This window comes from Ovis aries, chromosome 23 (assembly GCF_016772045.2).
Source record: "Ovis aries strain OAR_USU_Benz2616 breed Rambouillet chromosome 23, ARS-UI_Ramb_v3.0, whole genome shotgun sequence".
NCBI lineage: Eukaryota > Metazoa > Chordata > Mammalia > Artiodactyla > Bovidae > Ovis > Ovis aries.
The window spans coordinates 55,945,962-56,018,050 of record NC_056076.1 but is presented as its reverse complement, the minus strand read 5'-3'; the positions used below and the strand labels follow the sequence as shown (position 1 = coordinate 56,018,050).

The 72,089-nt window shown below is 44.2% G+C and overlaps 1 long non-coding RNA gene across 1 annotated transcript; it reads left to right on the top strand.

Moving 5' to 3' along the window:
- Positions 1-23,876: 23,876 nt before the first annotated feature.
- Positions 23,877-45,724, top strand: LOC132658483 (uncharacterized). Its single transcript, XR_009598170.1, has 2 exons — positions 23,877-24,410; positions 30,861-45,724. It is a non-coding gene; the product is annotated as an uncharacterized LOC132658483 (long non-coding RNA).
- Positions 45,725-72,089: the final 26,365 nt, after the last annotated feature.

Sequence of the window (72,089 nt, the reverse complement as noted above, 5' to 3'; positions counted from 1 at the left end):
AGAGCCCCAGAGACACACACTGCTGTCTTGTATTCAAGAGGTAGGTGAACGACCGGATGGTTTTCTCTACTAACTAGTCCCTAAAACTACAAAGAAAAGGTGTCTGTGTGTCTATGTGTGTGGATACATTCACCACAACCTAGAACTATAAAACTTTGGGCATGTTTTACTTTCAAATGTAAAAATCCATTTAAATGTCAATGTGGTTATAGCAATGACATTATGAGTAGAGATGATGGTCATCATTTTTGTCAAGGACTCCCAGAAGAGAGCTGTTGACTTGGAGGGGCAGACCATCTTTTCATTGAACCTTTTGACCATCATAGAGGGGATATGGAGAGTTTCGATGTTCAGTCCTTGGGATGCAGATGTCTTCCTTGGAATTACAACAGACGATGAAACAGAAATGGGGTTGACTAACCCATTGCCCTTGTATCACAAGAGCAGAAAGGAATAAAAACTGAACAGGCTCCTGTGTTTGTCATTCCCCCAAGGGCTTGGTCTCCTCTCAAGCCTGCGCCTCTTTCTGTTTTCTTCTCTGGAGGGTTCCAGTAGCAAGCGTCTCTGTGTTAATTAACTCGGCTTGTGGCTCAGAAAGTCCTGACAGCAAATAGCTAATGTTTTGGATGTGCACACAGTTTAAGGATTAGCTCCATTCCAAAGGACAGCTTCACGCTGCCACCCTCAGTGACCCAAGGCCAACCTCGGGTTCGGGGCCATCTTCCTTCTGCTACCATCATGCACATGGGCCTCCTCTCCTCATTCGCAGCTCTTAGCTTTTATGACAAAGTAAACCAATTTAAGCCTTTTGATTCAACCTAAGTAAAATCAGGAAGACAGGAAGACACACCTTGCAATTGCCAATAAAAACCAACACCCCCTGCCACCTGCCCCTCAATGCATTGGGTTATCTGTGCCAATGCTAGTTTCTTCCACCATGAGAATTTCATACAATATATTAAAACCATATATAATATATAAAATATACTTACAGTGCAGTTTTACATATGAAGTAGCCCCACAGCTAAATCCCTTAAGATATGTGTGTGGTAAGAAACCAGTATGGTATGGGACTCCTTTGGCTTGATTTCTGGTGTTTTTAATTACTGCGTCATGCAAAGTTTGCAAAATGGCAGCCCACAGGCCTCATCTGGCCTCTTGACATGCTTTATTTGGCTTTGTCTACTGTTCTTAAAAAATTATAACTCAAAATGTTTTTTGAAAAAATTTGAATTTCTGGGTTTTCTTGCTCTAAATTTGTGTTCCCTCAAGGCAATTTTCTTTTCTTTTTTTTTTTGGCTGAATATGCAGCATGCAGAATCTTAGTTCCCAGACTAGGGATCGAACCTGTGCCTCCAGCAGCGGAAGCACCCTCATGGCCATAATTGGTAGGAGCTTAGTACCACTGTCCCTGCAGGAAATGAAGAATATGTAACATGGCACCAAACTCAACTCAAGTGCACAAAGTTTGAAATTTCAATTCCTGAACCCCAAATTTTGCTTTCTTGTTCCGCCAACCCTGCTCGCTAAATCTCCCATTTATTGCCTTATAGTTTCTCGTCAGTTCTGCTCAAGGAAGGGGGCGAAAATAGGGCACACTAGGTGGAGTTGGGCATGGTTCTTCTTAGACTCACTTTTTGTTTAGCTTTTACAAAGTGGACTTTTCATGAACATTGACCAAATGCCCAGAAATCACCTGGTGAGCTCCTTCGAGAAAAAAAAATAATCAAAACAAACAAACAAATATAAAATATGGGGAAAGGCTGACAAATTTAGCCATTTGGCATGGAATTTAAAAATGGATATAGCAAGATTTTTAATGTACTCTTTCAAATGTCATGACAGCTGTCCAAATTTGTAATTTTAAAATATATTTTATGTTATCACATACATTTGCTATACACTCTATCAAATATATGACTAATATGTGAAAACAAATATGTTTGCCACCCGGCTGACTCATGCTCCTTGTTGGAGACTCTTTGATGGATCAACAAAAAGCCCCTTGTGGCTCAAAAAGGAGCCTCTATGCTAGCATTTTTTTTTTTTTTTAAATTCCTCCAGGGATCATGTTCAGGGATTGGCTTTCATTTCCCCTTGGGCTGGAAAGCATGTATCACATATCCCTGCACCATAGCACTACCAGGCCCAAGTAAAGAGGATGTTTCTTATCTTAGAAACCTAGGGATAGGCTTCCCTGGTGGCTCAGCGAAAAGAATTCACCCGCTGATGCAGGAGACAAGGGGTCTATCCATGGTCTGGGAGGATCCCACAGGCCTAGGAGCAACTAAGCCCATTGGCTACAGCTACTGAGGCTGTGCTGGAGCCTGGGAGCCACAGCTACTGATGCCCACGGGCCCTAGAGCCTGTGCTCCACGAGAGGAGCCGCCGCAGTGAGAAGCCCGTGTATCGCAGCTAGAGAGCAGCCTGGCTCCCGGCAACTAGAGAAAAGCTAGTAACAAAGACCAGCAACAAAGACGCAGCGGCAAAGACCAAGTACAGCCAAGATAAACAAAATCGTTTTAAGTTTAAAAAGATTATTAAAAAAAAAAAAAAACAGAGGATGCTCCTTTATTTCACTGTAAAATCCACTCCCCCCAGTTTTATTGAGATATAATTATATCTTATATCTTATAACATTGTGAAAGTTAAAGGTGTACAGATGATGATGGGATATACATATGCTTTGCAAAGTGATTACTGCATGAAGGCTAGTTAACACATCCATCACCTTACATGGTTACTATTTTGTGTGTGTAGAATAAGTTTTCAAATCTACTCTCTTTGCAACTTTCAAGTACACAATACAGTATTTAAAAAATATATCTATTTATTTGGCTGCATCGGGTCTTAGCTGCAGTGCATGGTCTCTTCACTGTGGCGAGCAGGCTTCTCTCTAGTTGTGGCATGGGCTTAGATGCCCAGTGGCATGTGGGATTTGAGTTCCCAGACTGGAGATTGAACTCGAGTCCCCTGTATCACAGGGCGGATTCTCACCCGCTGGACCACCAAGGAAGTCCCTACAATCCAGTATTGTTAACTATAGTCATCATGGTGTAATTAGATATCCCCAAACTTATTCATTGTATGGTTCCTTCTAAGAACTGTGCAGCGGTGAGGATCAGTTCCAGACCTTTCTCCTGGGCTCACTGACAGCTGTCTCCTCTCTGTGTCTTCATATGGTCTTCCCTCTGTGTGTGTGTGTCCAAATTTCCTCTTAATCACTGAAGATGGTGATTGCAGCCATGAAATTAAAAGATGCTTACTCCTTGGAAGGAAAGTTATGACCAACCTAGACAGCATATTGAAAAGCAGAGACATTACTTTGCCAGCAAAGGTCTGTCTAGTCAAGGCTATGGTTTTCCAGTGGTCATGTATGGATGTGAGAGTTGGACTGCGAAGAAAGCTGAGCACCAAAGAATTGATGCTTCTGAACTGTGGTGTTGGAGAAGACTCTTGAGAGACCCTTGGACTGCAAAGAGATCCAACCAGTCCATTCTAAAGGAGATCAGCCCTGGGTGTTCTTTGGAAGGAATGATGCTAAAGCTGAAACTCCAGTACTTTGGCCACCTTATGTGAAGAGTTGACTCATTGGAAAAGACTCTGATGCTGGGAAGGATTGGGGGCAGGAGGAAAAGGGGACAACAGAGGATGAGATGGTTGGATGGCATCACCGACTTGATGGACGTGAGTTTGACTGAACTCCGGGTGTTGGTGATGGACAAGGAGGCCTGGCGTGCTGTGATTCCTGGGGTCGCAAAGAGTCGGACATGACTGAGTAACTGAATTGAACTGAACTGATAAGGACACTAGTCATATTGGATTGTATGTGTGTGTTAGTTGCTCAGTTATGTCCAAATCTTTGCCGTAGCCCACCAGCCTCCTCCATCCTTGGGATTTTAACAGCAAAAATACTGGAGTGGGTAGCCCTTCCCTTCTCCAGGGGATCTTCCCAATCCAGGGATCAAACCCTAGTCTCCTGAGTTTAGGCAGATTCTTTACTGTCTGAGCCACCTGTTCAGTTCAGTTGCTCAGTTGTGTCTGACTCTTTGCGACCCCATGAATCGCAGCACGCCAGGCCTCCCTGTCCATCACCATCTCCCGAAGTTCACACAAAGTCACGTCCATTGAGTCAGTGATGCCATCCAGCCATCTCATCCTCAGTCGTCCCCTTCTCTTCCTGCCCCCAATCCCTCCCAGCATCAGAGTCTTTTCCAATGAGTCAACTCTTCACATATGGTGGCCAAAGTACTGGAGTTTCAGCTTTAGCATCATTCCTTCCAAAGAACACCCAGGGCTGATCTCCTTTAGAATGGACTGGTTGAATCTCCTTGCAGTCCAAGGCGTACTGGACTAGGGCCCATCTAATGACCTTATTGGACTTCCCAGGTGGCACAAGTGGTAAAGAACCAGCCTGCCAATGTGGGAGATGTGAGACACACGTTCAGTCACTGGGTTGGGATGATTCCCAGGAGGAGGGCACAACAATCCACTTCAGCACTCTGGCCTGGAGAATTCCATGGACAGAGGGGCCTGGCAGGCTACAGTCCATAGGGTGGCAAAGAGTCAGACACAGCTGAAGTGACTTGGCAGTATAATGACCTTATCTGACCTTAGTCACCTGTCTGAAGGCCTTATCTTCAAATATGCTGACACTCTGAGGTGCTGGGAGTTAGGACATTCATATGGATGTCTTGAGGGGAGGGGGCTTGGAACACAATTGAGCCCATGACAAGAGCTTAAAACTGTTTCTACATTATAAGTTAGAATACTTCTATTCTGATCCCTGGTCCTGCTGCTTCTACAAGCAAAAGCATCTCTCTGTCACTGTCACTAATCCCCGTCCTCCCACCCTCTGTTCATTTATTCCTAAATTGTGCTGGCTTAGATTATTTCAGAAATGAGTGAAGTGATGACAAACAGAGCTTGACTCTGAGACACAGAATTCTAGGAACGGGACATGGAGAGGCAGATGAAAGGGTACAGATTTCAGATGCACCGTGTGAAACGTGGAGGCTCAGCTGGTGGCCAGGAGTGGGAAACAAAAGCTCTCCATGGCATTTCTGGTAGGATGACATGCCCTGAAATGTGGGTGGATAGAGAAGGAAGAGCCGGTCAGGATAAACCAGAGGAAGAAGTTCTGGAAAGTTCAGCATAAACGTAACACAAAGGCTGGAATTTGGACCATGCAGCTCTTCCTGTGTAAGGACAAAGGGAGAAAGAATGAGTGAGCAGGGAGAGAGCTGGGAGTACGTGTGGATTTGTGAGAACTGAGCCATGAGGGGTGGGTGGAGGGTACCTTGCTGAAAGGCTTAGACCAGGGGATCTGGAGCCAGGGCGAGGCCTGAAGGGGCCCGGCTTTGGGGAGAGGCCTCCGCCGCCTTCTCCCTCCATGCTCTGAGGTGGAGGCGTCTTCTGCATTCCGCCCTTTCCGAAAATCTCCTCTTCCCTTGGCCTTTCCTCTCCCCATCTTCCCTGCTTCACTTTTCCGGTGTCTCAGCTGACACAGGGAGAAACGGGAGCAGAGAGACATTTTCCTCTCTCTCTCGGGAGTACATGAATTTTATTATGAAACTCCCAGAGGCCGAAATGCTTCCAGATGTAGAGGAATAAGTGATGGGCACTGAAGGTTATGTTCATCCACGGATTCCTTCCCAGCATCCTCTTACACCACATCACTGATCGAACCAATCCAAGAGCATTGAGGTGGGAGGCTGACTCTGGACTCTCCTCTCCAGCAACATTTCTCAAACTCTACACGTGCTGATCACTGTGCCTGTGGGCTGTCTCGCTTCAGCTGTGTCTGGCTCTTTGAGATCCTATGGATTGTAACCCGCCAGGCTCCTCTGTCCACGGGCATCTCCAGGCAAGCATACTGGGAGGTGGCCAATCCCTTCTCCAGAGGATCTCCTCCACCCAAGGACTGAACACGCGTTCCTCATGTCGCCTGCATTGACACGTGGGTTCTTTACCACAAGCTCCACCTGGAAAGCCCACTAATCACTGGGATCTAGTTTAAGTGTATATTCCCAGTCAGGAAGCCTGGTGTGAGTCCAGGCTGGTCCACAGACCACATTTCAAGTAGCAAGAGCCTGTAACATTATGGTGCCCAAGAAAGCTCCATCTGTCTTTCCGAGCTCAAGTGGGATTCCCAGGTTAAGAAGTAAAGATACTCTTCTTGGCTCCTGCCATCACCTTAACTTTCTCTAGCTCCTGGATTCATTAGTAAGGGTTAGAGAGAAAAGAAAAATAACAATAGCATTCTTAATTGGATCCCTGAAAGAGATACTGCATTTCCACTGATTAAGGCAATTAAAGGTGCAGACGCTGCTGCTCAAAAGCTGACATATTCAGGTGTCTCATAACAAAAATTAATACCACTGCTAGCTCTGCCACCTAGTCATGCTGTAAAGTAAATTAATTACTGCAAGCAAACTAATAATAACAGTGCAGGCAGAGTTGTAGCAATCTTGTGGCTCACCATTGGAGACTGGGCAGGGGCTTTTGCCTCTCTGCTACCCATGAGCGCAACCCAGCAATTGCTGACTGTAACATTTCTATTGTATGGTTTATGCTAAATATGCATATCTTAATTGCATTAGTCAAAATAATTAGCTAATATATTTTTGCATAATGACGAGGTAAGCAAATATCACCATAGCTCAGTGGTTTTTGCATGAGTAAATTTGGAAAATTAATAGACTCCCAATTTCCTAATTATCTGTCTTTTATTCCACGCTCAAACAAAGAAATGCTACTGCACACTCTTGGGCATCATGTAATTTAGTTTGCACCTTGAAAAATTTAAAGCACCTGTGTTTGTTTTCTCCTCCTTTGGCAGGGAAGTGATTTAAGGAAAAATCCAGATCCCACCTTCTATCAGCCTTAAATCGAAACGTAAAGGAAGCCATGGATCAATACATTGTAATTTCTGTGTGCGAATGGGACCTTGGATGACAAGACATTTTTAGAGCATCAGAAAGTTACTATAAAGCTGAAATGGTGAAAATTCTTCCCTGCAGTGGCGGCGTGTAGCTGGTGCCTGAGTTCTGAATGGATTAGTGTTTCCTCCCGCTGTCCTGTTTGCAGATGACTTCCCAGTTTGGCTTAGCTGTTTCCCACTTCTTTGCAGCTACGTGGCAACGGTGATATTCTTGCTGCTGAACGTAATCGTTTTTACTGAGGATGGTGTGGCTACTGGGAAGCAAGGCTCGCTGTTTGATTAAAAGGCCGGGTGGAACACAGCTGGGTTCCTTTGGGTTCCATCAAACCTCTCTGGGCTTATGACGATGAACCCGACCTGTACTCTGCGCTACCCTACAGCGCATCCTGATTGGACAGAGCCTGGCCTTCCTTTTCTTCACTCTTTATGAGAACACTTATCCTTGACCCGCTAATCTAATGCATAAAGAGGACAGAAATCTACCCAAGAAGACGCTTGAGCAATAGGCTAGCAGCCTCTAAAGAACTTAAAACACTCTTGCCTATTTCTTCTGATGGCAGATCTCAGGCCAGCACTTAAAAGGAAGAGTGTTCCGGAGCCTAAAGCCCCCCACATCTGGATGAAACACTCACGCCAAGCCCTAAACCACCAATCTAACAATAGCCGAGTCACTGAAGGAAGAAAGCAGCTGGGGGAGGACTTCCCTGAAGTTTCTGATGACTCTTTAGCATTTTGGAGGCTTATGGGAAAAACAATCTGTAGCCTGAGAAGCCGGGAGACCTTCACTGTTGACACTTTGCCTCTAGACAAGCTCTGACTGGATCAATTCCCATGGCAGGTGCAGTATTTGTCAGGATTCCAGTCTTGAGACCACTTGGGCTGCCTGTCAGTGAACCTCATGTAGGTATCTGGAGTAGGAAGCAGCTGTGGGCTGCAACATCCTCAGGGATTGGATTCACCTCCACGCTCACATGCAAATCTCTAGGAACTATTCAGGGACTGTATGTAGAATTTGTTTTAATTTGTATAGGGGAGTGTAACAGGCTTTAATTACGATGAGGAAAGAGATGAGGACATGCTCATTGATGTGAAGGAGGCCACAAAGATGGAACATCCAATTTCCTAGGCGGATAGCTGGTAAAGAGGAATATGCTTGAAAGCTCAACTTGAAGTATAGACCTCCGCCAATGAGAAAGGAAAAGCTGTTCATTGCTGATCAGGCACCAATTTACCATAAGCACAGCTGAACACAGGAGGCAAAAAGGAAAGAGAGCGCAAAGGATGAAGGCTTAGAATAAAAACCAACGTAGGAAGAGAAACAAAGGTCATATGTCTCAGATGGACATTCTGAGAAATGCCACCCCTCCCACCACAATTATCAAGATAGAAATATAAAGAGAAAAATAATGAGAAGTTAGACTAGAGGATGGAAGGACATCACCAAAGTTGAAATTAAATTTGGTTTAAAGTTTAAATTAAATTAAATTTTAAAGCCAGGGCAGCAGAGGATGAGAAGGTTGGACGGCATCGCCAAATCACTAGAAGTGAACTTGGCCAAACTCCAGGAGATAGTGAAGGGCAGAGAGGCTGGCATACTGCAGTCCATCAGTCCATGGAGTTGCAAACAGCTGGACATGACTTAGCAACTGAACAAGAGATGAAAATAATGGGGAAGAGAGGACAGAGGACGGATGAAGGAAGAGGCTGTCCTGTCCCCACGCCCAGTGGATCAGCTTCTTGCTGCCTCTGATATGAGGAGAGGCCATGCCTGTGTCTGAGTTATGCAGAACCTTTTAACCAGATTAAAAGTCAAGAGCAAAAGAAATAGGACATACTTCCCATCCTTTCCTTAACTCCCCAGAATCGTTAGGGGAGGCAACTAACCGCATAACAGTTAGACAACCCCAAGTAGCTCAGTGGTAAAGAATCCGTCTGCCAGTGCAGAGGAGGTAGGAAACACAGGTTCGATCCCTGGGTCGGGAAGATCCCTTGGAGGAGGAAATGGCAACCCACTCCAGTATTCTTGCCAGGAAATCCCATGGACAGAGGAGCCTGGCGGGCTACAGACCATGGGGTTGCAAAGAGTCAGACATACCTGAGCATGCATGCAAGCACAGACTCCCCACAAACCCTCATAGGAATAAGAAAGGATCCCATAAGTGCTGGGCGTGGCTCAGAGAAGGAGGGGTGTGGCAGACACGGCTGGAGAAGGAACAGGAGCCAGGTCACATGTGACATTTTCTATACAATCGGAGGAGTTTGAATTGAATCCTGAAGATAGCTGACATCCAGTAAAGCATACGGTCAGCAAATCAATTGGAAGAAGCCATCAGAATTAGAAGGTTTCCCAGGAGAGTAGCTAACCTTTACGTGGAAAATGTGGAAGGCATATTTTTTTTGCCTTCAAAGAGATAATATTCTTGAGTTAGGTAGCTGAATTTTTTTTTTTTAATCTCAACAGAACAAAAATAGAGAAGCCACGTCTCTGGAGAAGCAGAACATGATTAACATACAGATTCCCTGTTACTCAAAGTGTGGTCCATGGGCCCGCAGCATCAACATCACCTGGGATCTTGGTCAGAATGCAGAAGCTCAGGCCACAGGACTTGAATCAGAATTCGAAAAATAACAAATTCTCCAAGTGATCCTCCCAAAATACAAACCATGAAGAGAACTTGGGAAAAAAAAAAAACAACACTCAGCACAAAGCTGTCAGTAGAGAGCAAAGATTTTAGGAAAGAAGAGTAACATTTTGTTCAGTAGGGACTGGCTTTGTTATCTACTCTGAGTCTGGTGCTTCGGTGCATTTTGAAAGACGCAGGACAGGTCTCCTGCAGAAACACGGAGCAGATAAAGGGAACAGCTGTCAGATCGTCCAGATAATCACGCAGTAGGAACTTAGAACCTTAGGAAAAGGGGAGAAGAACCTTGGGGTCCTTGAGAAAACAGGACTTTTATTAAAATTTAGATAGGTTTGTTTCTTGCGCATCTGGGTTGGAGAAACAGTTCCTGCTCACCGCATTAGTTGAACTGAGAGAGCTTCAGGAAAGGCATGATGGCAGGAAAGAAGGGAGATGGGATTCCTGAGTACAGCTTCCTTGACCCACACTCTGCTCAAGTGACTATGCAAAAGTCCAAATCCTCTAGAATCTTCCTCGATTAGCTACATCTAGAATCTCCATTAGAATTTTCAGTGTCATCTAAACCATTCAAGAGTTCAAAATGTGTGTGGCCCGACTGTTGCCAAACTTCCTGTTCTAGCCCATCTCAAGCCCCGCCCCCTGCTTTAACCCATCACGGTGGTGCCATATTGAACTGTTCAGTTCTCTCTCCCTGTTCACCTCTTTCTTCTGCACTTAGTGATGCTGTTTACCCTGCTCCCTCTTCTTGCAACAGCCCATATCCCCTCATCTTGAACAGCCTTTGGTGAATTCCTGCTCAGGCTCTGAACTTCAGCTCACACCTCTCTTCTCCTCCATGCAGCAATTAGGCACACAGCGTTGGCTCCTCCCAGGGTGCCTCATCCATTGCTCTATCCTAACCCTTATTCAATTCAGTTCAGTTCAGTAGCTCAGTCATGTCTGACTCTGCGACACCATGAATCGCAGCACACCAGGCCTCCCTGTCCGTCACCAACTCCCGGAGCACACTCAAACTCATGTCCATCGCGTTGGTGATGCCATCCAGCCATCTCATCCTCTGTCATCCCCTTATCCTCCTGCCCTCAATCCCTCCCAGCATCAGAGGCTTTTCCAATGATTCAACTTTTCACATGAGATTGCCAAAGTATTGGAGTTTCAGCTTCAACATCAGTCCTTTCAATGAACATCCAGGACTGATCTCCTTTAGAATGGACTGGTTGGCTCTCCTTGTGGTCCAAGGGACTCTCAAGAGTCTTTTCCAACACCACAGTTCAGAAGCGTCAATTCTTCAGTGCTCAGCTTTCTTCACAGTCCAAGTCTCACATCCGTACATGACCGCAGGAAAAACCATAGCCTTGACTAGATGGACATTTGTTGGCAAAGTAATGTCTCTGCTTTTGAATATGCTATCTAGGTTGGTCATAACTTTTCTTCCAAGGAGTAAGCGTCTTTTAATTTCATGGCTGCAGTCACCATCTGCAGTGATTTTGGAGCCCCCAAAAATAAAGTCCAACACTGTTTCCACTGTTTCCCCATCTATTTCCCATGAAGTGATGGGACCAGATGCCATGATCTTTGTTTTCTGAATGTTGAGCTTTAAGCCAACTTTTTCATTCTCCTCTTTCACTTTCATCAAGAGACTTTTTAGTTCCTCTTCACTTTCTGTCATAAGGGTGGTGTCATCTGCATATCTGAAGTTATTGATATTTTTCCCGGCAATCTTGATTCCAGCTTGTGCTTCTTCCAGCCCAGCATTTCTCATGATGTACTCTGCATAGAAGTTAAATAAGCAGGGTGACAAGATACAGCCTTGATGTACTCCTTTTCCTATTTGGAATCAGTCTGTTGTTCCATGTCCAGTTCTAACCGTTGCTTCTTGACCTGCACACAGGTTGCCTTGTTGTAATTAATAGTCATCGTGTGTGCTTCCTGCTAGACTCTAGCTTCCTTGATGCAGTGAGCATATCTTATTCATGTATTTCCAATCCCTGTCATTATATCTCGGACATAAGCGATGCTTAATAAATATGAATTTAAGGGAAACGCATGAATACATGAGCATACGAATAGATGAATAACGGATGGATGAAATCAGATTGTTGAGGGCCTCGAGTGCCAGGCAAGGGTAACTGGAGTTTACTGTGCAGCTGTTGCAGGACAATGCAGTAGTAGGGTGTGGGTGAGATGCTGTGATTCAACTCACATGTTAAAAAGCAAAATCAGGGAAAAAAGAAAAACATGTGCATAGAGGGAAAAAAAATCAGGGAGAAAAAAAAAACAGCAACAAAAATCCGCACACTCATTTTGTAAGAAAAATGTCTCATCTCTGCATCTGGAGATCTGGGCAGTTCTAGGTGACAGGACTGTGACGTGCTGTTTCATAGGTACATTCCTTGCTCCTTGTCGGGTTCTCAGTAACCTCAGTCAAAGGCAAGCAGCTCTACGGCATGGTGGCCTCACAAGGTTATCTGCTCTGGTGTGTTCTGACGGTGGGTGGGTGGGATCTCGGATGGCTTTGCCCTTTCTCTGTTGTTTCCAAGATTATTCTGATGTGGGTTATCGGACACACGGACGCGGCCAGAGAGGGTGCCGTGTTCGGAGTGCTAACTCCAGACATGCATGGGCTCCTGTGCCAGCACCCATGTGGCACTTGGTCCCAGAACAGGCCTTTCCTTTCGCAGACAAGTGGACAGAGCCTTTGAGTGACTTCGGCTTCGAATGTCGGTAGAGTCGCAGGGATCTTGGGACCGTGAATGCGTTTAGCAGACTTGCGATCTCCTTGGTTCTATGTTGCACTAGCCTTGAATGTATTTATTACAGGGTGACTATTAGAGCAAGGAATAAAGTTGAGGGTCTTTCAAGATCGATTCCAAACTTGGGGAAGCATGCTGTGAATTTGGCAAATGGGTTCTGTCTGGGGGAAACTTGGAAAGCTCTCAACACAGCATTCTTAATGTAGGGCCTCAGTTCCCGCGGCAGCTTTTGACTGGCTGTGGGATTCTTAATTCAGGTCTTGGGTTTTTTTTCAGAATGTTCTACTGGGCTGTTAAACAGCTGCTGTGTTTAACCACAGATGTGGGTGCATTTTATGGATGTGATTCCTGTGTGTATGTGTGTGTGTGTGCCAATAAACAAACATGTATATATTTAAAACCAATATTGACACAGTGTTAAGACTGAAATCTTTGCAGTCAAATCAGGAAATTCCAAAGTTACATTTCCTATAACAGTATCCTTTTGGTCCCTTGCAGATCCTGTCTGTTGCACCACATTTATTTAACTCCAAAACCGCATGAGGATTGACCGCTCCAGGCCCTAAACTCACTGAAGCCATTGTACAAATTCTTTGATTTTTTGAGGGGTTTTGATTTGACATCTTAGCTTCATGTTAGCAAATCAAACTTTGATTTGGAAAGGTGGGAGAGAAACAAAGGAATCAGGAAAGATGTTTTCATCAATGAGTCGGAGAAGAAAAACGTCTAGTTTTATTCTCTGGTTAAGAATCTTTATCCAAATGGAAGTTAAAACCGCAGAGGAAATGTTCCTTGTCTCAGGCTCAACACTCATTGTTTCAACCTTCTATACTCAAAAATAGGAAACCATTTCTCTTCAAAATTGGCTTTCATTCCCTTCCTTAATGAGGACTACAATCTTGCCAAATTTGAAGTTCACAGCTTCAGTCATTTTTGAATTGCAGAAGCACAGATAAAACATTTTGATATTTTTTTATGATGGAAAATATGCCATTTTCCCCATCTAGGTGTATGGTAATAATCTCTGATGTATCACATCAAAGTTTAGACTTGAGTGAGTTCTCTGGGTCTAAAGTGCCATAAGCAGCAGCGGTGGCTTTTGCTGTGTGCTCGCGTGTTGTCTAGCGGCTGCCCATCCATTTGGTTCCCTTTCATGGCTGTTATCTGGTTGGGGTCATTTGGCAACAGGTGCTGATGGGTGGCAGACCAGACCTGGGAGTTACTCATCTGACTCTTAACTGGGTGCCCTCCACATTCTCACTTTTGAATCTCACTGTTTATTATGTTCCTGCCTTCTTTTTCCCTGCTTCCAAAATCTTCTGAGAGTTGCCAGAGAATAAGAGACAAATTGTGCAAATTAAATGTCAGGAAGTGGTACATTAGTAAGGGAGCTTTTTGCCATCCATGGTACAGCCGATTCCCCTCTCTTGAAGCCAAATACTTCTCCAAATTGAAGTAGGCTTGATGAATTTCTTTTTTTTTTTTTTTAAGTTAAAGTATGACAGCTGCTTATTTTCATTTTTGTTCATCTGGTGAAACCAGAAGGGGCCCAGAGAAGTCATTACTGTCCACTGTGTGAGGGGCTCTAGGAAATGCGTTGAGGGTAAAATGCATGAACAGTATTGTTCACCATATGTAGACTAGAAACATCCTTATGTTCAGGGTCCGTGGGTAAGAGGGGGAGTGTGTTATAATTAACTGTATAGGACATATGGGGGACTAGAAAGTTTACTCCTTGGAGACTAGTTTAGTTATAAAATCAAACAAACAATGAAAACAGAGTCAATTAACAATGGCTCTATCACATGTTGTCATGGAATGCCTGCGGTTCCTGTGGAAGCCCCCTATAGTTGGGGGCCCGGGCGTGTCCTGACCCTGCAACCCCTCTTTTCTGGAAAAGGCAGGACAGGGTGTATCAGAGGAAGTGAGCCAGGTCATCAGAGGGTGGAATCTGTAGAGAAGGGCGAGGGAGAGAGAGTGAGGGAGATGGATTTATCTGCCACTGCACGCCCTCTCTCTGTCTTCACCAAAGGCCGCTGGAAAGTCTACAAGTGACTTTTTCCCCCAGCGCCCATGTTGCAGTGGCCAACTGAGGATCATCTGTCAACATGGCATTCTGTCCAACTGTAGGCTCACCGAGAACTGGGTTAGCATGCCACGATCCGCTTCGTCACTCCATCTCTGGGGACCAGGCAGTCTGACTGACTGAATCTTTTGACAGAAAAAGCCTGGTCTGACTGGGAGCTTGTGTTCTCAGGACAGCAAATGTTTTAAACCTGATGAATCCGACCTTCCTCAAATCCAGACAAGCCTCTATGCTTCTGAGACATGCCCCGTGCCAAGACAGAAGGCAGACAGGGCCAGACCCTGAGACTGCAGACGAGAAGGGGGTTTGTGGAGTGTTTTAGCAAGACTGCCTTTCATCCACTTGGCTGCATCTGATGCCTTCCAGACATTTCTTGAAAAAATGCTCACAACCTTGAGGGCCTCATTTAATGTTAATAGGCACATTTGCAAAATGTAGACTTACCTTTCTAATGACTGTATTACAATTCATAGAAACTTTGGATCCCATCCGTTTGTTGTTGTTGCTACATCGGGTCTGACTCTGTGTGATCTCAGGCACGCCAGGCATCCTTGTCTTTCACTGTCTCCCAGAGGTTGCTCAGACTCACGTCCGTTGAGCTGGTGATGCCATCCAACCGTCTCATCCTCTGTCAACACCTTTTTCTCCTGCCCTCAATCTTTCCCAGCATCAGCGTCTTTTCTAATGAGTCAGCTCTTCGCATCAAGAAACCAAAGTATCAGAGCTTCAGCTTCGGGGTCAGTCCTTCCAATAAATATTCAGGGTTGATTTTTTTTAGGATTGACTATTTTGATCTCCTTGCTGTCCAAGGGACTCTCAAGGGTCTTCTTTAGCACCACATTTTGAAAGCATCAGTTTTTCAGCACTCAGCCTTCTTTATGGTCTAACTTTCAAATCCATACATGATTACTGGAAAAACCATAGCTTTGACTATACAGACCTTTGTCAGTAAAGTGATGTCCCTGCTATTTAATACTCTGTCTACATTTGTCATGACGTTCCTTCTAAGGAGCAAGCATCTTTTAATTTCATGGCTGCAGTCACCTGCAGGCTCAGTGATTTTGGAGCCCAAGGGAAAAAAAATCTGTCACTGCTTCCATTATTTCCCCTTCTATTTTCCATGAAGTGATGGCATTGGATGCCATGATCTTAGTTTTTGGAATGCTGAGTTTTAAGCCAGCTTTTTCACTCCCACCAGTAGCTTGCTCAAAAACCTTCCATGGCTCCCTGTGGTCCTTAGGATACAGTTAAAACTGTTAGCAGAGCTTAGAGCTTCTTTCTCTGATCCTTTTGTGCTTCCATCCTCATCTTTCTTTATCCACCACCCTCTAGACCCTACTGCTGTTTTTAGTTCCCAGAGACTCTCGAAAGCCTTCCTTGACCCTCCTCATCCTCCTCCTCCCTTTCCGCATCTTTTGAATTTGGTTCAGTGTCTCTGCCATGTTGTCATACAGTCTTGAGTAGTTTTTAACACTTGAGTTGTTCATATTTACCTTATTTCCTGTATTTGTTTGGTTGTTTGCCTTTCTAACTATACAATAACAGTATCTATGAGATTCAGGACCACCCTGTCTGTCTGGCTTCCCCGTGGAGCCCTGAGCATAGCACAGCGCTTGGCACATAGTGAGTGTTCAATGAATATTTGTTAAGTGCATGAATGAATTATTTTTATTAGAGATAAGATTCAACGACCGCTTATTAGTCCAAATCACTGCGACTCCAGAATCGCTGCAGACAGTGATCGTGGCCATGGTTTCTTTTATAAAATTAATTCTAAAAATGTATGTCCTTGCTAATTTACCTTGACTTTGTTCTCTTTTGAACTCTCTTTCTTCTGGAAGTTTCAAAATGGTCTTTGGGCCCACAGTGTTAAAGCTGTGACCTGAAAGATCTGAAATAAAAGTCCCTTGGACTCTATAGGACGCTGTCTAAATTCCATAGTCCTAGGGCTGCTTTATAGGTCAAAATCTCTTATATATAAAAACAAAAAACCACCATTGGAGCATTTGAATTCTTTATTTTATTTTTTAAAATTGATTAATTAATTACTCTGCCCTGGCTTTTTGTTGCTTTCTGAGGGATTTATCTAGTTGAGGAGAGTAGGGGCTATTCTCAAGTGGTGGTGTGGAAGCATTTTTTTTTTTTTTACTTAAATTTATTTATTTTTAACTGGAAGATAGTTGCTTTACAATATTATGCTGGTTTTTGCTGTACATTTACATGAATCAGCCTTAGGTATAGGTACGTCCGCTCCCTCTTGAATATTTTAAATTGGTACTAAAATGTACCGACTTCGTGTGAAATTTTGTTGTCTCATGAATGTCTGTATGGCTCTGTTTTGATGCCCAGAGATTTGTGTATCTAACGGAGATGGGCAGCCAGGGGCACGTGCTCTGAGATTCTGCATCTCAATCGAGGTGTGAGGAAGTCGAGATACTCAACAGGCAGGGCCTAGCATCCTGAGGCCTATCTGAAGCTGTCCCTTGGAGAAGGAACAGGCAGGGACTCTGCCTACAAAAGGTTTTCTCTCGGCCAACACTGAAGCCTAAAACACCTCCCACTGGAGTGTCTTGCGTGAGTGTGAAGTAGCTTCAGTAGTGTCTGATTCTTCGCGACCCCATTGACTGTAGCCTGCTAGGCTCCTTTGTCCATAGGATTCTCCAGACAGGAACACTGGAATGAGTTGCCATGCCTTCATCCAAGGAACATTCCCTACCCAGGACTGAACCCATGTCTTCTGTGGCTCCTGCATTGCAGGTGAATTCTTTAACTGCTGAACCACCAGGGCAGCCCAGGAGTCCTCTTAGAATTCATTATTTCATTATTGCCTTGAACAAATGCTGTATTTTAGAGGGGAAACACATTAACTCATTAAACCCATTCTTGTGGACTAGGTTCAGGCTAGATCTGCTGGTTCAGCGGTCCCCAAACCTTTTGGCACCAGGGACCAGCTTTGTGGAAGACAATTTTTCCATGGGACAAGGGTTGGGGGCCTGGAGGTTGGGGACTCCCTGAGGTAGGCCACCTCTTTGAAGAAAGAGAACAGAATCCCGGAGTGCTGAAATTCCAACCGTAGACAGCCATTGGCAGGAATCAAGGGAAATGTGAAGCCTGTAGGGGATTGTGTGGAGACCAGCCGCTGGAAGGAGGGGTGCCGAGAGGTGCGGAGTCTGGGCAGCCGTGGCTACTGCATGTGTGTGTGTGTGTGTGTCCACACGTGTGTGTATAAGACCTGGGATCCCAAAGCCTTCGTGTGCGGCAGCACTGGTAGCTTTCAGCTCTTGGATTTGCCCAGGAACATGTGCGCGTGAAGTCACTTTAGTCGCTTGAAGTCACTTTAGTTGCTTTTAGTCACTTTAGTGGCTTTGCGACCCCATGGACCATAGCCTATTAGGCTCCTTTGTCCTTGGGATTCTTCAGGCAAGAATACTGGAGTGAGCTGCCATTTTCTTCTCCAGGGGATTTCCCCACCCAGGCATCAAATGTGCGTCTTTTGCATCTCCTGCATTGGCAGGCGGGTTCTTTATCATTAGTCCAGGCACATGCCCGTGGTCAACTCCATGCATCTCTGAGACAGGAGGTGGGAGGGACAAGTCACACAGCTGTGCCTCAGTTTCTCTAGCTGCCAAGATTGCTATTGAGTAGAAATCAGGCTGATAAAAACTCTCGAGATAGATTGTTAAGTGTTAATCTGGTTCACTTCGCATTCTTTGATATCTTTGCCAAAAAATACCGCATACATATTTGTCTGTATTTGTGGAGCACACATTCACTCAGTTTCAATGGGACTGAGCCTAGTAATGTCCTTCTGATCCCTTTGTGCGTGCATGCCCTGTTGCTTAAGTGGTGTCCAACTCTTTGTGACCCTGTGGACTGTAGCCACCTGGTTCCTCTGTCCATGGGATTCTCCAGGCAAGAAAGCTGAAGTGGGTTGCCATGCCCTCCTCCAGGGCATCTTCCTGACCCAGGGATCGAACCCATGTCTCCTGTGTCTCCTGCACTGCAGGCGGATTCTTTATTGCTGAGCCACTGGGGAAACCCTCTGATTCCTTTGGTAGCTTAAAAAAAAAAAACACCCGTGTTTCTTGGCCCACGTTTGTCCAGTTCCTCCTTTCCTCATCCCAGTTTCGGTGGCATTTTCTCTCCTCTGATGGATGTATACAGTACAAAGGTTTTCCCAGGTGAAGAAAATCCAGGGGAAGAATTGGACAGAAAGCCTGGCGTGGGACCAGAGTGGATTTAACCCATATTTAAAGTCTCACTTTCAGTAACTGGTGAGGGTGATACTTCTGGAGTGTAGGAACCAGCTGGTATTAGTGAAAGTGTGAAGCTCTGCTGATGGAGAACGGGGCAGGGAAGGTTTGTGGGTGTGTTTCGAAGTCTGTTGGATGCAACTGGCTTAATTTCCTTTGTTCATCTGCTTGAGTGTTTGCAGTGATTTGAGAGGACGGTTTGCTCCCCGCTCCAACACTTTCAGTGAAGTGTGCTGATACTGCCACTCATTAGGTTGTCAGCAGGATACAATGCTGTGCATTCCGTTTACATCAGGAAATCCTCTGTTAGAGGACCATGCAAGACACCGCGTCTGGTCCTATCTAGAGCTCGTGTGTGAGAGAGACAGAGGTAGAGACAAAGAGAGCCAGAATCAGAGAGCAAGGGGCAGGGGACAGAACCAGTGGGGAAAAAATGGGCAGAGATAAACAGAGTTACTAAGACAGGACAAAGATGCACCAAGAGAGCTGCAGAGCCAGAGACGGATGAAAACAGAGAGAGCGAAGGAAGCACAGAGCAACTGAACAAGACTCACAGAGAACTGCAGAGAATGAGAACAGGGAAAGGAAAGGAGAGAGAGAAGAGGGCGGAGAGGAGGAGGGTAGCAAGGGGAGAGATGGACAGGTGAGGGGCTGCAGGAGAGGGAGGGAAGAAGGGGAAAGAGGACGGCGAGGGCAGGGAGGCAGAGGATCTTCCACCAGGCCTCTGTCTTATATTTTTAAGCCACCACAATATCAGGGGGCCACTCATTTGTATGTCAGATTTTATCAGCAATCAGAACCCAGGGATCATGGAGAGGGAAGAGGCTGCTGCCCTGACTCACTGACTCCTCAGAGCAGTTACAGGCATTGAGGCAAGAAAACGAGGGGGAGAGTGGTTAAAAAAAATAAGAAATTCCAGAAAGTTTATGCACAAGTCTATTTTGTTTTTGGCAGTAATTTCTTAAAAGTGATCTGTGGAGTGAATTTCATGTCTTGAATCCAGATTTCCCAAAGCCGTGTGGTGGAGATGGTTCCTCTGGAAGATACGTGGGTTCTCCTTGGAAGATTCTGTCTGTGTTCATCTTGTTGCCCATTTCCCTGCACATCGAGGTGCCCAAGTTAAGGGTGTATGTTCTAGTCGGGGCAGTTTTGGTCTCAGAGTAGAGAAATCCACTCAAGTTAAAAGGGAACCAAGTATTGGGAGGTTGGGATTGATGTATATGCCCTGCCATGTATAGAACAGATAGCTAGTTGGAACCTGCTGTATAGCACAGAGAGCTCAGCTCGGTGTGCAATGATGACTTAGCGGGTGGGATGGAGAACGGGAGAAGGGAGGTCCAAGAGAGAGGGGATATATGTATACAGAGAGCTGATTCACTTTATTTTATGGCAGAAACCAAGCCAGCATTGTAAAGCTATTCTGGCTCAATTTAACAAAAAGAGGGACCAAGTAATGAGAATGGCTTCCTAGGTGGCACAATGGTAAAGAATCCTCCTAATGAAAGAGACATGGGTTTGACTCCTGGGTTGGGAAAGTGCCCTGGAGTCAGAAATGGCAACCCACTCCAGTATTCTTGCCTGACAAACTTCACGGATAGAGCAAACTTTCACTTTCACCCTTGATGTTCTACAGAAAAACTCAAATATCTTGGAAGCTCAGTCTACCTGCCTGGTCCTTAAAATGGCTTAAAGTAAGGATTACTTCACCTCTGCATTGGCCAGTGGGACTGGAGGTGGACCAACCCTGGGTTAAACTGTTGAAGGCATTGGATTTTAACCTTGGAAGCTGGAACTTGACTTCCAAGACAGCAAATGCCAAAATGTGCTCTTTTGAACATCAGTTTCATGAGATGTTACCTAAAGGAAAGTCTTCAGGATCAGGAATGGTTAGGAAATACTGGGTTCATCATGTTTTGGAAGGTTTCTCTTCTGCAGAATTTCTTCTTAGAAACAATGTGTATTAGCATTTGGGTCATTCCAACAGGATTGTCTTTCTCCTCCCTTCTCATCTTCCCAAATGCCTGCATTTCCTACTTTCCCCTGGATAGCTCATTTTGTACTCATCACATACTGGCTTGGTTTCATTATTTAATATCTGATGAATCCCTGTTTACTTGCCCACCTGGATTGTGAATCTCCTGCATTTAGGGACCTAAACTTTCTTATAGTTTAAGCCTAACTCTGAGTTATTTAGACCGTAAGTTCGAGTTTAAAAAAAGTTCATTTAGATCATGCAGGCATGCATACTCTCACTTTAGTCCTGTTCAACTTTTTGCAAGCCCGTGAACTGTAGACCACCAAGCTCTTCTTGCCATGGGATTCTCCAGGCAAAATTCCTGGAGTGAGTTGCCATTTCCTCCTCCAGGGGAATCTTCCTGACGCAGGGATCGAAACTGTCTCCTGTGTCTCCTGCACTGATAGGTGGGATCTTTATCGCTAGCGCCACCTGGGAAGCCCTGAATCTGGGTTACTTTCTACTAAACTCTGCCCCTGATAGAGAATTAGTCCTGAGATATTAATACCTTGGTACTTCCAGCCTATGGGACAGTATGACTGGAAAACCCCTCAGGCAGAGGGACAATGGGGAGCCATCCGAGGGCTTTGGAACACCATGGGACCCCTGGAAAGAGGGGCAGGGCACTAGTGATGCCCTGTCACGTTATCCAAGAACAGCATTATTTAACTGACCTCCCTTATTCCTAGCAGTTAAAAAATACACACTTCTTCAGTCTTGTACCAACACTTAAATGAGCAGTTTTCTGGTCTGGGCTAGCACATTTGCTTAGATTTCTCCCTGCTTCTGGAATCAACTGCTGCAAATCTCCCACTGCCTCAGTGGGAAACTGTTGAGTCTCAAGATTGCGATGTGACTTCTTCATCAAAGGTCATTATCTCATAAAGAGCTGATGCTTCAGTCATGCCCTGATTTTTATCTGTTTTTTTTTTTTTTTTAAGGTAAATCTTTTTTGTTTCATTACTGTCATGTTCTGGCCTATCTGAAGAGGCAGATATCAAAACCAGCGACTTTGCCTCAGCCTCTTGTTATGCCCCAAATTTCATTTGTCATTTTATTTCCTGTTCTAGAGAACATCGTGGCTTCCCACGTGGCGCTAGTGGTAAAGAACCCACCTGCCAATGGAGGAGACTTAAGAGACACGGGTTCCATCCCTGGGTCGGGAAGATCCCCCTGAGAAGGGAACGGCAACCCACTCGGTATTCTTGCCTGGAGAATCCCATGGACAGAGGAGCCTAGAGGGCTACAGCCCATGGGGTTGCCAAGAGTCAGACATTACTGAGGCGATTTAGCAGGCAGCACAGAGATGAGAGCTGGCCAGTTAAAGCGCTGCATAAATGCACACAGGGATACACAGGCAAACATCTGCCAGGGATCGTCCCCAGCTCTTTGGCTGGCCTGGATTCCTCATCCTACCAGCAGGAGTCAATGGCCTCCATCGGAGGCGTCCTCACCGCTCGCAGCATCACTAGCTCCTAGAAGGAGGGAGGCCCGCTTGGTTCTTCACGCTGATTGTTTCCTGCCTGACGCCCTGGCCTCGGAGTTCCGCCTCCTGAGGTTCCTATGACCACCGGGGCTGCTGCTTCTGCTCCGAGTCACCTTGACTGGATCCTCCGCGTAGGAGTTCACCCCCTTCTACCCCAGCTCTGGACACATTTTGCGGCGGTTCTCTTATACCTCTTGGCACTTAGGAGTTTGCCTTCGTATCCAAATTAAGGATTTCTGGACGCCCCGTGTTTCCTTTTCTCACGCACTCAGTATGGCGTCTGCCATTTTTAGATATTCGGTGAATATAATGAGTTTAACTGAATTGGAATTTGGAGGAAGAAAATCCTCCTTGGTCCTTTTCCCTTTGTTGCAAGATGGCAATGTGTCACTGATGGATGTCCAGTGGCCTTTCTGGGAGTGTCACAGCACCACTGCCCCAGACACGGGCCAGCCAGCCTGGAATTTACACTAGGAGAGACTTTCATGTCCAAGAAGTTTTTTGTTAAAAAAACAAAGAAAGCAGAAATCGCATAGTGTCTTAATTGCTACCCATTAGTATTAAGTTGAACTATAGGAAATCACCATTGTTAAGGTCACCAGTGGTGGTTCCCACCTAAGGGCTTAGCCTGGTTAGTAGACGTGTGGGCAGGTGAAGATGTGGGAAATGGCATTTCCACAATTGTTGGAGATAGGCTGCCATGGGTTTGTAGGAAGGGGCCCCAGAAAATAAACTTAACCGGGGGAAAGAGGATAATAAAGACAAGATGGGTATAGTGCAAAGTGAGTTTCTCCATACCCTATGAACTTGGCTCACACCACTTCTGTCACAATGGGCCAGGACAACCTGAGGGCTGCTGCGCTAAGTTATGTGAGGTCCATCTTGCTTTCTTCCTTCTTCTGTTTCTTAGCGTGGGCAGCTCAAGGGTGTGTAGCCAAGACAGAGAGTGGCTCTTCTCGAACAGACACCTGTAGCTGCAAATCCCTACTCAATGCAGGTAACTTTTGGCCCCAGTTAAATGCTGGCCATCCACAAATATTCGCTGGTTGGCATCATAAGTCAAAACCAGAATCAGGTTAATACCACCAGCACCTACACCCTCTATTCACTCATGGGGGTACCTAAGTCCTCTTTAAGAGAAAAGATGCCAAACTCTGTTGTCAGTTTGCGAAAATGTAAGTGCAACCAAAACCACAGATCCAATTGCCCCAGTGAGTCAAAACCCAACTGGCCAAGGCTTTAACCTAATCTGAATCAGCAGGATGCTTGGGGACCTTGATATGACCATTGGTTTATGTGACTCTCAGATATTCAGATGTTATAATGAGATCCACTGAGTGAGAAAGGAGACGTCAGCATTTATGTTCGGTACCAACAAAGGGTGCATCCATTTAATGAGGAGAGGTGGGAAAGGAAGACGTGGGAAACACCCTGATATAGGGCAGGGGAGAAATAGCACTTCTGTGTATTTTGGGAAGGTGCCTCATCCCCAGATGGAATCTATAAAGCCAGTATAATTTAATGTTTTCTCTGAGAACTTGCTCTTTCAGGAGTCCATCACACGATTTTCATAGATTTATCTGTTCTCCCTGGAACCAACATTGACATGTGGAACTCTTCTATTTCACAGTAACCAAGAAACAGAAAAATGAGGTGTTAAGGGCCTTTAGGTAATTCAGTAACAAGTAGATGTGTGTTACATTTAATGACATAGTATGGCAGAGAAGCAAAAAACAAACAAACAAAAATGGTTTCTAGATTCAGCTCTAATGCTAACTAGTGGTGAGAACTCAGAATTCCTTAACTGCTGGGCCTTGAATTTCCTATCTGTAAAATCATGACAAGGGGTTGGACGATTTCCCGTCCAGTTGTACTATTCTGTCATTCGAGATTGTGTTGCTATCATTGTTTAACATGCTGTTGTGAAGGGAAGCAGGCATTTGTAAAGAAACTGTGGACAAGCAGTAATCAAATCGTTGCTCTTCTTGGTCTCCAGGTGTCCTTTTGTCCCACCGTTGCTCTTCAAAATGCGTGGAAGTCAATCAGCAGGAACATAGGAACCCTCATCCTTAAAAGCCACTCTTGTTTTTACTTTATGAAAACAGGGGCAGGAAAGAGCAAGGGGCAATATTTAGGCACCGGATAACAGAACAAAAGGACAAAGTCATTCAGCTGGAGGAAAGGAGCCAGAGTTGCCCAAGCTTTAATAAAGACGTGGAGAAGAAAATATCCCGTAAGTAAGTTTTTCTCTCCCTTAGAACACCTAGGAGAGTGATAACTTTTCCTTTCTCTGTATTCCTCCCCTGCACTCTACGGGAATTGATTCAGAGAAAGGACTGCACCTCGAGTACATAATAAACATCTCCAGGAGAGGTGGGGAGCACGGGCAGAAGCAGGAAGAGGATGAAGGAAAATCAATTGCTCTGTGCTGACAACTTCTTCTTGTAATAACAGTATTCTGTCACATTGCATTAGCAGCCCTTTGCAATTGTATGTGTTTTTGCTAACAGGCTGTAAAAGTGTAATCATATGAGCACTGAATGCATTGTATTAGTGGGAATGATTCGAGGGGATGTGCGCTTTATTATACCAGTATGGTGTATAATGTGTTGCTTACTGAAGTGAGACTTATCATTTTAGTGAAAGAATATTTATTATTTGTTTATTGTGGTGCTGGTGCCTTCCAGGGAAAGCTGCTTGTTTCTCTTGAGGTCGGGGGAGGGAAGATTGTCTCCGCTCATCCTTCTTGCCCCACTCTGTAGAGCCAAGCAGAGTGATCCTGAAATTGGGATTAAAAAAAGAAAAAAAGGAATCACTTGGAGTACCAAGTTCCCAAGCATCTGAGAAAGCAGTGGCTCTGCTTGGATTTCCAAACAGCATTTGTAAAACCAATCGGATGTTTGCTGCAAAGCATCTTCTGCACAGAAAGTTGAAGGAACAAAAGGGAGGGAATTTCACACGTATGTGGGAGTGACGGTGGACTGTACAAATCCTTTGGGGAAGGGACGTTCAGAGAAAGATGGGCTAGAACTAGAGACAGCACGGAAGGAGGGCAGGCAGGATCCTTGAGCCTGGATTTCTTGGCTTGAAAGAATTATGCAGGAGTTTAACGCTTCCCAGCCAGTGCTGGAGTGAATTCTTGGCCTAAAGGAGGGATCTCCTGACTGCATTATGCAAATCGTCCAGCCACTCAAGGGACATTGATCACACATTGAATGAGTGTGCACGTAGGTGTCTGCTCTTGCTTGACTGACCTCAACTGAAATTGACACGCGGACCTGGCCTTGTAATTTGTCTGTATTTGTCACAGGACTGCTGTAACAGAGTACCGTAAACTGATGACTTCAACAACAGACGTGTATTATCTCCCAGGTCTGGAGGCTGGAAGTCCAAAATCGAGGCGTTGGCGGGGTTGGTCCCTACCGAGGACTCTTCCGCGCGTTTCTCCTAGCTACGGAGGTCGTTTGAAATCCCTGGACATGCCAGTTTTTAAGTGCATCACTGCCCTCTACTTTGATGTTTGCCCGACGTATGTGTTTCCCTGTTGTATTAGTGGAGATGCTTCCAGGGAGTGTGTGCTCTGTGATGCCCGTAGGGTGCGTAATGTGCTGCTTCCCAAAGCAAGACCTTCTCATTTTAGTGACGGGACCATATGTGTGTGGCTGTATCCAAATTTCCCCTTTCCATAATGATATTGCTTCATCATAAAAAGTCGTATTGGATTAGGGGCCCAGTGTGACCTTACCTTAACTACTTACATCTGTGATGACCCTATCTCCAAGCACATTCGCATTCTGAGGTGCTGGGGGTTAGGACTCCAACATACAAATGGTGAGGGTTGTGTAACAACCTCAGTTGTAATTGGACAATTGAACTCATGACAGTACTCCACCGCTGAGAACGGTTTATAATGCACATTTTGAAACTGGAATGAATTTCCCATCTATATCCCGCAAAGTCCATCAGCTGACAGTAGTCTCCACCATCAGGATCACCCGGACCCTGCCATTCACCACGTGGCAGGCACGTCGTTTAGGTGCCCTGGATGCATTAGTTTAGGAAACAGATTAATAGGCCTAGAGAACGAACCCATGGCTGCCAGAAGGGAAGGATCAGGGAAGAGATAGGTAGGGAGTGTGGGTCAGCATGAACACACTGCTATATTTAAAATGGGTTACTAGCAAGGGCCTATTGTATGCCACAGGGAACTCTGCTGTTTGTTACCTGCCTGCCTGGGTAGGAGGGGAGTTTGGGGGGAGAATGAACACATATATCTATGGCTGAGTCCCTTCACTATTCATCTGAAACTATCACAACATTGTTAATCAGCTATACTCCAATCTAAAAGAAAAAGTTAAGAAAAATAAAGTCTCTTGTAGACGCCATAAAAAAATCATTCATTGATTTAATACTCAAAATTGCTATGAGCTAGTTTCTATTCATACCCTCATTTTACAGATAAAGAGACTGAGGAATAGGGGGATTAAATAAATTATCCCAGGTGACACAATGAATTCAGGTTTCAAACCTGGACTACTGGGCTCATGAATTTCTGCATTTAACCACTGCTTTTTTAACCTCTCCTAATCAGACAGGATCTGGATATAATCCTTATATAAATGTTTCCTCTCTTTACATAATATTTGTATCTAATTTTTTTCTGATAGTGCTTTACAATATAACAAAAGAACATTATAAAGCAGTTTTAGACTTTAGGTCGGATGATGCAAGTGGGAATCATATTGATTTTTGTGGGCCTCAGTTTGCACTTCCCAGGGGCCAGCAGACAGTGTCTTCCTTTAAAGTAGATATTTCACTCTGGGACTTGAGCACAGGCTGGAGACAGAGGAAGTGAAGATGGCCACGGGCAGGGATAGGGTGGTGTTGGCTGGGACTCCAAGTTACACTTCCTCAAAGTCATGTGGTGACTTTGACCTGTATCTGGGCTCCGATCCAAGACTGAAGTGGATCCAATCTGGCAGGCAGAGAATGCCAGCAGGTGTCTGCAGGCAGGGTGGCATTTGCAGGCAGAATAATGGAGGATCTTGTTTCCTACAGTTACTGACTTAGAGTAAGAGTCCAGCTAGTGGTGGAGGCGATGGACATAGAGTCCAGCTCCCAGCAGAGAGTCTGGCCAGGGTGACTGAGGGGAAATAACCTATATTGAGAACCTGTTGGACCTGCCAAAAATCACTGCGGATGTTGTTGTTCAGTCATTAAGTCATGTCCGACTCTTTGTGACCCCATGGACTGCAGCATGCCAGGCTTCCCTGTCCTTCACTATCTCCTGGAGTCTGCTCAAACTCATGTCCACTAAGTTGGTGATGCCATCCAACCATCTCATCCTCTGTCTGCCCCCCTTCTCCTCTTGCCCTCAGTCTTTCCCAGCATCAGGGTCTTTTCTAATAAGTCAGCTCTTTGCATCAGGTGGCCAAAGTATTGGAGCTTCAGCTTCAGCATCACTGTGAGGATATATTATTATCCACGCTTCAAAAATAGGCCATAGACACTTCTTAATCTACCCTTGTCTTCGTTGATAGCAAAGGAGTAGAATTTGGCCCTATGCTGCCTAGAACAAAAGCCTGTCTCTTTTGCTGGACTACACGATCCAGCAGGTTTACACAGGAGGAATTACGAGGAGCTGAGGGTTCAGGCTGCAGATCAGGCTGCTGTGTAATGATGAGTGCGGCTGAGGGAAGAAAGAATCCATACAGCAAATGTAGACAAGGGACAGAATCCCCAAACATATGTGTAGTCACTGATGCTCTGACCACTTGGGTGTGTTTGCCAGGTAACCAAAGTAACGGATAAGTGATGCCTAAGTGGGAACCAAGTCAGTATTGCTGCAAAGGGAGGTTTCTTTTCTGAACTTGAAGGCATTTACAAGCGTCCACTTTTGTTTCTATTACAACTTATTACAGACATGTATTAAGTTGAATACCTTAGGTATTCATATGAGTTTTGCATCCACAGTTTAAACTAACTGAATCTGAGTTCTTCAGGTCCTGAGGACAAAATAATTTCCTTAAAGTAATTAAAAGTAGGCTAAACTTGTTTTTCTAATGTGAAACATTTTTAGTCTTTATTGAATCTGTTACAATATTGCTTCCGTTTTATGTTACCTTTTTTTGGTCATGAGGCATGTGGGATCTTAGCACCCTGACCAGAGATTGAACTTCTGGACCACCAAGGAGGTCCCTATAATTTTCTTTGATTCATGCTTTCAGTATTGCCTCATATTGAATTGTATTGAAATTCATGTATGTGTTCACACAGAATCACTATGTATTTGCTACATAAAGTTTCCCTTGATTTTGTGATTTTTTCCAATACCATCTTTTTCTAACCAAACAGTAGGTTTTTTTTTTTTTGTATACCTACTTTATTGTATGACAGGTATTGATGAAAATTCAATTAAGCAATCTAGTTAAGAAGAAAAGAAAAGACAATTTATTCAAGCCGAAGCGAGAATTATAACCCAAGAAACAGACTCTCAGAAGCTCTGAAGACTCTTCCACCTGTTAGAAGTTGAAGGCACAGTCATATGCATTTTTGAGACAGAGGATCGTGCATGAAAATGACATGCTGATACTTAACATAGAGTTCCCAAGGACCGCGGATAAGCATGTACAAAGTGAACAGTGAGTCACCATGACCTTGTACAGAGCTGGGGAAGAACACTATTCTCTCACGAAGTTACATTGTTGGGGTAGGAAGAAAGAAAAACAAATTGATCTTTATGGGGGATCAGGCATCCCCATCTTTGAGGAGCGCTGGTTAGTGTGTGATGAAAATGTGCGCTGCATAACCGGGAAGGAGGCGGCCCAAACAAACAGAGAGAGAATTTTATTTTAAAGTTTTGATTAAAAACTTTATTTTTAAAATATTTTTCACTGTGGTAAAAGTCACATAATATAAAAGACTATTTTAACCATAGCTATCCGCACGGATCAGCGGCACATTGCTGTGTGACTCTCACTATCATCCGTCTCCCGAATTTTTCACCTTCCTAAACAGAAACTCTGTCCCTATATGTTTAGTGGTTCTGGTCCTGCCTTAAAATACAAATTTCACTTCTTTATAGGTTCTATGGGTAAACCAGAAGGGCAAAAAACAAGGTCCTGATCTCCCATGATTTATGCCTTCCCCCCCCCCAGAATTTATTTTTAAAATTTTTATTGCAGTGTAGTTGATTTACAACATTGTGTTAGTTCCAGGTGTTGAGCAAAGTGAATCAGTTATACCTATACATACCTGCTCTTTTTAAGATCCTTTCTCTGTATTGGTCATTAGAGAGTATCGAATTCAGTTTCCTGTGCTATTCAGTAGGTCCTTACGAGTTATGTATTTTACATATCTATGTCAGCCCTATCTTCCAGTTTATACCTTCCCTCCTCTTACTTGGTAACCATAAGTTTGTTTCCTACATCTGTGACTATATTGTGAATGAGTTCATTTGTATTCTGTTTCTTGAGTCCACATATAAGTAATATCCTGTGATATCTGTCTTTCTCTGGCATGACGTATGCTTTTACACAGAGTAGAAATGGTTGACATGTGAAAGGTAAATATTAGTGGAAGAGACAGACAAAAGGACTGGACTGCCTGGTGGTTCTAGAGAGGTCTACAAAGGGGTAAGGAGCGGTGTGAACACCATATGCTCCAGGATCTCAGGGGAGGGGGTCCTGCGGTGAGCTGGGCTCTTCTGGGAAGAGATCACCCTGGAAAAGGGAATAGAGAGAAGGCTAAACTTGAGTATGATGAAGACTTCACTCCCCATGCTCAGATTTTCCCTGGGAGATTTTGAACTGACCCTGAAATGGAGAAACACTTTAGGATGGTGATTTTTACCATCCCTTGAGCTTTTTGTGAGTTTCTTTCCCCCTGCAGTAAAGTCCCTTGGAGGAGATAGAGGTTTCATGGCTGAGGAGTCCGTTCTTATGTGGGTTCTCTTCAGGCTCCGTGGTGCCCCAGGGATTAACAGGAGATCTCTGCTCTGAGATCTCTACCCCACGAGCCTGTGAAGCCTGCGAGGCTCTCTCCAGTGCCTGGGCTGGGGCTGTTAGCAGAGCACGGGTGGAGGATGAGCTGTGAGGTCAGGCAGGTCTGGCAAGGGCTCCACTTCATGACAAACTGACAGCGTCTAGAAATAACCTAATTTTGTAATCAGCCTGTTTTGAAGCCATTATTTATGTTACCCTATCACAGAACAACGGTGTTTTAATGATCTACATAACATTTAATTATAATTCAGTTATCTGATGTAAGTAATTTCAGTACCTCTTAATATAACAAATCTCCAGCGTGGAGTATCTGGCTAATAAGAGATGACAGGTGGTCGTTATTCTGTGAACCTCACCATCTTTCACTAGCGCTTGCTGTGATAAGTTAAATAAACCATCCTTCAATGTGGGAAACTCCCTAGGTGGCCCTCCAGGGAAATGCAGGCACTGAGCTCCCTAGGACCAGACAAATGGTGACATCTTGGGCATAACGATGAGGCTGCCGGAGACAGCTGAGTGCTGTGTGTTATTTGAGGCTCTTGAGTCTTAGTACCTCATTATTAAGGCCAGAAAGTTCAGGTTAGGACAGAGCCATAATGAGGTCAAGGTCACAGATTTTGTCCTACTTAATTTGCTGACAAAGGTCCGTATAGTCAAAGGTTTTTTTTTTTTTCTTTTAGTAGTCATGTACAGATGTAAGAGTGGGACCATAAAGAAGATTGAGCACTGAAGAATTGATGCTTTTGAACTGTGGTGTTGGAGAAGACTCCTGAGAGTTCCTTGGACTGCAAAGAGATCAAACCAGTCAATCTTAAAGGAAATCAACCCTGAATATTCACTGGAAGGACTGATGCTAAAGCTGAACTGATGTTCAATACTTTGGCCACCTGATGTGAAGAGTCAACTCATTGGAAAAGACCCCGATGCTGCGAAAGATTGAGAGCAGGAGGAGAAGGGGATGACAGAAGAGGAGATGGTTGGATGGCATCATCCACTCGGTTTCCATGAGTTTGAGCAAACTCCGGGAGATGGTGATGGACAGAGAAGCCTGGTGTGCTGCAGTGCGTGAGGTCACGGTCAGATACGACTGAGCAACTGAACAACAGCAAGTTCTTGATCCTGAAGAGTCGTTTTTGAAAGTAGTAAATTGCTCAGAAGAAATAGACACTAACAGTTGCTGCTGCTGCTGCTGCGTCACTTCAGTCGTGTCCGACTCTGTGCGACCCCATAGACGGCAGCCCACCAGGCTCCCCCGTCCCTGGGATTTTCCAGGCAAGAACACTGGAGTGGGTTGCCATTTCCTTCTCCAATGCATGAAAATGAAAAGGAAAGTGAAGTTGCTCAGTCGTGTCTGACTCATAGCGACCCTATGAACTGCAGCCTACTGGGCTCCTCCGTCCATGGGATTTTCCAGGCAAGAGTACTGGAGTGGGTTGCCATTGCCTTCTCCGAGACACTAACAGTTGGCCAAAAAACATCATGGTTTTTAAAGAAAAGAAGTTGTATTATGGGAGAATGTCTTTCAAAAAAAATTATCTGGGGATTTCTGGACAAAAGGATATGGATCAGTTCTTTTGGCAGGAGGAACAATGTCTTCTGCTGATTTTCTCTGTATGTAACCATTGATCCCACATTTCCTTGTCTCCATTTGGACATAAAATCCCTGGAGCCAGCTCTACTCAGCCACACCTTAGAAGTATGCAGCCTAGATTGGGACTGATAGGAAAAAAGATGAGGAAACTCAGGAGCGCCTCAAGTGACTGTGCCCCAAGTAAATGCCCATGGACGGGCTCACTTGGCATCTTGGAGCCCTATCAAGGGAGCCATTTCAAGGACAATCGGTGGAGTATCTGGATGGCCTCAAAGCTTAATTACAAAGAGACAATACCACTCCAAGTTGGAAAAGAAATTAAAGTGGAAATAGGGTCTAATGATCAGAAACCTGGATGTTAAGATCACTGGAGTCCTAGGTCCTAGCTCAGATGTCCACGCCATAGCAAGGCTATGATGAAAACCAATGGAATTGAAGAGTTGGCACATTAAGATGCCATCCCTTTATATGACTGGATGGATCTATGATGCATCAGATATGTTTGGGGAGAAACTTATTACTATTTTACTTGTCATGTTTTCATCAACTCAATGTTTTGCTGACGTTTTCTGGTTATTACTGCACACATTAATGTTCCTACTGGGCCAGCCTGTGCTCCTGATGCTCTTGCCACTTTGAGCTCACACTGTGGATGGTTCTAGAATGCCTGCTTATCTTTTCTGAATGCCCCACCCTTGCCATATTTCAAAGCACAGCACAAACAAGACTTTCACTCTTTGCCTGGATCATGTGGTTTGTACTTATCATAGAGGCCCTAAGTTAGGACACATTCTGTGTTCCTGTTACTTTTGTTCCAGCTTTTTTCCTGATTCATCTTTGCAACCCACACAGCTCCTTGCATATTTTAAATGTTAAAGAAAGATTTTTGAATGAATAAGTGATTGTGGGGTAAAGACTCATTTGGATCTGTGAGAAGCTTGAACTTCAGACATTTATTTCAAATTATAGAGATCCTGTGAGTCTACTTAAGTGATGGCATTTGCCTAAGGCCTTAAAAATATTTATTCTCTGAAGTAGGTTAAATGTTCCCTTCCGGATTCCTTCCCTTCAGATTTGTTCCATTGACTCAGTGAGAATTTTCTTTACAGATACTAACTGTAAAACATTTTGCATCAGGTTTTCTCCAGATAATGACAAAATATCAGAGTGTGAATTGGTGAAGCTGTGACTTACTTGTCCAATATATCCTAAAGCCATTTAGATTTCTGCTCCAAAGGATATCTTAAATAGAAGGGTTTTTCTCTATTTGCATTGCCACCACCCTGGTTTAACCCATTACTGATATCTTTTCCTTCATCTGCTCCAACGCTTAATTGGCATCCCAATTATTCAACTATTCGGCCAATTGCTCACTAGGCTTCAGCAACATTGTTTTTCAGTTCCTTTGAACTCTTAAACCAAACAAAATTATACAAAACAAAAATTAAATCAAAATAAATCTTTCCCTAAAACCTCCCAGAATTCTGATCGGTCTTCTTGTCCTTCACAACTCTTTATATACATATATATCGCGATTGTTTACTTCATGTCAGTTTCCCCTCTAGATTATAAGTTTAATGAAGGCAGAAACTGTCTGATTTGCTCAGCACAGTACAGGAAGATACTGCCTGCCTGGAGGTACGATGCTCAATGAATTTTTTGTTGATAGAACATAGATTCCGTCTATGAGTCTTAGTTTTTCCCCTCCTGGGAGAGACCTCAGAGTCTAATTCTCCTTTGTCATGACGACAGAGGACTGGAGTCTGCCTTTATTCACCGCCATACCTGGCCCCAGTTTGCAGCGCCCCGGGTTATTTACCTGATCTTTCTGGAGCATTTTTGGTCACTTTGCCGTCTTCTAAAATTACTCTAGTTGGTGCTTTGCTCTCTAAAGCTGGTACCCAGAGATGAATGCGATTTTCCACCTATGATCTGACCGGTATACTCCTGAGCGGGACTAGCATCTTCTTCAGATGTCATATCTCCGTTAACACAGTCTAAGTCTGCATCGATTCCCATGCAAATTCATCAGCTTGCTGCTGATTCTTGAGTCCACGGTTAAGTGAAACTCTTCAGTTTCTTCATTCAATATGCTCTTAGGATGCCTTGTTGGTGCTTTGGACCCAGCTCCGTAACTTTGCATTTATTCTTATAAAGAATAATCATTTTATACTGCTAATTCCTAATTTTCTCATCCATCAAAATCATTATCTTTCTTGGATTCATGTTATCTGCAAAACCTATATATTCATTCACTTAATTTTTTATTGAACACCTACTATCCTCTAAACTATGTATTAAATATGGCTCTTTATAAGGTGTACATGGTGGCTACCTTCACAGGCATGCCGTCTGGTCACTGACAAGAAATCTGAATGTTTCAGTGAAAACATAATCTTATGGCAGTCGTTTGAAATCCCTTCTAGGTACCGATCAATTAATTAGGCAGAATTTTCCAGATATTTTGTCAACCAATTAATAACCCAGCTAATGTATTTTTGTTTGGCTCATTACCAGCAATCTGGATGTAAACTCTTTCCAGGCACCATTCCACGTATAGTTAAGTGCCCTACACACCAGTGAGTTCCATCCTGAAAGTGCGTTTGTACATCCAATCGGTTTGTAAGTCCAAAAAGGTAGCTTACATACCCGGCTAACATAACTGGCTACATAGTACTGTACGGTAATAGATTTATAATGCTTTTCAGACAAAAAGTACATAAAATCAAACACATAAAAAAAGAAAACTTTTTTAAACTTACAGCTCAGTACCCTAAAAAGTACAGTAGTACAGTGCAACAGCTGGCGTACAGGGGCTGGCACCTCTGAAAGCTTGCCACCTGCAGTTTCTAATGTAGGGGACTCCCTGTACCACACTTCTTTGTGTCCTCATCACATCACACCCAAGTCTATTTTCCTGGAGACCGTCTTTGTTTACTCGTAAAGCGGCACTGCGTGCCTCCCAACCACCGCCAGGCCTGCTCCACTTGCCTGGTATTTCTTTTCTTCATTGTACTTGCCACTTGCTGCCATGTCACGCAGTTTCCATATTTATTTTTTAAATCGTTAGTTTTCCCTCATTAGAACATAATCTCTATGCAGGCAGGGACTTTTTCTGTTCTGTTCATTGCCATAACCCCATTGAGAAGATTGGAGAAGGAAATGGCAACCCACTCCAGTGTTCTTGCCTGGAGAATCCCAGGGACGGGGCAGCCTGGTGGGCTGCCGTCTATGGGGTTGCACAGAGTTGGACACGATTGAAGCGACTTAGCAGCAGTAGCAGCATTGAGAAGAACGGGACCTGACACACAGTAGGCGCTCAGTCAGTAGCTGTTCAGTGAAGTTGAAATAAATTAACAAAAATCTTTCGTCATGGAGTAGTGAGAGTCTCCTACATCAGTCAGGGTTCTGGCAGGAAATAGAGGGTGGAGTTAAACTTGGTATTTGTGGGGAGTTTCATCAAGGAAATCTTTACAAAGGTTTGGGGAAGCCAAGGAGGGGCATTGCAGTATTCCGAGGCTGGTAATAGCGTGGAGTCACTGCCTCCTCAGGCCTGAAGGGAAGGGAGGGGCTGCTATGGAGACCCCAGAGAGGGCAGCTACAAGGAGAGGGCCCCCAACAGGAATGATGACCCAGAGGAGAGGGAGGCGGCCACCACGCCTGCCTGGCAGGGACGGGACTGGGCCATATGAACTCCATCCTCACTTTCTTCCCAGCCTCTGTCTCCTGCTGGGAGCTGCCACTGGCCAAACTCCCATTACGGTCAGGCCAGGGAGCCCCATAACTCAGTCCTCAAGATTCAGCCTCCTAAGGCAAAGGGCAGGATGGGAAAAGGTGGAGAGACTAGCAGGAAATATCCAGAAGGTATCTTAGAGCAAATAAGCTGTTTCCATTTGGTTACAAAGTTGCCCAGAGGCCATGGGGAAATCTGGTTACATGGGGTACAAGGGGAAGCTACTGGGTGTGACTGGGAAAGAGAAAGGTTATGAGGGTGTTACCTAGATGTTGAGCAGTCTTGGGGGCAGAGGGGAGGGATCTTCCCATCTCAGGAAAGGAAAAGGTGAATTTCTGAGAGTGGCATCTAGAGCTGGAGAGAGGTTTACTCATGAGTAAAGCTTAGCATCAAGTGACTCCGATGCTAATGTGTTCTACCATGAAAATTCATCAGACCTCTGTGATGTTGGAGAGAGCATGCTAGCCCTGCAAGAGGAGTCTTTAGAAAAGCTGCACAAGCAGTAAGACCCTACACCCCAATATATTAGAAATAACGATGGAGAAGCAGGGAGGTATCCAGATGCAGAGTATTGTTTCTGGTACACGTCTAGCAATTGCTCGCTCCTCCATCTTTGGGGAGATTAAGATTGGTTTGGGGGGGTGAATCTGTACATTGCATGGATTTAGAAAAGTATGAGACACTTTTAGCCCTCCGATTCCTAGAATGAGTGTGGCTTCTGAGAACCTTTCTTTGCATTAGTATTCAAACCGCTCTGAGAAGATTCCAAGATTGCGGGGGAATGACAGGAGAGCTCGGCATCCAGGAGTCTGGCTGTTGTTGACAGTTTTAAGCTGCGACTGTGGGTGCCAATCTGGTACCCCGATCCTCTGCCTGCTGGGAGTGCCCTGCAGGATCATCACCCTCCCTTCACCCCAGCCACCTGTCAGTTGGCATTCGCCAGTAAATTGGGGTCAGAGTGGTCTGCTTTCCTTCTGGGTGAAAGAAGAGGGCTGCAAAATGCCCCGGGAGCCACCCCTAGTGCCAGACACGCAAGCAAAACTGGCAGAGTGGAAACAAGCCGAGGACTCATGCACATGTGGGTGTGTGAGACAGAACAACCCCGGGCTGGGGCAAAGGCAGCTCTTCATTTCTGCTTGTTCGAGGAGTTGCTGTGCTTTCTGAACCCGGGGCAGAGTGGCAGGGCTTGGTGCTCAGAAATGTCACCGTCAGCCCCAGCATGGGGCGGGGAGGACTTGGCTGGAGTCAGGGAGTACTTCTGTAGTGGAGAAATGCACAGCAGCCATCAACAGGCTGCAGAGGCCATAGAGAGCTTATGCTTCAAACAATAAAAATGAGAAGCGGAGGAACAGGACTCTGAGGGAGAACAGAGCTTGTTTAAGGCACGGAGGCCTTCACCAAGACGGTGGCTGAGCAAGGAGAGAGCCGGGGAAGACAGGACGCCAGGATGGCAGGGGAAGCAGCAGTGAGGTCTCCTAGGTGAGAGGGAGCTGAAAATCCAACGAGAAGGGCTCCTTACCTATGAGATGAAGTTCAAATAGGGTAGCCTTGGTGGTCATGTGAATCTTCCAAGGTTCCCTCAAGACTTCCAGGTCAGCTGATGACTTCCAAGTCAGAGTGATAGAAGCTGATGATTTCCATCCCAGATTTCAATCCTGAAATTTCAGACCTAAATATATTTTTTTCTGCATCTGGATGCCCAGTGAGTGCCTGCTCAGTCTCCGTCGTGTCCAGCTCTACGTGCAACCTCTGTGGACTGTAGACCGCCAGGCCCCTCTGTCCATGGAATTTTCCAGGCAAGAATACTGGAATGGGTTGCCCTTTTTTCCTCCTTGGGATCTTACTGACCCAGGGATCAAACCTGCACCTCCTTCATGAAGTATTTTGCTTCAAATTTAGCATCATCCAAAATAGAAATAAACATCCTCTTCCCCACAAGCACCATCTTCCTTTATTTCTTTTTAATTGCATTACATTCCCTTGAGTTGGACAAACCAGACCCTGGACCACTGTTGCTGGCTTCTCTTCCCTATCTCTGTCCAATTTATCGCTCGGTCCAGTGGACTCAAGTACTTTCTCTCATCTTCTTCGACACAGTTACTACATCTTTAGTTTAGATCTTCATCATTTCTTATCCAAGTCATGGCACCTCTTCCAAGAGCCCTGTTCTCTGTGAGTCCAATGTCTATGATGGAGTCAGAGTGATGTTTCTGAAATTCATAGCAGATCGCATTGCTCAACGCAATTTGCCTTCACTGCTTTAAGATAAAATTCAGCCTGCTCAGCACGGCTGATCAGCATGAGGTAAGACATCACTTCCTCAAAGAAGCTTCCCCCGTCTCCAGTGTTGGTTAGACTCCCCCCACCTATACAGTCTCACACATTCCTGTGACAGAAGTGCATCTGACTCACAAGTGACGTTTTTCCTTCTACTGAACAGAGCTTAGGCTGATAAGTGTCAATTCAGGAATTTCATTTCCCACCCCCTTGCATCCAGGTGGAGCATTACGGCTCGTTCCCATAGCTGAAATGAAAGCTTGAATGCTGTGTGTGACATTCAGGACTGGTTAAGGGTCAGGCGCATTATCTTCCAGGCTGTTTCTTTCCTCTCCCCGACTAGCTGGATGGCGAGAATTTAGGAAAAAATACTTTGGGGAGGTCCTGGAGGGTAAATGAAGCCAGAAGACAGGATCTGAATCCTTGAGTCACCCTTGGGAGGAGAGCTGCCCGTCTGCAGCTATAATTGTAAGAAATAAACACTTGCTGTGACAAGCCATTGAAATTTGAGGTTTGGTTATTACATCAGCTAACTTAAGTTACACTGACTAATACATCTACTTCCTTATCAGTTATGACAAAATCTTAGAGTTCCTGTTTTTTCGAATATCCATCTTATCCCCTAGATTAAATTTTGATAAAACAGGGGCAATGTCTTTCTTGCTGACAACCGTATTCATAATAAGCCACACAATCGTCTCATCTTTAGGCAACAATAGCTCACATATGTAACTCTTACTATATTCCCTTCTTTTCTTAGCATCCAGATACTTTCAGAAGGAGTCAAATGAAGGTCATGATGCTATGGGTTGTGAAGGAAAAGCCATATCACCAAGCGCTGCTTAACTGCCTTGAGTCAGGCCATTCATTTGATGGCTATTTATTGAGTGCCCTTTAGAGCTGTTATGAGCATGAAACATAATGTATGTGATATGCTTAGAAAATTACATAAAACTGCTCAATATGATCAGTTAGTAGCAGAGTAGCAACTAATTATTTACTCTTAAAATGCAACTGTAGATGCAGTGGAGGCTGTGGAAGTGTACCCATACAGCACTCATACGCCCATAAGGATTTTGAAATTCTGAGACTTTCCAGCCTTGACTCTTACCCTGGCCCATATGACGACTGGTTTGGTTTATTTGAAGATATTCACAGGTCAGGCGTGAAGCTGGTTCTATGCTCTAGAGAAGTAAATTCTGCCTGTTCCTCTCAAAAGGAAACTATGACAATCAGATGAGACGGTGTCTATTAAAGTGGCTTGGCAACTAAGTGAAGTGAAGTCACTTCAGTCATGTCCAACTCTTTGTGATCCCATGGACTGTAGCCTGCCAGGCTCCTCTGTCCATGGGATTCTTCAGGCAAGAGTATGGAGTGGGTTGCCATTTCCTTCTCCAGGGGGTCTTTCTGGCCCAGGGATAACTGTAGGGCATTGCATAACACTGCTGGGTGGATGCAATCACTGTCCCAGCTACGTGGCTTGAGTGGAAGGTGCTGTCATTGCTAGTAACTCTTCAGCTGGCCAGAATGCATGTTTCAAGGACTGCCTTCCCTTTCAAGCTTTGCCATTAATCGCTATTTCCTGAGTATCTAACGTTGCATGTAGAAATGAATGGTGAAGTCTTCCAGTCTTAATGCACCTGTTTTCCCTCCAGGTCAGGTTGTCTCCCATGACGCATAAGTGCCTTCACCATCTTTCCTAAAGTCCTTTAATTAAATTCTTACAATATGTTTTCAAATTATGAAAAACGCACAGTACATAATTCCCCTCCCCTCATCTCCCCCTGAAAAGAGAAGAGCTAAATTTATTACAAATGAAGGTTTTCTATTTAAATACCAAAGGCTTCTGTAATCAGATAAATCTGATTCTGGAAAGTCAAGTCCACGCTTGGTAATCTTGTATGCAGTGTCTTCAAATGGAGTGATCGGCAACCCCATACATGAGAGCAAATCAGATTTGGCCTATGTTATTTAGAAAATTGAAGAACAAGGGGCTTGGAGCTTGGATTATTCAGATAATTACCTCTTCCCTGACATCACTTAATGCTCTCTAGATCTGAGCTTCAACTCTTCTGTGATTTTTTTTCAGCTCTAAAACTTGAGCAAATTCATCCACTTAGATTTTTTTCTATTTATTTGCTCTCAGCCTGAGAAATTGCATGCCAGCTTGCTGCTAGGAATACCTTTCCACAGCTGTTATAAATATCTGCAAAAAAAATAGGGGAGGATTAAATCAGAGATTGCAATACCATTCCTCCCAGTGCCAAGGCAGTCCTGGAGGCTCAGATAATAATATCTCACATTTACCATTTAGATCTTGAGTCCACTGAGCTAGGAGTATATCCAACTTCTTAGACCTTTTACATGGCTCGTGGCGTTTAAAGACTTGAATGACTACTGGTAACATCTATTATTAATCTAATTATTTTTCATGGGAAAGCATTGTGATTTGTTTTTTAAAAGCTTTTTTCTGGGATCACACATGGGTGACTGGTAAATGTGTCTTATAACTGTCTAGCCTGTTTTTGTCATCTCAGCTTTATAAGTCACTAGGTGCCAATGATTCTGCCCAGGGATTCCTGTTTTGCAGACTGAAGAAAAATTGTTCTGATTTGATGAGCAAGCAGGCAGAGTAGGACAGTCTGTGTGCGATTTTTTGGATACTGCTCTGAAAGTGGGTTTCTATGAGAGGCATGGGCTTCCCTGTGGCTCAGCTGGTAAAGAATCTGCCTGCAATGCGGGAGACCTGGGGTTCAATCCATGGGTTGGGAAGATCCCCTGGAGAAGGGAAAGGCTATCCACTCCACTATTCTGGCCTGGAGAATTCCATGGACTGTATGGTCCAAGGAGTCACAAAGAGTAGGACACGACTGAGTGACTTTCATTCAGGGAGATATGTGAAGGAATTAACTAATTATTGGGGCTTCTCTAGTAGCTCAGATGGTAAAGTATCTGCCTGCAATGCAGGAGACCCGGGTTCAATCCCTGGTCGGGAAGGTCCCTGTTCAGGAGGATCCTCTGGAGAAGGAAATGGCAGCCCCACTTCAGTATTCTTGCCTGGAGAATTCCATGGACGGAGGAGCCTGGTGGGCTATAGTCCATGGGGTCAAAAAGAGCTGGACATGACTGAACGACTAACACACAAGAGGCAAATGATGAGGATCATAAATGGGAGGGTGCGAGTCAGTGTTCCGGAGGTGTGCAGGGCACACCTGAGGGCCACTCAAGCAGCCTCTGTGTCCATCAAGTGGGAGAGGATGGGGGCATGCAGGAGAGAATGTGACCCCTGCTGAAGAGGTGAAACAACACAGGGGTGGAACAAGGAGAGAGGCTTGGCATCTGGCCCCTCTGCAGCTTTCGGCAGAGCCAGTCTTGCCTAGCAAGGACAGCAAAATCGACATGTTAACAAGCCCATTTGTGCTCAGATCAAGAACTGCATCTCAGCTCCACTGACCTTTAGACTTGAGTGATGTCTACCAAACACCATTGCCTGGCAGATCAGCATCAGTGTTTGATAGAGAAATTAGCAGGTGTAATTCAGGAAGTTTCCAGGAAGCAGAGAATATTTGCCTAATCATACAAAGTAAGGGGCTTCCCAGGTGGCGCCAGTGGTAAAAAATTTGCCTGCCAATGCAGGAGTCACAGGAGATGTCGGTTCAACCCCCGAGTCAGGAAGATCCCCTGGAGCAGGAAATGGAAACCTACTCCAGTATTCTTGTGTGGAAAAATCCATTGACAGAGAAGCTTGGCAGGCTACAGTCCATGGGGCTGCAAAGAGTTGGACATTGCTGAGCCACTGAGCACGCACACACACACGCACAGGCACACACACACGTGCACACACACACAATAAATCAACTCTTCCATAACCAACTCATTGGTTTGTTCATTTATTCAACATGTATTTATTGAACATCTACCGTATGCCAGTCTGGGAAATACCTCTGAACATGAACAATTCAAATCCCTGCCCCTGTGGAGGTTACACTATGATGGAGAAACATGAATAATAAAGAAGTAGGCAAACATGTCAATAAAATAATTTCACATGGAACATAACAAAACTAAAAAATGAAATAGGGAAATGGAGTGAAAGGGTTGGAGGTAGTAGATGAATATCGTGGTAGAAGATGGAGAATAATTTAGAGGTTTCCACAGAGTAGTAACCAGATGCTATCATCTAGAAAATGCCTCTAGGTTATAAAGGTCTAATGAAAACATGCCATTCAAAGTAAAACAGTAAGCTCAGGAGATAGAAACATCAGATTTCTTTCCAAAATATTAAGTGCCACTTTTCTTCTGTTTTAAAAAATTACTACTTTTGTTATATAAGTATCACATTTATTGAAAATATTTAGACCATATAGTAGACTGTGAAGAAGAAAAAAATCCCCATGAAAACACCATGAAAATGTTAATATTTATCTTCCATTTTATCAGTAGGCCTATAAAGATATGATTTTTACATAGTACTGATTCGAAGCCAACTTTTCTAAGCTAGCAGTGGATCATAAACATCTTGACGTAACTTAATGCATAACTGCATCATTGCTTATCCTGGCCGGGAGGTATTCCATCAAAGAAATGTACCCAAATTTATGAAACCAAGTCCCTGTTTTTGAGCACGTGTTTTTAGTTTTTCTAGCTGTTTACTCTTATAACAGTGCTTGATGAATATCCTTGTATTTACATCTGTGCACATTTGTTTAGTAATTTCCTTAGGGGAAAATTCCTAACAGTGGGATTGCTAGGTCAGAAAGTCTGCACTTTTATATATAGATTTTTAATTACCTTGCACAAATTTCTATGAGAGAGACTTTATGAATTCATGTCGGCAGTTGACAAATATTCTTTCTACATTTGGCCAGTTCAGAATAACAAAAAATGGCAGTAATAAATGAAAAGGGGTGAACCGTTAATTTTTCTTTATCTTATTGCTGATGAGATTAGTAATGTTTAAAGGGCTTTCCTGCCTTTTCACATTTCTTTCTCTTGACTCATGCCTCTTGCTAATTGTTAGCATTGCTAAAAGTATCCATGTTTTCCTTACTGACAGGCAAGGCCTCTTTATGTAGCCATTTTTTTAACTGCCTAGTATCTGCCAGGTATGGTTGCAGGATCTAGGAACAGATCGATGAGTAAAGGAATATTGATGTTGTTTTGTTAAACAATCTTCCTTAGTTTATTTTGCTCTTTACTTTTTGTCAGTAGAATTTTTTGGAGGTTAAAAGTCTTCTGATTTTCCTACATGATTTCTTCTCATAGTGTCATGTCAAAAAGCCATCTGCAACTTCAAGGTCATAAAAATAGTCAGCTATTAATTGAATAATTTATCTTTTCCCCACAGATTTGAAATGCCATCTTTATCATACACTAAATTCTAAAATATACATTGAGCTGCTTTGGGATTTTCTACTTGATTTCACTGCTGTGTCTGTGTTGGCACCGGTGTCAAATTATTCTAAGTATTGTGGCTTTATAACACATTCAAATATCTGCTAAGGAAAATCCCAACTTATCACTCTTCATTTTCAAAATATTTTTACATGTTTATTCTACCAGAATTTTATCAAGCTCCAAAAAGAAATTCCACTGGATTTTCAGAAGGATTGAGTCACTATTTAAAGATTAATTTGCAGAGAACCTGCCCCATCAGGTATTCTTACTACAGGAATAAAAATTTTCTGTCTTCAAGTCTGCTTATATGATCCTCAGTAAAACTTAATACTTTTCATTCAAGGGTTCCTGCATATTTTTGGTCCAGTTCATTCCCAGACATTTTATGTCTTTGGTTACTATTGTATGTAAGATCACGGTATCATATTTTTTTACTGATCGCAATTGGTCTGTAAGGAAAGATGCTGATTTTACCTACTGGTTCATTGCTAGCCTTCTTAATGATGTATCTTACTAGCAGCCACAATTACAAATACTTTAATCACTGGTGGAGCCTGAGAACCAACCAGTCAGCACAGATCCTGGGTGTGAATGGTTTGTGCAGCCTTCCTGTGGCACAGCAGCTGAATACTAACCCAGATGTCAGTTCTAATCCTTTTTCAGATAAATCTCCTTCCTCCAATATTTTTCATAGGTAAGCAACCATAACATCCATAATTTCTGGCCATTTTTCTTTCTCCTTTACCATATTTTGTTTTTGTGTTTAGTTGTATTAACTAGAACTGCAGAATAATCTTAAACAGAAATGATGATAATGGAAATCTTTGTACCAGTCTTGATATTATTAGAAAACTTTGTCAAGAGTAGATACTTCTGTAAATAATATTAAGGAAAATCTACTTTATTGATAATATTTTTTAAAAATAGGGATTGATGGTGAATTTCATCACATCCTCTAACTCTACCCTCTCTCAAGATGGTCGCATGGATTGTATCCTTTGTCCTAGTAATGTGATAACATATTAATCCACTTCCAAGCTGAACCATCATATTCATCAACTCTATTTGGTCATGATAAATAACTAACTTTTGTGCTTTTTACTTGAATTTCATTTATTGATGCTTTATTTTGTATGGTTGTAACTAATTGGCATAAATGTAAACGGTTAAACAATTGTTTTTTCTTTCTTGTGTTTTAACAGGTTTTGGTACGAAGATTGTTTCTCTTTTGTAAAATAAATTGATATGCATTTTGAGAAGTGTGATTTGGTGCATACAATATGTTTATACCTTTATTTTACTTTGTAGTCTCAAATATAAATTTGAGATACAAATGCAAATACAAAAATACTTTGTGTTTATTTATAAAAATAAAATGGCCCCCTTTGTCCCATTTAATATTTCACTTTGAACTATTTCCATGATGTTGATATTGCAACCTCTGACTTAGGTTTTCCTTGTAATACCTGAAGTATCTTTATCCGACCTTTTGTTTTTAACATTTGTGAGTTCTTCTTTTATTTAAATTTTATTTTTTTACTTTACAATACTGTATTGGTCAAATATTACTCAGCCATTAAAAAGAATACATTTGAATCAGTTCTAATGTGAGTTCTTCTTTTAGATGGCATGGAGAAAGATTTTATTTTTGACACACTTTACTCTCTAAGAGATTTAACTCTCTTGGAAGACCATTTTTTTCATTTTGCAAAATATGCTATGTTAAGTTCAGTTACTAGACTGGTAGATACGATAGTTGCTGAGATTTTTCCAAGTGATGGCTGCCCTGTAGAACAGGCATAAATAAAGCGGCAAGTTACATGAATTATGCTGGTGAGCCGATGCGATGAGGAAGTATGTGATACACAGGTCTAGGCCAGTATGGCCAACAACCTTCAGTGTATCAATACCAGTGGCCCCACCTCCTATATTCACACCTTGTATAATCCTTTTCCCCACAGTGTGGCTGGACCAAGTGATGGCATCTAATCAACAGCATAAGGCAAAGATGATGGGGTGTTACTCCTGAGATTTAGTTATACAGAAACTGGTTTCCATCTTGCATGTTCTTTCATGTTCTCTTGCTGACTTACTTTGAGGAAGCCCAGCTTCCACGTCGTGAGCTGTGTTCTGCAGAAATCCATGTGATACAGCGTCTGAGGAACTTTATCCTGACAGCAGCCACTTGAATGAGCTTGAAAACAGAAGCTCCCCTAGACGAGGCTTCAGATGGGACCATGCATTCAATCAGCATCTTGACTTCAGTCTTTTGAGAGACTTTGGACCAGAGACACCCTGTTAAACTGTGCCCAAATGCCTGAGCCACTGAGACAGTGAGATAATACATGTTTTCTGGTTTAAGCTGCTGAGTTTTGGGATAATCTGTTATTCAGCAACAGATAACAGATATTATAGGTGACTAGATTTCTTGGACATTCATCACCCTTTTCTATTTGATTTATGTAGATAAGGCATGAAGGTCCCTGAGTGTTATTGTTATAGAAAAATCAATCAACACTGACTAAATAAATAAAATGTGCAGAGCAGAGGTTAGGGTCTCTTGGTGATCTATCTATCTATATAGATGTAAAAAATGTACACAGTCACATGGGTTGTCTCTGTTGTCCTATTAATGGGATAACATATGAATCCATTTCCAAGCTGAAAATAATTAGACGATCCTCTGGAGGAGAGTATGGCAACCCACTCCAGTATTCTTGCCTGTAGAATCCCCATGGACAAAGGAGCCTGGCGGGCTCTAGTCCATGGGGTTGCAAAGAGTTGGAAACGACTGAGTGACTAAACGCGTGCGTGCACACACACACAGGGTAGATTGTGAAGTAAATAAAATTCTCACTAAAGCCACCCTTGAAATTTTAATATTTACCTTCTAATTTATCGATAGACACATAAGGTTATGATTTTTACATAACACTGATTTGAAACCAGCTTTTATGAACTAGCAGCATATCATGAACATCTCTTGATGTTAATTAATGCATAACTGCACCGTTGCTTATGGAATTATATCCTGACAGCCATCACTTAAGTGAGCTTGATTTATATAATGTCCTAATGATGGCTCTGATGGTACAGAATTTGCCTGCAATGCAGGAGCCCCAGGTTCAATCCCTGGGTTGGATTGGGAAGATCCCCTGGAGAAAGGAATGGCAACTCACTCCAATATTCTTGTCTGGAGAATTCATGGACAGAGGAGCCTGGCAGGCTACAGTCCATGGGTTGCAAAGAGTTGGACATGATTGAGTGACGAACACTTTTTCACTTTTGACCTTTTATGAGCTGTTCAATAAGAGACAAAATAAAATTTTATCAACGCAAGAATAATTGTGTGATACATGGAAATGTAAAGCGTTCATGGCAGAGATGAATATTAGGACTTGAGAAGGGGCAGCAGCTGGCACCTAGTAGAGAGAAGGTCTTTCTGTTCAGGCCCAGGTGGTCTCTGTTACCATGTGAATTTTCATTGCATTGTCTTGCATGAAGTCAGTTTGTTTTATTTTCCTCTTTGCTTTATTTTATACAGAACTAAAACGTAACAAAGTTACAGCAAGACCAGTGCGTAAGAGTAAGAAGAATTTGTAATTGAAGATGAGAACATCAAATATGAAAATACCTAGAGCCGTTATTGTCCATAAATCTTATTTGGCTTACATATCGGGGAAAAGGGTTTTGAATGATGATGTCTAAAAAGCATGAAAAATGTCTTTCACCTGTAAACCCATAGGGGTAACAAAAATAGGGTTCAGAAGGAAAAGTTATTTATGGAAATGGAAGACTTACCTACAATGAGATGGGTGATTCATTTGAAAATGCATGTCAGTTAGCCTAATAAGCATTGCAGTCTTAAAGTTGGAAGATGGAAAGCAAAGGCACATTTTCAGAATAGGGTGACTTGTGGGTGGTCACGTAGGAACTTAAATGATGAAAAGAAAAAAAAATAGGTGGTGGGACTATGAGATACAAAAGCAACAGAAATGTACGTGAAAGTAGTAATAAATATGTGAAGATTACATAGCATAGAAAGCCTTAAAAGAATGAAACTAGATTGACTTTGGACAAAACATATCAATAGGCGTAGACATTTTCAAGAGTTAAAATCAGCTCCAGGATTGAAAGCTGCTGAAGATACACCTGGACAGTGGGAAACTGCAAAGAGAACTGTTATCGGTTTATCACGGAGAAGATCCATGGTAATTTAAAGACCTTAGTTAGGCACATATATTTTCAGTGTACACCAACTTCATGCTTTGCAAGGCCTTCTTGCAAAGGACAGTGATATTATTTGAGGAGCGTCTGTATAGTTGCAATTATTTTCTTGGAGGAATTCATACTTGGCCATGAAGGACGGTGTTCAAATGAGGAACTTAGCAGATTAGAGCCAAATTCACAGCATAGAGGGGTCCGTCTCTGTCAGCTGAGCTGTGAAGACCATTTTCCAGCCCTGGGGCCGAAGAATGATGGGGGGGAAAACAACCCAGGTTTAATATGTACTTTAAAAATTATTGCTTCAGCTTTTAAGAAATTGGAGTATAATTGCTTTACAAATGTTGCTCTAGTTTCTCCTGTACAATGAAATGAATCAGCTATATGTATGCACATATCCCCTCCCTCCTGGGCCACCCCCTTCCCCAGTCCCATCCATCTAAGTCATCACAGACTACTGAGCTGAGCTTCCTGGGCTGTACAGGTTCCCACTAGCTAGCTATTTTACACACGGTAGTGTGTATACAGGCTTCCCTAGTGGCTCAGATGGTAAAGAATGTGCCTGCAATGAGGGAGACCTGGGTTCGATCCCTGGGTTGGGAGGCTACCCATTCCAGTATTCTTGCCTAGAGAATCCCGTGGACAGAGGAGCCTGGCGGGCTACATACAGTCTATGGGGTCACAAAGATTCAGACAAGACTGCCTGACTAAGCACAGCACAGCACATATGTTAGTCCTAATCTCCCAGTCCCTCCCACCCTCCCCTTCCCCCGATGTCCATAGGTCCATTCTCTGTGTCTGTGTTTCTATTCCTGCTCTGAAAGTAGTTTCAACTGTACTATTATCTAGATGCCACATGTATGCATTAATATACGATATTTGTTTTTCTCTTTCTAACTTATTTCACTTGGCGTGACAGTCTCTAGGTCCGTCCACATCTCTACAAATGACCCAAGCTCAGCTTTATCAGATAGAAATTCTTATCCCCCCTTTACAGCTGAGAAAATTGAGGCACTGAGAGGTAATCTGTCCAAAACTATGTAGCAAGTGAATGATGGAGCTGAAATTAGAATCCCGCTGGTGTGAATTCAAAACCCATGTACTTAATCTTTCTGTCCTAGCCTTATCTCCGCTCCTGTCCATATCCATCTCCCTGGTGGGGAGATTTAGTGGGTGCTCCTTCGTTGCAACAAAAAAGTAAACTGTTCAGGATGGAACTGGAATCTTCTGTTGTTTAATGTGCTTTGATTCTGTCTTGCTAACAAGGTCACAGCCCTCTTGAAATCATTGTCCTTTGAATTTTTTTCCCTCTAGCATTCTCTGAAATATTTTAATGTGGATATTATGCATCTATTCAATCAATTATCTGGCTGCTCGATTACACATGCCTTCAAGTGTTCTTTTCATCATCACCTATTGAACATGTCATGCATTTATTTGTCCTGAAATTTACTACTGAGCTAGTTAGGTTATATTTACAAGACTGTTTACAAGAACTTTGGGCTTCCCCGGTGGCACCAGTGGTAAAGAAACCGTCTGCCAACTCAGGAGACGCAAGAGACTTGGGTTCGATCCCTGGGTTGAGAAGATCCCTGGAGTAGGAAATGGCAACCCCACTCCAGTATTCTTGCTTGGGAAATCTCATGGACAGAGGAGCCTGGGGGGCTACAGTCCATGGGGTCACAAAGAGTGGGACATGACTGAGCACGCATGCACTTACAAGAACCTTAGAAGATTCAAAGGGTCTCTGCCCTAATACAGGGAGCTATTTGTTGGAACACTGGTTCACTCTTTAGAAATCTGAGGGCACATCTTTGTAGCCCTGCCTTGAGAACTGTATAGAACTTGGTATTATACACTGAGAATTTCTGGAATATTAAATAAAAATATAAATCACTGAATGTGTGAATGTTTAGAATCTCAAAACCTGGAAGGAATCTTTGTGTTTCTTCCAGTCTTAATTCTTGCACACAGGTGAGAAGAGAGGCAGGGGAGAGAGAGAAGGAAATGCAATTTTTGCACCTAATGCTTGTTTAATAGCTGTTTGTTGAAATGCATCAAGAATTTTTTTTTTTTAAAAAGAGGATTTTTCATATCAGTTCAGCTAACAATGATCAAGGTCTTATGATGTGTTACATTTATATACCTGACATAGCACATTAACCCACTGCTTCTCAAATCTGCCTGCATGTTGGAATTCCCTGGAAAATTTAAAAAAAAAAATCTTATGCTTGGAGCCCACCCCTAGAGGTTCTCATTTAATCATTCCGGGGTGTGACATGGACAAAGCATTTTTTAACGCTCCCCAGGCAATTCTAACAGGTAACAAATTTTGAGAACTTCTATGGTACACCTTCTGCCCAGTGATTGTCAAACGTTTTCTGTGAAAAGACAGAGAGTAAATATCTGAGTCTTTGCCCTCCCTAGGGTCTCTGTCACAACCACACCATCTTGTCATTGAAGCACTCAAGAAACCACAGACAATTTGTTCTCATTGTTCAGTCGCTAAATCATTCCGACTCTTTGTGACCCTGTGGACCACAGCGCGTCAGGCTCCTCTGTCCTCCACTATCTCCCAGAGTTTGCTCCTCTTCATGTCCATTGAGTGGGTGATGCTATCTAACCATCTCATCCTCTGCCGTAGACAGAATTTAAGTGGAGAAGTGTAGCTGTGTTCCTATAAAACTTTGTTTATGGACACTGAAATTTGTGTCATAAAATTTTCATATGTCACAAAGAGTCAATTTAAAAAAAAAATGTTTTCTCAACCATTTAAAAAAATATAGAGGTTGAGGCCATACAAAACCAGGCAGCTGGCTGAATTTGACCATGCTTTGCAGGCTCCAGCTTCAGTCCATTTAACTCCACAGAGGCACATGCAACTATTTTTCTCATTAAAAAAAAAAAAAATTATTTCATGTACTTGGCTGTGTCACGTACTAGTTGTGGCACGTGGGATCTTTATCGCCTCATACGGGGCCTTTCATTGCGGTGCAGACTCTCCCGTTGTGGTGAGCAGGTTTAGCTACTCTGTGGCCTGTGGGATCCTGGTTCCCTGACCAGGCGTCGAACCCGAGTCCCCTGTATTGCAAGGGAGATTCTCAACTCCTCGGCCACCAAAGAAGTCTCTATCATTCTCATTTTCAATAGCTGAGGAAAGAGAGACAAGATCTGAGGTCTGCTGGTGGTTGAGTCAGAATTTGACCATAATGTTAAGTTACTCTTGGGAAGTGTCAAGGTTTACCCCCCAAATCATACTTTCGGCTGTTTTTTGAGATTGTGCATGCATGCTAAGTAGCTTCAGCCATGTCTGACTCTTTTCGACTCTGTGGACTGTAGCTGGCCAGGCTCCTCTGCCCATGAGATTCTCCAGACAAGAATACTGGAGTGGGTTGCCATTTCCTTCTCCGGGGAATCTTCCCCCACCCAGGGATCGGACTCACAACTCTTGTCTCCTGCATTGGCAGGTGGGTTCTTTATCTCTAGAGCCTTATTGAGGATAAGCAAGGTAGGGGATGCTTTCCTTCCAACTCCCATCATTTAAAATATAAATTGCCAATGAATTTAAATTAAAATAATACCTGCTTCATTAAAAAAAATTTTTTTTAAACCATAGCTCAACCCTCAGCTTTCCACAGTTCTGAGGAGACCTGGCCTTTAATGTGTTCAATGAGGGATTTACTCAATTTAATTGAAGTTACAGTTTTTCCTTGTTCATCATGTACGGCCAAATCAAGCAAATAGTGTTAAAATATTATGGTCAATTATACATATAAATCTTGCAGAGTTAATGAACATATTCTTTAGATTGTGGAACAGACTGGACACTTATCTTACTCTTTAAGACAAAATACCGCATCTATATAATGCATTGCTACACTTTCTTCTAACTACACACTTTGCCTAGAATCCCATTTTCCATTAAATAATAATCATTGTAATTAATAGACTGGTTACTTTATCTCCCTCATCTGGTTACAGTAATTTATCAAAGGCACGTAAATGAAAGCTAGAAAAGTAGCAGACCATTCTTTTTATAAGAAAGTAAAGAACATGAAATGTAATAATTCTCTAGGGAACATAATAAGATCTGTAACTTCTTACAGTTCACTGAAGGAAATACATTAAGTGTTTACCATTGTTTGGGGGCACTTGAATCGGCTTAATGCCCGCTTCTCATGCTGGTGATTACGGCTAAGTTGCTGAGTGAACTTGAATGTTTTCTTCAAATCTTTGAGAGTGCCCTGGGATGGCTCAGCAGGATTCCTTCCTCGTTCTGCCGTCCACCAAGCCTCAGAACTGACCAGCTGAGCATGCAATGCCCCAGGTGGTACTGAGGACACTCTGAGGTTGGGTGTTTTCAGAAGAGTTTTAAAAACCCTTTCCTTGCCCTAACGCTGGACAGAATTTGTTATCACCGCCACTGCTCCAGTCCTCAGGCACCGACAGTTTATATAGACAAGAAAAAGATGGGGGAGGCAGGGGACCAGCCAGGGAGGTGACTGGACACTTGCTCAGTTTCTGCAGCTCAGCTTCAGTGGGGCCAGTCCTCCTGACCCTTGGCCTCTTATTTCTATTCTCACTGGTGTATAGTTGATTAGCAACGTTAGGCTTGTGCCAGATGAACAGCAAATTGGTTCAGTTACCCATGTACAGGAATCTATTGCTTTTCGAATTCTTCTCCCTTTTAGGTTATTACAGAATACAGCACAGAGTTCCCTGTGCTATACAGTAGGTCCTTGTTGGTTATCTATTTTATTAATAAACGTAGCCGTGTGCACATGTGGATCGCGAACTCCCAGTCTACCCCTCCCCCGTCTCCTGACTGACCGCTTAATGCCAAGACATTCTTCTCTGTGTTGATCCCTGTCCTGCCTAATCCACAGGACGCTTCCAAGGCTGGCCCAAGAATATGTGTGCTATTAAACAGCACTGACTGGGGCAGGATGGGGACACAGTTTTAGTGCATTGAGTAAATAAATTTTGAAGACAATCAAGTCTGGATTCAAATCTCAGCTATACTCCCTCTGAGCTGATGATCATGAAGATGTCACGAAATATCTGAACGTCTTGATCCACTGTTGATCAGGTTAGGCTATGAAAAAGTTTGTGAGAATTAAATTGAAAATGCACCCCAAACCTCAGAATTGTCTCTAGAGCTGGGCGGCAATAAATTTCCACGGAAGCTACCCAGTCTGCCGTACTTCATTATGGTAGCCCTAGCAAACCAATGACAAACTCACTCTTGCTGTTGGCAGAATCCAGGTTTTTGCAAGTGTAGGACCAAGGCCCCACTTCCTCTGGGGTCACCAGCATCCCCCGTCATATAGCCCCCTCCATCTTCAAGCCAGGTATGGTGCGTGGAGTCCTCCTCGTGCTTTGAGTCTCTGTTTTCCTCTGACATCTAGACTTGGATTTAAAAGGCTCATGTGATTCAATCAGATCCATTTAGTCTTCCTTTCTAGAAGTTAGCTGTATTGTATAAAACAATCTAATCATGTCCATCATACTTAAGTCTCAGCGTCTATGTGGAATCTAGAAAAATGGTACAGATGAACCTATTTGCAGGTAAAAATACAGATGCAGACATATGAACACAAGATGGGGAAGAGGGGGTGGAATGAATTGGGAGACTTGGCTTGGCATCTTCACAGTACCCTGTGTAAAACAGATAGCTAGTGGGAACCTGCTGCATAAGGCAGGGAGCTCAGCTCGGTGCTCTGAAGTGACCTAGAGCGGTGGGGAGGTTGGGAGGGCAGTCCACGAAGGAGAGGATATATGTGTTCATGTGATGGATTCACTTTGTTGTACAGCAGAAACTAGCACAACATTGTAAGGCAGAAAAGTGAAAGCGTGGGTCGCTCAGTCCTATCTGACTCTTTGCGACCCCATGGCCTGTAGCCCGCCAGGCTCCTCTGTCCATGGGATATTCCCAGGCAAGAATACTGGAGTGGGTTGCCATTTCCTTCTCCAGGGAATCTCCCCAATCTAGGGATTGAACTGGGGTCTCATGCATTGCAGACAGATTCTTTACCGTCTGAACCACCAGGGAAGCCACTGTAAGGCAACTATACCCCAATTTTTTAAATTATGCAAGGTATATGCCTCCAGGGCATGAGGCTCTCAGGCCCCATCTTAGAGCACTGGCCACAGCAGGGGCCCCGGGTCTGGGATTCGCGTCGCTTTCTTCTATCCCAGGGCGTGTGCCTGTTCTTCCCTCTGCAGGAGCCCTCTTCATCACTCCTCAGCCTCCTGTGGCCAACCTTGCTTCATACTTCCGATCATGTCTGTTTGCATGATTGCCTGAATATCTAGCATGTTCTTCTAGAGAAAAAAGTAATTTTACACCTTGTTTTGTTTTGTTTTGAGTGGCTATTTGCTTCATTTCTATCCCATCCACACAGGAAACTCTTGAGAGCAAGGGCTGTGTGGGTTTCCCATCTCATTGCCTCCTCCACTTCCAACACAGTGCCTCCTCACAGGCAGCAAGTATCTGCTGAGTGAATGGATGGATGATGAAAGCTCCCTCCCTCTTCACTCTTTCATTGTCTGGCACAGGTTGAGACTGTCAGAGACCCAACGTGGGACATGCAGGGACTAGCTCAGTTGGTAAAGAATCCACCTGCAACACAGGAGACCCCAGTTCAATTCCTGGGTCGGGAAGATCTGCTGGAGAAGGGATAGGCTACCCACTCCAGTATATTTGGTCTTCCCTTGGGACTCAGCTGGTAAAGAATCCACCTGCAATGTGGGAGACCTGGGTTCAATCCCTGGTTTGGGAAGATCCCCTGGAGAAGGGAAAGGCTACCCACTCCAGTATTCTGGCCTGGAGAATTCAGTCCATGGGTCGCAAAGAGTCGGACATGACTGAGCCACTTTCACTTCACTTATTTTCAGAGTAGGGGCTCCCTGAATGAAAATTTGATATGGACTAAATGAAATCTGTATGCAGGTCAGGAAGCAACAGTTAGAACTGGACATGGAACAACAGACTGGTTCCAAATAGGAAAAGGAGTACATCAATGCTGTATATTGTCACCCTGCTTATTTAACTTCTATGCAGAGTACATCATGAGAAACACTGGGCTGGAAGAAACACAAGCTGGAATCAAGATTGCCGGGAGAAATATCAATCACCTCAGATATGCAGATGACACCACCCTTATGGCAGAAAGTGAAGAGGAGCTAAAAAGCCTCTTGATAAAAGTGAAAGAGGAGAGTGAAAAAGTTGGCTTACAGCTCAACATTCAGAAAACGAAGATCATGGCATCTGGTCCCATCACTTCATGGGAAATAGATGGGGAAACAGTGGAAACAGTGTTGGACTTTATTTTTTGGGGCTCCAAAATCACTGCAGATGGTGACTGCAGCCATGAAATTAAAAGACGCTTACTCCTTGGCAGGAAAGTTATGACCAACCTAGATAGTATATTCAAAAGCGGAGACATTACTTTGCCAACTAAGGTCCATCTAGTCAAGGCTATGGTTTTTCCAGTGGTCATGTATGGATGTGAGAGTTGGACTGTGAAGAAGGCTGAGCATCGAAGAATTGATGTGTTTGAACTGTGGTGTTGGGGAAGACTCTTGAGAGTCCCTTGGACTGCAAGGAGATCCAACCAGTCCATTCTGAAGGAGATCAGCCCTGGGATTTCTTTGGAAGGAATGATGCTAAAGCTGAAACTCCAGTACTTTGGCCACCTCATGTGAAGAGTTGACTCATTGGAAAAGACTCTGATGCTGGGAGGGATTTAGGGGCAGGAGGAGAAGGGGACGACAGGATGAGATGGCTGGATGGCATCACTGACTCAATGGACGTGAGTCTGAGTGAACTCCAGGAGTTGGTGATGGACAGGGAGGCCTGGTGTGCTGCGATTCATGGGGTCACAAAGAGTCGGACACCACAGAGACTGAACTGAACTGAACTGAAATGCCCACCCCCTAACCCCCACCCCCACTGGGCCTGAATTATCAACATAATGCCTGAACATTTCACTTTAACTTTTAGAGTTAAGGTGATGAAAGTATAAAGCCTAATATGTTTAAAAGCTACTCTTATTGTCCCCACAACTTATCCTGAAACCACTCATGCTGCTTCCAATGGCTTTGAGGGCATGGCGTGAAGGACAGACATTTTCAGCGAAAGCAAAGAGTCAGGAAGCATGCCTCCCAGAATCCTGACTCGGGTGGACATCATACTGTGGGTCTGGAGTGGCCGGGAAGGCATTTGGGTGACGTAGGTGTTTGGGCAGAAAGAGAAGGTGCCGCCATCCCCTCCAGCTCTGTTTAAGTGCCGGATGCCCTGTAGTGGGCTTCTTGAAGTCCATTAGTGGGTTAAACCACGATGAGGTGACAGCTTGTGTTGACATGCTTTTTCTCTCCACCGTGGCTACTTGGTGGAGGGGGCAGTGGGGCCAATGATGATGATGGGGTAAAATGTTTCCCTTCTCTGAAGCATCAACACAGCTACCTTAATGGCCACTTACATTGGGGTCCCAGGTTTTTCATTCAAAACGACAATAAAAAGACACCTTAAACCCAAAGGGAAACCTATTCACATAGAGCAGCTTTAAGTCAAGCCTCTGGAGTCACCAAGCTGAAAAGAACCTGATTAATGACAGCCCCTGAGATAAGTGGCACTTTAACCAACCTTAACTGTTGATGTATGATGACATAATGTCCCCTCCAATTAATGACAAGGATATAAAACACCTGTATTTAGCAGAGCAGATGCTGCTTTTATGGTTAGATGCGCAGATGAAATTGACTTCTAAAGGACCATCTATAACTTACTTCCCTATTATTTGTTTCTATATTTGTTTCATTATGTATGTTATAGGTGGAGAAGGAAATTTAACCTCAAATTTCACACCTGTGCAGCAAAAGGCTCTACACTATACTGTAATTTACCGAAAAACTGTGCCTCCCATGATTGAGCAGGTTGGCAATGGTGATCTGTCTCATTTACTGAGGGCCTTTCATACTGTATGAACCCCAAGGGTTTTTTTTTTTAAATAAATGATGAGCAGTACCCTTAATGAATCAGCCAATCAATCAATCAATATACACAAGCCACCTGTTTAAATCTTCTGTAAGATAAACAAGGTATATGCAGTTTTTAAAATGAAAATGGTTATTGTGTACTAAATATATGCAAGAGGCTGTATTAAGTATTTTAAGCTCACCAAGGACTTCTTTATGGAATTGTAATTTTTCAGGGAAGCAAGCCATGTGCACAATGACCATAAATGCTAAATGCTAGGGAAACTACCATGATATTATGATTTATAATAAGAAATGTATATTTGGTCTTTGTCGCCATGTCTGATACAGAGTTCCTTAAACCCTTGGAGTTTCCTAAGTGATGGGAGTCATCAAGGTGTGTTTTGTTGTGTTAGGAGGTGACTTTGGAAAGCACTTGGGCTCATCTTGTGGCTCAGACGATGAAGAATCCACCGGCAATGCAGGAAACCCAGGTTTAATCCCTGGGTCAGGAAGGTCCCCTGGAGAAGGGAATGGCAACCCACTCCAATATTCTTGCCTGGAGCATTCCATGGACAGAGGAGCCTGGCAGGCTACCATCCATGGGGTCGCAAAGAGTCGAACACGACTGAGTAACTAACACTTTCTCACTGGGTGATCTAAAGAGAGGGCTCGGGGGATTGCCAGGGGATCCGACTATGTGATCAGAGGGCTGGAATTTTAGTGCCCACTCTCCCTTCCCCACTTCCCACACACATACCTCTGGCGAGGGAGAAAGACTGGAGGTCGAATCAGTCGCCCACGGCTGACGATGTCATCCATCACTTGTGCCTATTCAATGAAGCCCCATAAAAACTCAGAAGGATGGGATTTGGAGAGCTTCTGGGTTGGCGAATGCCTGGGGATTCGGGGGGAAGGGCCCGCCTGGAGAAGCAAGGATGCACAAGCCCATTCCCCCCTACCTTCCCCGGGCGTCTCTTCCATCTGACTGTCTCTCAGTTACATCCGTTTATAATAAACCAATGATTTAACGATTAAAATGTTCCTCTCATTTCTGTGAGCTGCCCTGGCTAATTAATCTATCTAGGACGAGGCCATGGAGCCTTCCAATCCACAGCCAGTCAATCAGAGGCACAGGTAATTACCTGAACTTATAACTGGTGGCTGACGTGGTGGTGGTAGGGGACAAGTCTTGCGGGACTGAGCCCTTACCCTGCGGGATCTGATACCATCTCCAGGTAGACAGTGTCAGAATCAAGCCAAAGAGTAGGGTACCCAGCTGATACTGGAGACTTGCTTGTTGGATTGGGGTTCGAGGGTGGAGGTGGGGAAACTCACATACCCACCCTTTGGAATTGGGTCCAGAAAGCTTATAGCTATGAGTTTAGCCATGGACTGGAGTGGGCTGGGGAAAGCCACATGGAAGAGGGAGGATTTAAGAAGGGGCTGTATAAACAGGTTGGGAAGAAGGTAGGCCAGACCAGGTGGGAGACTGCACTTTTGAAGCCAAGGTAAAGGAATCCATAGGTGAAGCCTGGAGCTGGAGGTGACAAGAAAACTGCAGGGCACAAAGTGTACGTTGGACAAATTATAGGTCAAGATCAAAAAGACTGAGTCAAGATCATGAACAGTGTTGAGACCAATTTAATTTCTGTTACGTGATGATTTCGGAACCCAAGGACAAGGTAAAAATAATAGGGACTCTTCTATTTTCAATCCCACTTTGAAGCTTTTTATGTTACTGTTATTTGCTTGAATACTGACCTTGGAGGTTGGGTCAGAGAATTGAGGCTTAAAACAGGTGTTTAAAAGGCACTGTGTGGACCTCCCTGGTGGTTCAGTGGTTAGGACTCTGTGCTCCCAAAGCAGGGGGCAGGGATTCAGTCCCTGGTTGGAGAAGATCCCTTATGGCCCATGGCCAAAAAGGCTGATGTTGTGGGCTCAGGCTGACCATCTTGTCAGCTAGAAGAGACAAGATAAGAATCATGGTAAGAGTTACGTGCAGTTCTTCACAGGAGTCCTTTGACAAGGAACTTCGTGGGTCATTGGTGTGACTGTCAAACACATGGGTTAATAGGACAAAAACAAAATGAGACTGACTTTTGATCTGGGGAGCTAGAAGATTCATGGCACCTCTCTTCTTTCCTTCCAACTTCTCTCTACGACCCAAAGAGGAGTTTTCAAGGATCGGTCCCGTTTTAGGACATTTAAGTTGTCACTGCCTGGAGGCTTCAGCTCCCTTGCTGTGCTGAGTTAGAGCCCTAGCTTTGGAAAGGACCCTGATGCCGGAAAAGATTGAAGGCAGAAGGGGAAGGGGGCAGCAAAGAATGAGCTGGTGAGATCGCATCACTGACTCAGTGAACCTGAATTTGAGCAAGCTCCAGGAGAGAGTGGCGGACAGAGGAGCCTGGTGTGTGACAGTCCTTGGGGCCACAAAGAGGCAGATGTGACTTCGTGATGGGACAGCAATAGCATTAATGGATGTGGACTTATACTGATCCCTCCAGGGTTCCCGAGGCCGGCAAGGTCCCTGGGGTGCCTGCCCAGGGGATGAGGCCCAGGAGCATCCTCTGCTCGGCATCCCGAGACCATCGCCAGGCTGTGGGCAGCTTCCTCCCCGCCTCCCTTGCTGGGACAGGTGGCCTTCACCAGTTCTGCTTTCGCTGTGAGGGCAAACGTTCAGCGTCTTTCACTTTCTCTCGTTTGCCATTGAGAGCGGCAGGTGTAGCCATTCTCACGTCTCAGGGTGGTCTCTGGGAAAGTGAGAGGCAGAGCAGGCCGCCTGGGCTGCTAATCTGAGGTCATACTTTTCTCGATGAATTTGGAGGTAGAATGTTGAGTCCCATGAGAGCAGGGACTGTGTTCTTGCCACCTGCGCCTGACACATAGAGGGTGTTTAATACACATTCCTGGGATAAAGAAATGTGCCTTACTTTTTTTTCTGTGCACATATTTTCCTTAAGGACCCAGATGATTGATTAAAAGGGTACCATCCCATTCTCCAGCCTTTCATGCTTCTATCCATGAATATCTATAAAAAGGGGCGACCCTTTTAAATATACCCAACCATGGCCACGAACATTTTGCAGCTAGCTTTTCCTATATATATATATATTTATTCATTCTTGGAAGAGTTTTTTGTGGGGCCAGTGCAGCCCCACCAAAGATAATCATAAGTTTTCTAAGCCCCTACCCTGAGATTCCATTCCGAGGAGTGAATCAGCTGAGGCCATGTGGGAGTGTTTCTCATTTCATCTTTGTACCAGGATCAAGATGTCTGACTCTTTGTGACCCCATGGACTGTAGCCCACCAGGTTCCTCTGTCCATGGGATTTCCCAGGCGAGAATACTGGAGTGGGTAGCCATTCCCTTCTATAGGGATCTTCCCGACCCAGGGGTTGAACCTGGGTCTCCTGCATTGCAGGCGGATTCTTTACCATCTGAGCCGCCACCGGACAAGCCCAACCAGGACTAGGCTCACATTTTTCACATCACTCACTCAACATCTCAGGATTTTCCACCTCTTACTGTCAACAGGTTACTTCTCTGCAAATTATAAACATATTTATAAATCTTTACAGAATGTTTCTTCCTCTTTGTGTTCTGTTTGTTGCCATTGACCTTCCCTCCTTTTATTATTATTATTTTTTTAATAGTCTGGCTGCTTTGGAGAAACACAAACATTTAGAGCATCTGCCTCTTCTCTCTCAGAGCTCCCTTCCTTCCTGGGCAGCGCAGGGCTGAACTTGCATTTTCTAGCCTCTCAAACGGCCCTTCATGCTATCATCGGTCTCCAGCTATCTGTGCTGGTTTATCCTTGGTGATGTGCAGCCGTTGAATGGAATTCTCGGAATCCTTCTGATACCTGTGACCTAATTTTATGTTGAAACGATACTGAAAGCCTTAGGATCATGTACAGTTTTCTTGTCTGTTCTAGTCGTTCCGTTTCTATGGAAGCCTTCTACCCACCGCATGCCTGAGACTGTCTTGAGAGCTGGGGTTATGAAATGATGATGTCATAGAAACAGAAGCCATGGTACAAGGTGCCTCTTGCAGGGCCCCTGGGGTCGCCTCACTGCTGGCATCCAGCTGCACATAACCTTGGTAATGATCTCCTGGGCCCTGTTTCCCCAAGTACTGCTGGAGTGGAATGCATCTGCTTGTTCAGGCAAATACAGTGTGCAGACATTTCTGTTCATACATTTAGGACAGCAGAAGATGGATGAAGGTACCAGTCAGTAGCAGAAATTTTATGAGAAATGGAACGTGCGTGGCTTGGCCAACAGAAATTATGACCTCTTTGTCTGAAACCGTACACTTCTTTGTCCTTCCTCTTTGTGAAGGATACGTTTTAGTTTTCAAAACAGGATTCTGCGATGAGCTTATTATTTCTGAGAAAAGGAGTATTTTCTTAACCAATAAGAGGTGCCATTTCCACATGAACCAAACTTTTAGTTTGGTTTAGATGGAAGTGAGCTGCTCTGGATTTTGTCTGTTGGGTTGGGTCTGGGTATTTATTTATCGACTTATTTATTTTTAATGGCAGAGATGTATAAGGGTTGTCTCTTCAGCAGAAAATAAACAAATACCCACTCTCAGACATTTGTGCTCATAACAGAATTTTTGGTCTGTGAATTGGGTCCTGGGAGATTAAAGACAGCTGGCGCCCACCACAGCAGCCGAGAAGGAGCGAGTTTCTGGGTAAGCGTGTTGAGCGAAATCTAAACAGTGCTAACTGGTCACAGACACTAATTAAGGAGTCTGCCAGTAGCTGTGGGCTACTCCAAGTGAAACATCGTCTTCTCTTCACTCTGTTGACATAGAGATATAAATAAGGCTCCAGAAAGATTGAGGAGTGTGGGCACTGGAATCTTGTCTTCATGGTGAATCTGCCAAAATCAGATAATGCCGAGGAGGAACTGGCTCAGAGCAACGAAGAGACATTGTTAAATGAGGGCTGGACTGTTTTTTCCTTAAGGAGACAAAATGTCATGGAATTCAAATCCCTCTAAGCCTCAAATTCTCCACCATCATAATTTTATATTATAATAATCAGGAGGAAACTTTGACCAAGAATTGTTTGCCATGTTTTACGGATAACTGCTTGTCAAAAAGGACCCCTGGGCCTCCTTGCTGGCTCAGTGGTAAAGAGTCTGCCTGCCAATGCAGGAGACTCAGGTTCAGTCCCTGGTCGGGGAAGATCCCACGAGCCGCGGAGAAAGTAAGCACGTGCACCACAGCTACTGAGCCCACGTCCTGGAGCCCGGCAGCCACAGCTACTGAGCCCACGTCTGCAGCTACTGGAGCCCAAGCGCCTGGAGCCGGCGCTCTGCAACGAGAGAAGCCAGCACACCGAGAAGCCCAGGCACTGCAGCTAGAGAGAAGCCCCCACTCGCTGCAACTGGAGAAAAGCCCACACAGCGACGAAGCCCCGGCACAGTCAATAGGCAATAAATAAAATTGCAAAAAAAGGGACACTTAATAGCTGATTCACTTTGCTGTATAGTAGAAACTAACACAACACTCTAAAGCAACTATACTCCAGTAAGAATTAGTTTTAAAAATAATAAATAAGTATTTTCTGTATGTACTTACATGCAAAGGGTGCTTAAAAATCTCTACTAAGAGAAATCTCTGAAGATTAGTTTATAAGCTGATAAAATAATTGAAGAATAATTTTTTTTTTTTTAAAAAAGAGATGCCCAATCTGCAAAACATTGCAGGCAAACTCTTTTCAGGAAGACTGGGGTTGTCCTTGAAGTCTGAGAAGAGAGCATGTCTCCTGGCCAGCTGGGTGAGGGCTTTTTGACCTCTTTTTTGGCACATTTGATTAGGCTTGAGGATGATGGAGGCTGGTAGGCGCAGGGAGAAGAACCAGCCCCAGTGGAGTGGAGGCAAAGGAAATGAATAAGCCATCCTCAGCTCTCAGGAGCTCTTCTTTCAGGAAGATGTTAATGCTGTCCTCTAAGAAAACTGGATCCACTAGATGGAAAACTATTTTTAAGTTAAAAGGATGAGTAATGGGGATGATGTATATCTTTTCACCTAATAGCGTTTCTTTCTGTCGTGGAATAGGAGCCTGGTTTTGTGTGTAGGTTAGAAAGACAATCTCGGTCAGACCCTTGTCTACTTGTCTCCTCCAGTGACAGAATTTTCCTTTGTTAAGGTCTTTATGCTTTGAAATTTTCTCTTTCGGATCCTGGCTTGACATTTTAAACCAAAGCTCAATTTACTTTCTCCAAAACAAACAAACAAAACAACAACCACCACAACGAGCTGACTAAACAAAGGAGAGATTCTGGATACTGGATAAATTGCAAGATGGACTGCTTTATTCCTAACATGGGGTTTAGGATTAGAAGAAAACATACTTGTAGAGAAAAATATACTCCATGTTAAGCAGAATCTCCATCTTAATGATGAGTAGAGTCTTATTTAGTTACATAGAGAGATAAGAGTCTTTGAAATACAAAATATTAAAGTCTAAGTAAATTAAGCTGGTTATTCAAGAGTCAAGGTTTTATCAGGTTTTTTTTGTCTGCACTGCACAGTTTGCAAGATCTTAGTTCCCCCAACCAGGGGTCGAACCCGTGCCTCCTGCAGTGTGAGTGCAGAGCCCTAACCTCTGGATCACCAGGAAATTTTGTTTATTTTAATTGCAAGTAGCCAACACTGACGTGTGTTAACATAATCAAGGGAAATTAAAAATATTTTGTAATATTATAGAGAGCTTACTGAGTCTTAGAAAAAGTGAAAATGGGATCATCGTATCTGTGGGAAACTCCCCAACCACTCATGGCCTCAAGGAAAGACACAGACCATGGAATATGTTGATCTCTTTAGAGCTTCCAGGATGAACCAGCTTCAACCATTTTCCATGCTTGATTCATGCTCACTACATTCAAATACAGGAAGTCTGATTGGCCGAGCTCGAATCTAGAGCCAGGAGAGGGTGTGTCACCTTGATTGACAGAGCTCCCAAGACTGGATACACTGGGTCTGTCCCATGGAAAAATTAGGACGCTTCTAGCAAGAGAAAAGGAATGCTGGCAGGCAGAAACAACAGAGGGTCTGCCACCTACATACACACAGAGAGAAGACCAACCTACAGAGAGGAGCTCAAAGGGTAGGAAGAAGCACAGAGGCTCAGGTTCAGGCCAGTTAAAAATGCAGTCAGGTCATGAGCAAATCCAGCTAAATTGTGTAGAAGTATCTTATTTAATTGCCCAAAATCTATAGCTGGAAAGTCAGAAGCATCCATTTGGCCCTCAGTAATGGAAGAAAGGCAGGAGCTGAGGGGAAAACAGAGGAAGACAGGAAGGGAATGAGAAAGAGTGAAGGTTTATGCTATGGTGAGGCCTGGCTCCAGTTAAATCCTGAAATAGTAATAATAAAAAAAAATGCTGCGATGTTTTTGACCAGCACAGTGACATGAACAAATGGGGCCACCTTAACAAACTATCACGGGGGGTTGGGGACATACAGATGTTGTCATGGTGTCACTAGGAGTCAGTCTTCATCCTTGCTTTATTCTGAGTCATGTGGCTGGGTTTATAACGGCAAGGACTTTAAGACAAAGAGGCCTGGAGTAAAATCTCACTTGCCTAAACTTGAGGAAGTTACTTAATCTCTCAGTTTTCTCCTCTGTAAACTGGGGATTTTTATATCTCCCCTGTAGAGTGCACATCTGTCTCAGTTGCCTAGGACACTTGGGAAGCCCTGGTCCCCATCACCACTCGGAGTCCCCCTCCCTCCACTTTCTTCTTTCTTACTCAGAATCATCCACACTGGCTGTGATGTTCTTCAAACAGACAAGACACAATCTGAATGGAGAGAGAGATGACTCAAGAAAAGGAACTGGTCAAGCTGGTTTGCCCTGGGTGATCCCAAGAAATTAACCAACTTGCCAGTGCCTGTGTGTCCTGAAGCCCAAGGGGGATGCTTCTTCGGGAAGTTTTTATAGATATGCTTGTGTTGATTTCCTATAGACTTTGAACAAATTGCCACAAACTCTGTGACATAAAGGGTGCTTCCTGGGTGGCACTAGGAAGAAAGAACCTGCCTGCCCATGCAGGAGACGCGGGAGATGTGGGTTTGATCCCTGGGTCAGGAAGATTGCCTAGAGGCAACTTAGCATTCATGCTTTTGCTGTGACATAAAAGAATACAAATGTATTACCTGACAGTTCCGTATGTGAGAACTCCACCTGGACTAAACTCAAGGTTTCAGCTGGGCTGTGTTCCTTTCTGGAGGTTCTAGGCGGGAATTTATTTTCTGGACTTTTTGTTTCTAGAGGCCACTGTACTCATGGGCTGATGGCTCCTCTTTCCATGTCAGATCCATGAATGTTGGGACAAATTCTCACACTGCCATCTCTTTGGTTCTCTCTTTCCTGCCTCCCTTTTGTAATTTTGAAAGTGAAACTGAAAGTCGCTCAGTCATGTCCAACTCTTTGCAACCCCCTGGACTATACAGTCCATGGAATTCTCCAGGCCAGAATACTGGAGTGGGTAGCCTTTCCCTTCTCCAGGGGATCTTCCCAACCCAGGGATCAAACCCATGTCTCCTGCATTACAGGTGGATTCTTTACCAACTAAGCTATGGATAAGGACCCTGAATGATTACATGGGCTCACCTGGATAATCCAGGGTAATCTCTATTTTTTAACATCAGCTGATTAGCAGGCTTCATCCCATGTGCAATTTTAATTCCCCATTGCTATATAAAGGAACCTAGTCACAGATTCTTGGGATTAGACATGGACTACCCTCAGGGTGCCATTATTCTGCCAATTATACAAATAATATCGAATTTTCACTTTATCTCAGATTCAATACACTGTTTAACATTCTTTCAAAAAGTTGTTTTTTCTTTTCTATTCCTTGCTGTGTTGACCCAAATCAGCACTGGTTGCCTTTGCCTGTATCATCCTTCCCCCACGATACAGCATGGGTCCCCCTCTTACTCTCCCTGGGTTTCTTTTTTTAAAATTAATTTTTTGGTCTTTGTTACTACGTGGACTACTGTCTAGCCACGGGGCACGGGCTTCTCATCGTGGTAGCTTCTCTTGTTGAGGAGCTCAGGCCCTGGAGTGCGTGGGATTCAGCTGTAAAACAGGCTTAGTAGTTGTGGCACAAGAGCCCAGTGGCTCCGTGGCGTGCGAGATCCTCCCGGACCAGGGATGGGACCTGTGTCTCCTGAACAGGCAGTCAGATTCTTCCCTGCTGAGACACCAGGGAAGCCCCCTCCCTGTGTTTCTTAAAAAAGAGTCTTCTCAGTGAGATCTGGGGACCCCATCCTTGCCACACTCCAGGATTCTGGAACCCCTTTCTTCTAATCAATTATTTCCATAGCTCTTCCACTTCCTACCTCACTCCATGGATTACCTGTTCATTATATTCATTATATGCCTCCATCCACTAAAACAGAGTGTCTGGGACATAGCAGGCCCTTCACAAATGTACACTTAATGACTGAATGAAAGGGCTGTTGCTAGGATTAAATAAAATTAACCGAGATGATTTGTACACAACAGGGAAGCAAATTGCATGCGCTCATGGAGTGGTGGCTCTTATTTTGAATCCCCCAGAGTCTTTGGCTTCTAGAATTCTCCACGATACATCCTTCAGCTCCAGTTTGAAGTTGTCACAGATGTTGCTAACCAGCCCCAAGAAACTTAACTTTGAGTGTCTCTTTGACTGGAAGACAAAGCTTGAATTCTTTGAAAGCCACAGACATCTTCGAACAAGGCACAGGAACCATGCTGGCCTGGGCTTTCTGGAGCTGTCTGGCACTGAGGGACAAATTGGGAATTTACCACTGATGGTTCAGTTCGCTTCCCTTTTAGGACGATGGCCCTGTGCTCCTGAATGCAAGAGATCCCGTGGCCTCCTTGGGATTCTGGGTAACCACTCCAGCTGTTGCAAAGCAGGGGTGGCCACTGAAGGATGTGGTCCAGAACCCAGCAAGTGAAAAACAGGCCGGAAGGAGGGGACAGCTGTGGGGTCACGGGGTTTTTGCTGATCAGCCTCCGAAGGACCCCTTCCCAGCTCTGCCCCAGCCGTGGCGCTTTGACTCCCACCAACCTGAGAAGTTCAGATTTGCACTCGAGGCAGCCGAGACGGCCGTCCAGTGGCTGCAGAACCCAGAAGTGAAAGGAGACAATAGCTACCCTTGCTGGGTCTGTGGCGCCAGGGGCTCACAGGGGTCAGGGCCCCCAGAAGGAACCAGGGCTTGGCGGCAGAGCTGTCAGTCATCCAGGAGAACGCCCTTGACGGCAGCAGGAAGGCTCCCATTCATTTCCTCAGGGTTGTGCCGCAGCCGCCAAAGGCAACGATTCAACGGAGGAGGCTTCCTTGGCTGCTTTGCGCCGGGAGGCGTCTCTCTGCTTCTGCGTATTGTAGGCTGAGCCCTCATCATAGCCAGCCAGGCCTCTGCTAGGTCCTCTGAACACACAGGGTGCCTCCCCATCCCTGCCTTCTCGCTCTGCCCCACTTGCAAAGCACCCCCTCGCCTCTCTTCCCATGTAAATTCCGCTCACCTTTCACGATCCCGCCAAGTTTCAGTTCCGCCTCCAACCACTTCTCCTGATCTTTGCTCGCCTCTTCATCCCACTTGGTAAACTGAATGATCATGAATTACATTTGCACTCAGTTACTCAGTCATATCTGACTCTTTGCAACCTCATGGACTGTGGCCCACCAGGCTCCTCTGTCCCTGGAATTTCTCTGACGAGAATACTGGAAGGTGCTGCCAGTTCCTCCTCCAGGGATCTTCCTGACCCAAGGATCGAACCTGCTTCTCTTGGGTCCCCTGCATTGGCAGGCCGATGAGTTACCACTGCGCCACCTGGGAAGCCCCTATGCTGCACATTCATCTTATCCAGAAGACCGAGAAGTGCTTTACATTATATGGTAATAACGAAAACTTCATTTTTTAAATGACCCATTTTCCCATTGACCACCTGAATAACCTAGAGCAAGTCACTTGACCTCTCAGAGGAGCCTCTGCTCTCCTATCTCATAGGGATAACACTGTAACTAGAAGTTTCTATGAGGATGGGAGGCGATAACCTGAGGAAGCATCTCGTAGGTCACTTGGCACAGAGTAATAGCGCAGTTAATAGCAACGGAACCCGAGACTCCTGTCCTCTGGATGGTTCAGACGCTGAACTAGAGCCTCTGAGGGTCAGCATTCTGTCGATCTGCCTTCTGAGCTACACAAGCCTCTTCCTCAGACGGCAGTGCAATAGAGGTGCCCCATCCTGGGCAGTGATGCTGCTTTAAAAAGTTGTTCATTACAGGGGGACCTCTTCCGTAGCCGGAGGTGTCATGCCATTCACCCAGCTCTGTCCTTTCTTTGGTGAGTAGGTTCCAATACTTTGGCCACCTGATGAGAAGAATTGACTTGTTTGAAAAGACCTTGATGCTGGAAAAGATTGATGGTGGGAGGAGAAGGGGATGACATACGATGAGATGGTTGGATGGCATCATGGACTCAATGGACATGCTGCTGCCGCTGCTAAGTCGCTTCAGTCATGTCTGACTCTGTGCGACCCCATAGACAGCAGCCCACCAGCCTCCCCCATCCCTGGGATTCTCTAGGCAAGAATACTGGAGTAGGTTGCCATTTCCTTCTCCAATGCATGAAAGTGAAAAGTCAAAGTGAAGTCGCTCAGTTGTGTCCGACTCTTCGTGACCCCATGGACTGCAGCCTACCAGGCTCCTCCATCCATGGGATTTTCCAGGCAAGAGTGCTGGAGTGGGGTGCCATTGCCACATGAGGCTGAGTAAACTCTGAGAGTTGGTGTTGGACAGGGAGGCCTGGCATGCTGCAGTCCATGGGGTCACAAAGAGTCGGATACGATTGAGTGACTGACCTGAATTGAACTGAATGGCTGATTCATGTTGAGGTTTTACAGAAAACAACAAAATTCTATAAAGCAATTATCCTTCAATTAAAATAAATAAACTAAAAAAACAAAACTAAACAAAAGAATGAAATAATGCCACTTGCAGCAACACGGAGGAACCTAGAGACTGTCATTCTGAGTGAAGTAAGTCAGACAGAGAAGGGGAAATATCCTAGGATATCACTTTTATTCAGAATCTAAAAATAAATGATGCAAATGAACTTCTGTACAAAACAGAAACAGACTCATAGACTTATAGAACGAACTTATAGTTGCCAGAGGGAAACGTGGGGAGAAGGGATAGTTAGGGAGTTTGGATGGATGTGTACACACTGCTATATTTAAAGTGGAAACCAACCAGGTCCTACTGTGTAGCACAGGGAACTCTGTTCATTGTTATGCGGCAGCCAGGATGGGAGGGGTGTCTGGGGGAGAATGGATACATGTATATGTGTGGTTGAGTCCCTTTGCTGTCCACCTGAAACTATCACAGCATTGTTAATCGGCAATACTCCAATATTAAGTAAAAGTAAAACAATAAAGATAAAATGTTTTTCTTAGGTCTTATTCCAGGACAATTAAACTGCAGTCTCCGGCACAGGGAGGGAGCCACTATCATGCCGATGATCAGCGCAGCGCTGAATTCTCACATGGCCTCCCAGTTTACATTTCCCACCTTCCCTCGACCCTTCTCAATCTAGCGTCAGAATGAGCTTTCTAAGATATAGCTTCTTTCGTGTTACTCCCCTGTTTAGAACCTGCTCCGGATTTCCCATCATTCTTTGGATAAAATTCAAATTCTATAAGGAATTCTCTTGTAAGAGGACCATATGGTATCCCCCCTGCAGAGTTCGCAGACATCATCCTGAACAACTCTCTGCCTCACTCATCCTGCGCTAAGTCAATGGACCTTTCATTTCTTTGTGTGTGTGTTTTTTTTCTTTTAAGATTATTTATTTTGTTGCCAGGTCTTAGTTGCAGCATGCGGGCTCTAGTTCCGTGACCAGGGATTGAACCTGGGCCCCCCTGCATTGGGGGTGTGGAGTCTTAGCCATTGGACCACCAGGGAAGTCTCCCAGACCTTTCTGCCCCTTGCCCACCCCACACATCCTCATCCCTCTACTTGAAGCCAGCCAGTCTCTTCATCCAGAATGTTTTCCCCTCCAGGTGTTCATGTCATTAGGGTCTCAGTTAAGCAAAACCTCTTTAGAGACTGACATTCATGTCACTAGCTCACATTCTATTTCTCACATTGTCATTTGTCTTATTATCCTATCCTTCCATTAGAAGAGATTGGTGACCTTTTCTAGCCAAATTGCTTGATTCATAATCATCTTCCGTATCTCTGAAGGGATGGAGCTTCTTTCTCATTGCCGGACCCCCGAGGCTGGGAAGACATTCAGGCTGTGTCTACATCAGGACCTGCAAACCGAAGTGCCTATGGGGCCCAGGTGGGAGATAGGTTAGTGAGCAGACTGGGCAGGGATGACGATGAATTGGAGGTCAAAGTTCCCCTTAAAGCAGGCACCTGCCACTCCGATCCTGCCTGTGGTGGGAATGGAGGTCCAGGGTTGTCAGAAAATGATTTTTTTTTCCCCCAAAGAAATCAGGAGATGAGAATTTTAAAAATGAAAATCACTTGATTTTTAAAAGTTAGCAACAAATAAGCTTAAACAAAATTAAAATCCCACTCTGCAGAACAAGCAAAATGTGACTCCAGACCAGAGATGTACACCCTTCAGTCTAGACGTGCCAGTTTGTTTGTAAAATTTTCGGTTCATAAATTTAGTGAGTGTTTCTTTCAGAAATCATTCATCAGATTCAATCAAGCGTCCACATAATAACTGAGAACTAAGTAATTCAAAAGAAACCATTTGACTTGTCTTGGGCTTTAAAAATATCTTTCCTAAAATGTCATGGAAAGATCAACAAATGAAACAGCACGTCCAGTGATTCCGAAACCTAAACACAGCTTCGAAATGGGCAAAGGTGTAACTGAGATGGGGTTCATGAGTAAATATGTATGTTTTTCCCCCAGGCTTATGTACAAGCCTACAACATTTTATGATACGCAAATAATTTCTCATTGCTTTGCTTTTTTGCAGTTTTCTGGCTTGAGAGATGTGAAAAGAATGTTATATCCTGCAATATAAAATTTTTAAAGATTTTTCTGTATTATTATTTACTATGTAAAATGTGAGTCTTCAGAATAACAGACATCTGACAAATTAACTGCTACAATTATTTCTAATAGTAATAATAGAATTATTTCAAATGATAGTAACACTTAGCAGTGGGCACCAAAGACTTAGTTGGAAAGATTCTGTTAAAAATGTTTATAAATCTGGCTTCACCTTGTGTTTTCGTATTTTCCTTATGCTCTCAAAGCTGAAAGATCTAACTTAATGAAGGAGCAGTGCAGACAGGAAGAGAAATGCCCCCAAATTTACACTTTTCATTAGATGCCAATTTAACTTTGGCCCTAAGAGCTCATGGGAGAAGCAGTCTTCAGTTGTTGTGTGTCGTTTAAGTTACATAAGCTCTTACATTTTTAGCTGGATTAATAAGAGGGATTGGTCATCATTATATCAGCTTTGTAGACACAAATCACACCCAGGGTCAAACCTTTGGGGGAAATAAGGTGATAGTTCTATTAATCCTTGGCCTCTGAAGTCCTGCCTTTCACATTGAGATGCAAATTCGAGCACCCAGAGATGACCCGCTTCTAGCTTTGTTGACTTTGCTACTGTGAGTTCATATTTAGAACTTTATTTGGGCTACATCGAAAGCTGCCGTGACCATATGCCTAGGAAAACAAGAAAACACGCTCTTGATGTGCTGATGAGCAAAACAGATTATTGCAAAATGGTGTGGTTCAAAATGCAAGGATTTATGCACCGCGATGATCAGGCTCACGTCTGCTCTGATTGCCTCTGCCCTTCGCAGGCATGTTGAGCAGAGAGCAGAGCCCACAGAAGCCGAAGGATGGTCCTCCCTCCCCAGCAGGCAGCACGGAGCTCTTGGGGGTGGAGAGGCTGCTGTTCCCAGTGGCCCTGTGTGTGCTTCACCAGGACTTTCACCCAGCAGCCAGATCTGGGGTGGATTTACAGGCCCTTTTAAAAAAACACTAACTTATTTATATGCTGCGATGGGTCTTAGTTGTGGCCTGCACCATCTTCGTTGCCTCATCTGGGATCTTTCGTTGTGGCCCATAGACTCTCCAGTTGTGGCCCGCGGGCTTAGTTCCCCAGCTAGGGATGGAACCGACGCCTCTTGCATTGCCAAGTGGATTCTTAACCTCTGGACCACCAGGGAGGTCCCTGCAGGCTCCTTTCAACGCAGCTGGTGCAGTAGGTGAGAGATTAGAACTCAGTTATGTCTGATGAAAGAGAAGGATCTTTGATTGCTTAGCTGAAGCTTTTCCAGGTTCATCTCTTTTTAGGCTACCAACTCAGCTGAATTTCGTCTAGAAAAACCAAGCCTCCTGGGTCCCCAGGTCACCCGGGGCCAAGTGTTTTGTGTGGCTCTTCCCTGTGGAAAGGGGCACGCAGGAGGGCACTTTGGAGGAGGGAGAGTGGTGACAGAAGGAAGCCTTGGTCTCTTTTTCCCTCAAAGAGTTCTTCACTAGCAGGAGGGTCTTCATCTGCACATGGTGAATGCATGCCTTAATCGCATTTTTCTCTTCATGCAAAATAAAAGCATGGTGTAGTAGGAGCGCTCACTGGAGTCAGGAATATTAATAAACACGACAGTCAACAATGAGATGCCTCGTTGTGAGCTGTTCACTTCATGCATTG